Source organism: Myxine glutinosa, chromosome 12 (genome assembly GCF_964187855.1).
Source record: "Myxine glutinosa chromosome 12, kmMyxGlut1.1, whole genome shotgun sequence".
Lineage (NCBI taxonomy): Eukaryota > Metazoa > Chordata > Myxini > Myxiniformes > Myxinidae > Myxine > Myxine glutinosa.
The window spans coordinates 62,171,365-62,236,364 of record NC_136272.1 but is presented as its reverse complement, the minus strand read 5'-3'; the positions used below and the strand labels follow the sequence as shown (position 1 = coordinate 62,236,364).

The 65,000-nt window shown below is 50.0% G+C and overlaps 3 protein-coding genes across 6 annotated transcripts; 2 read left to right on the top strand and 1 right to left on the bottom strand.

The window, feature by feature from the left end:
- Window positions 1–16,740: 16,740 nt before the first annotated feature.
- On the top strand, window positions 16,741–19,551 carry LOC144888536 (uncharacterized). The gene is made up of 2 exons (XM_078766876.1): window positions 16,741–17,637; window positions 19,418–19,551. Exons 1-2 carry the CDS (start codon window positions 16,983–16,985, stop codon window positions 19,462–19,464), a joined length of 702 nt encoding a protein of 233 aa, XP_078623002.1. The 5' UTR covers window positions 16,741–16,982; the 3' UTR covers window positions 19,465–19,551.
- Window positions 19,552–19,588: 37 nt separating this feature from the next.
- On the bottom strand, window positions 19,589–21,989 carry LOC144888537 (gem-associated protein 7-like). Its single transcript, XM_078766877.1, has 2 exons — window positions 21,961–21,989; window positions 19,589–21,783 (listed from the first exon to the last, which is right to left on the bottom strand). The coding sequence occupies exon 2, from the start codon at window positions 21,744–21,746 to the stop codon at window positions 21,111–21,113; it is 636 nt and encodes a 211-aa protein (XP_078623003.1). The 5' UTR covers window positions 21,747–21,783; window positions 21,961–21,989; the 3' UTR covers window positions 19,589–21,110.
- Window positions 21,990–22,586: 597 nt separating this feature from the next.
- Window positions 22,587–50,519, top strand: LOC144888535 (methionine synthase-like). Of its 4 annotated transcripts, none has more exons than XM_078766872.1 (5): window positions 22,587–22,671; window positions 41,533–41,853; window positions 47,783–47,985; window positions 48,103–48,192; window positions 49,402–50,519. In XM_078766872.1, the coding sequence occupies exons 2-5, from the start codon at window positions 41,835–41,837 to the stop codon at window positions 49,579–49,581; spliced, it is 492 nt and encodes a 163-aa protein (XP_078622998.1). In that variant the 5' UTR covers window positions 22,587–22,671; window positions 41,533–41,834; the 3' UTR covers window positions 49,582–50,519. The 4 variants fall into 4 exon arrangements, with proteins under 4 accessions (XP_078622998.1, XP_078622999.1, XP_078623001.1 ...); XM_078766873.1 differs by having other exon boundaries at window positions 22,614–22,831; XM_078766874.1 differs by lacking the exon at window positions 22,587–22,671 and adding an exon at window positions 41,369–41,440.
- Window positions 50,520–65,000: the final 14,481 nt, after the last annotated feature.

Here is a 65,000-nt window from a genome sequence, read left to right as displayed (position 1 = left end):
AACCACAATCCCAGCCACAAAACCACAATCCCAGCCACAAAACCACAAAACCACAATCCCAGCCACAAAACCACAATCCCAGCCACAAAACCACAATCCCAGCCACAAAACCAAAAGCCCAGCCACAAAACCACAATCCCAGCCACAAAACCATAATCCCAGCCACAAAACCACAATCCCAGCCACAAAACCACAATCCCAGCCACAAAACCACAATCCCAGCCACAAAACCACAATCCCAGCCACAAAACCACAATCCCAGCCACAAAACCACAATCCCAGCCACAAAAACACAATCCCAGCCACAAAACCACAATCCCAGCCACAAAACCACAATCCCAGCCACAAAACCACAATCCCAGCCACAAAACCACAATCCCAGCCACAAAACCACAATCCCAGCCACAAAACCACAATCCCAGCCACAAAACAACAATCCCAGCCACAAAACCACAATCCCAGCCACAAAACCACAAAACCACAATCCCAGCCACAAAACCACAATCCCAGCCACAAAACCACAATCCCAGCCACAAAACACAATCCCAGCCACAAAACACAATCCCAGCCACAAAACCAAAATCCCATCCACAAAACAACAATCCCAGCCACAAAACCACAAAACCACAATCCCAGCCACAAAACCACAAAACCACAATCCCAGCCACAAAACCACAATCCCAGCCACAAAACACAATCCCAGCCACAAAACCACAATCCCAGCCACAAAACCACAATCCCAGCCACAAAACCACAAAACCACAATCCCAGCCACAAAACCACAATCCCAGCCACAAAACAACAATCCCAGCCACAAAACCACAAAACCACAATCCCAGCCACAAAACCACAAAACCACAATCCCAGCCACAAAACCACAAAACCACAATCCCAGCCACAAAACCACAATCCCAGCCACAAAACACAATCCCAGCCACAAAACCACAATCCCAGCCACAAAACCACAATCCCAGCCACAAAACCACAAAACCACAATCCCAGCCACAAAACCACAATCCCAGCCACAAAACCACAATCCCAGCCACAAAACCACAATCCCAGCCACAAAACCACAATCCCAGCCACAAAACCACAATCCCAGCCACAAAACCATAATCCCAGCCACAAAACCACAATCCCAGCCACAAAACACAATCCCAGCCACAAAACCACAATCCCAGCCACAAACCTACAATCCCAGCCACAAAACCACAATCCCAGCCACAAAACCACAATCCCAGCCACAAAACCACAATCCCAGCCACAAAACCACAATCCCAGCCACAAAACCACAATCCCAGCCACAAAACCACAATCCCAGCCACAAAACCACAATCCCAGCCACAAAACAACAATCCCATCCACAAAACCACAATCCCAGCCACAAAACCACAATCCCAGCCACAAAACCACAATCCCAGCCACAAAACCATAATCCCAGCCACAAAACACAATCCCAGCCACAAAACCACAATCCCAGCCACAAACCTACAATCCCAGCCACAAAACCACAATCCCAGCCACAAAACCACAATCCCAGCCACAAAACCACAATCCCAGCCACAAAACCACAATCCCAGCCACAAACCTACAATCCCAGCCACAAAACCACACTTACACCGTGCTCAGAATTATTTAATTAGGGGAGATTATTACAATAACGGACTCGTCTGGTCCTGGATTTGGTTTTGGATACAGAGTCGAGGCTCATGCAAAAGCTGGAATACGATGGACCAGAACGTCACAGAACAAGAACAGAGTGGGAAAGGGGGAGGGTATGACCACACCATCAGCAAGGTAGAGGGACACTTCGAGGAAGAATGGGCACGGGGAAGAATGAGATCAAAGGGAGGAGGAGGACATGAGTGGGGGCCCGGGGGCGGGGGGGGTGGGGGGGGTTGGACAAGCTGAATTGAAGCTGGATTCCTTTTCCAGCACAATCTGATCCAACTAAAACTTCCATCTTGTGCAGCATCAACAGAGAGAACTACGTCATGAAGCTTACTATTCTTCAGAGGAAGGTTAAGCCGGTTGTCCCATCTGCTTGCACATGCTTGTGGATGCTAATTATCCCATGTGGTATTTTCCAGTCGACCTTTTGCCCAGTATCTCGTCCAAATTCCAAGCTCTTCCTCACATCTGGCACTCAACAACTTGAATGAGAAAGACCCTCAGTCTGTAACCTCACTGAACAATCCGCCTGGTTGCTTCATTATTCCTTGTTTGATTCTTTGTTTATATCAAATGTCATATTGGGGCACCCATGTCTCGCAACCCACCTTGTCACCTTATTTTCAGGTGGACCTGGTGTCCCAGGGAGACAGCCTGTATGATGTGATTGACCCAGCGGACCATATGGAGATCCACAAGCGACTGCATGCTCCAGCTCGTAATGGCGACAGTAAGTAAAATTCCATTACATTTCGGCAAATTCACACGTACTAGAGAAGAACCTTATGGACAGATTGATGTCCCCAACTGGGGTATTTTATTACCCCTCGCACGAAGCGCAAAGTGCGGTTTAGCATTTGCTTCAATGTGTCTGTATACAGACGTCTCTATGATCAAGGAACCACGTCATTTCAATTGAAAGTTACATTTGGGATAACGGAGAACATGAAGTGGGACACGAACCTGCAGTCTAGCAGCAATTTGGATCTGGATTTGACAAATTGTACGGAATATCGTCACAAACTCACATGCTCACAGAGGAATATGGAGTCTGGCAACACTTTGGTTCTGGATTTGGAAAATTGTATGGAATATCGTCACAAACTCACATGCTCACAGAGGAATATGGAGTCTAGCAGCACTTTGGCTCTGGATTTGGCAAATTGTATGGAATATCATCACAAACTCACATGCACACATAGGAATATGGAGTCTAGCAGCATTTTGGTTCTGGATTTGGCAAATTGTACGGAATATCATCACAAACTCACATGCTCACAGAGGAATATGGAGTCTAGCAGCACTTTGGATCTGGATTTGGCAAATTGTATGGAATATCGTCACAAACTCACAGAGGAATATGGAGTCTAGCAGCACTTTGGATCTGGATTTGGCAAATTGTATGGAATATCGTCACAAACTCGCAGAGGAATATGGAGTCTAGCAGCACTTTGGATCTGGATTTGGCAAATTGTATGGAATATCGTCACAAACTCACAGAGGAATATGGAGTCTAGCAGCACTTTGGATCTGGATTTGGCAAATTGTATGGAATATCGTCACAAACTCGCAGAGGAATATGGAGTCTGGCAGCACTTTGGTTCTGGATTTGGCAAATTGAATGGAATATCGTCACAAATTCACATGCTCACAGAGGAATATGGAGTCTGGCAGCACTTTGGTTCTGGATTTGGCAAATTGAATGGAATATCGTCACAAACTCACATGCTCACAGAGGAATATGGAGTCTAGCAGCACTTTGGTTCTGGATTTGGCAAATTGAATGGAATATCGTCACAAACTCACATGCTCACAGAGGAATATGGAGTCTGGCAGCACTTTGGATCTGGATTTGGCAAATTGTATGGAATGTCGTCACAAACTCATAAACTCACAGAGGAATATGGAGTCTCGCAGCACTTGTGGTTCTGGATTTGGAAAATTGTATGGAATATCGTCACAAACTCTACCGCCTCTGACATCAACTCATCCTGGGAATTCTTCCAAAGTAAATTGCTCTCTCTCATGCACAGATTTATCCCATCTCGTCTTCAGTTATCATACCCTTCCTCCCGTCCATGGTACACGGAATCTTGTGGTGAGGCTATTGCCCAGAAACAACTTGCTTTCGTCTCCTGGAAAGCAAATCCAACGGAAGGAAATCTCATTTCCTTTCACAAAGCCCGAAACAAGTGTGTGTCCACCCTCAGGAGAGCCAGGAAACAATATCTCTCCGTTCTCAGGACAGAACTCTCTTATCTGTCTCCCTCTTCCAAATCCTGGTGGCGTCTGGTCAAATCTGTTTCTGGTGTTTGTTCCCCCTCCATCCCCTCCCTCACCTCAAACGGCCACACGGCTGACTCCGCACGTGAAAAAGCTGAATGCCTCAACTCTGTGTTTGCCTCTAAATCTTGTGTCCCAAACCCATCCCTCTCTGTACCCACCGTACCCAGCTGCTCCTGGACTCTGTGTCCTTTTCTGTCAACCCTCGACTCTGATTCTGCAACTGGACCTGACGGCATCAGCCCACAGGTCCTAAAATCCTGTTCTCCGCTCTTTCACTCCCTCTCTCTGTTCTCTTCACCCTCTCTTTTGCTCAAGGTCATCTGCCATCTGCTTGGAAATCTGACAACATCACCGCTTTGCACAAAAAAGGTGCAAAAACAGATCCCAGCAACTACAGACCAATCAGCCTTCTCCCAATTATCAGCAAAGTCATGGAATCCATCATTGCTTCAGATATGAAATCTTTCCTCTTCTCCAATGGCTTTATCTCTGATCATCAATTTGGTTTCAGACCTGGTCACTCTACTCTGGACATGCTGCTTCTGCTTTCTCAACAATGGATGGAGGTCCTCAATGCCAAACAGGAAATTAGAGCTGTCTCCCTTGACATATCACGTGCCTTCGATACGGTCTGGCACCCCGCTCTGCTCACCAAACTCTCCTCTTTTGGTATCCATGGAAATCTCCACGCATGGCTGGCGGACTTCCCCTCTAGTCGTAGTCAACGTGTGGCCCTGAATGGGTTTCTCTCATCTCTTCCTGTTCAGGCTGGAGTTCCCCAAGGCAGTGTTCTGGGCCCTGTGCTTTTTCTGGTCTTCATCAATGATCTCTCTGACTCTCTTGAAAATACTCTCTATCTCTTTGCTGATGACTCTACTCTCTGTCACTCCATTCTTCATCCCTCAGATCGGCAGTCTGCAGCCTCCTCACTCTCTGCAGACCTGGACAAAATCACAGACTGGGCAAACAAGTGGAACATGTCTTTCAATCCTGACAAATCTCACACTCTTACGATGTCTCTCCGAAAAGACCGACTGGACAACCCTCCCAGCCACTTTCTGAATAATCCTCTCCAAGAAGTTCTGTCACTCAAGCTTTTGGGTCTCACTATCTGCCATGATCTTTCCTGGGAAAACCACATTTCAAATCTGGCCTCCAAAGCCAGTCACCGACTGGGCATCCTCCGTCGTGCGAAGTCCTTCCTTGGCACACCTGAGCTCCTCACCACATACAAGGCTTTCATCCGCAGCTCAATGGAATACTGCTCTCCCCTCTGGGCTGGTGCTCCTGCCTCACACCTAGCTCGTCTTCACGCTGTTGAAACCAAAGCATTCAGAATCATTGGAATCTCCCGCGATGAAGCTAACTCCAAGGGCCTCTCACTCACTCACCGCAGGCAGGTTGGTGGTCTTTCCGTCTTCTACCGACTCCTCTCTGGCCTTGCCCCCCCCCCCCCCAGCTCTCTCTGGGCTCTGTCCCGCAAATATTCCTACAGGTCGCACAAGATCTGCCTGCAACCCTCTTATGGTTAAACTGCCAAAATCAAGACTCTCTGCTCACCTTCACTCCTTCATTCCTCTTTTCTCCCGCCTCTGGAACAAACTCCCTCACTCTCTTCAATCCCACTCCACCCTCCAGGTCTTTAAAACAGCTGTTCACCACCATCTCTTATCTTCCCCCATCCAAAACCTTAATCTTTTCTACCCCTGCTAATTTCACCCCAAATCCACTTTTTTGAAATACCAACTTCTGCCCTGGAAGTCCTTGGTGCCCTTGTGTTTTATACTTCTCCCACCCCCCCCCCCCCCCATTCCCACGCCTCCTCCCCCCAAGCCCTCTCCCTCCCACACATCTCCCTGCTCTCAAATGTTGTGTGCTCTCAAGTGTTTGTGTGCTTCCCCTTCTCTCCCCATCTTGTCTTCCACTCCCTCTTTTTATATATTTTGTTTGTCTGGTTGATTTGTTTGTGAAGTAAATGTCAGCTCTTTCACGAGCCTCGATTCAGTATACAACAAAAAACAAACAACAAAAAAAAAAAAACACGCTCACAGAGGAATATGGAGTCTTGAAACACTTTGGTTCTGGATTTGGAACATTGTATGAAATATCGTCACAAACTCACAGAGGAATATGGAGTCTCGCAGCACTTTGGTTCTGGATTTGGCAAATTGTATGGAATATCGTCACAAACTCACGTGCTCACAGAGGAATATGGAGTCTCGCAACACTTTGGTTCTGGATTTGGCAAATTATATGGAATATCGTCGCAAACTCAAGTGGAAGGAATGTATGGAGACAAAAGGTCTGAAGGTGAATATCGGAAAACGAAGGTGATGGCATGTGGTAAAGCATGTGGCGAGGTGGAAAGAACTGGGAAGTGGCTATGTGCTGTGTGCAGGAAGGGTGTCGGAGTGAACTCCATTCAATGTACAATGTGCGCTGAGTGGGTTCATCAAAAATGTAGTGGGTTGAGAGGGTCATTAACCAGTGTGGCAGCTACATTCAAGTGTAAGGTGTGCACAGAGGGAGCTGCAGATGGAGGAAATGTTGAGTTGGATCTTGGAGACGGCGTGAAGCTGGAAGGTGTGAAAACATTGTTACCTTGGAGACATGCTGAATGGAGAAGGTGGATCAGACTCGGCAACGGTTGCTGGAATGAGATGTGCATGGAAGAAGTTTCGGGAACTGAGTGGCGTGCTGATGAGGAGGAGAGTGTCGTTGAAGCTGAAGGGAAAAGTGTATGCTGCATGTGTGAGAAGTGTTATGATTTATGGGAGCGAGACATGGGTAATGAACGTAGAGCAGCAACGAAGGCTGGAAAGGGTGGAAATGCGAATGGTTCGGTGGATGTGCGGAGTATCGTTGAGAGAGAGGAAGACAAATGATGATTTGCGAAAGATGCTGGGAATAGAGCCTGTGATTGATGCTGTGAAGAGGAACAGGTTGAGATGGTTTGGTCATGTGTTGAGGAAGGATGAAAGTGACTGGTTGAGAAGAGTGATGGAAATGAATGTAGAAGGAAGTAGAGGACGGGGAAGACCGAGAAAGACTTGGCTAAAGATGGTCGAATAAGAAATGCGGGCAAGGGGGTTAACAAGGAGAGATGCAGAAAATAGGGCAAAATGGAGAACATTGTCACGGGGACCGCAAGGCTAACCCCGCGCTTGCAGGGAAAATGGCCTTAAAATACCTGTTGTTGTTGTTGTATCGTCACAAACTCACATGCTCACAGAGGAATATGGAGTCCAGCAGCACTTTGGATCTGGATTTGACAAATTGTATGGAATATCGTCACAAACTCACATGCTCACAGAGGAATATGGAGTCTAGCAGCACTTTGGATCTGGATTTGACAAATTGTATGGAATATCGTCACAAACTCACATGCACCCAGAGGAATATGGAGTCTAGCAGCACTTTGGATCTGGATTTGACAAATTGTATGGAATGTCGTCACAAACTCACATGCTCACAGAGGAATATGGAGTCTAGCAGCACTTTGGATCTGGATTTGACAAATTGTATGGAATATCGTCACAAACTCACATGCACCCAGAGGAATATGGAGTCTAGCAGCACTTTGGATCTGGATTTGACAAATTGTATGGAATGTCGTCACAAACTCACATGCTCACAGAGGAATATGGAGTCTAGCAGCACTTTGGTTCTGGATTTGACAAATTGTATGGAATGTCGTCACAAACTCACTTGCTTACAGAGGAATATGGAGTCTAGCAGCACTTTGGTTCTGGATTTGGCAAATTGTATGGAATGTCATCACAAACTCACATGCTCACAGAGGAATATGGAGTCTAGCAGCACTTTGGATCTGGATTTGGCAAATTGTATGGAATGTCGTCACAAACTCACATGCTCACAGAGGAATATGGAGTCCAGCAGCACTTTGGATCTGGATTTGACAAATTGTATGGAATGTCGTCACAAACTCACATGCTCACAGAGGAATATGGAGTCTAGCAGCACTTTGGTTCTGGATTTGGCAAATTGTATGGAATGTCGTTACAAACTCACATGCTCACAGAGGAATATGGAGTCTTTTGGATCTGGATTTGGCAAATTGTATGGAATGTCGTCACAAACTCACATGCTCACAGAGGAATATGGAGTCCAGCAGCACTTTGGATCTGGATTTGGCAAATTGTATGGCATGTCGTCACAAACTCACAGAGGAATATGGAGTCTAGCAACACTTTGGATCTGGAAAATTGCACGGAATGTCTTCTTACTTACTTCTTACTCTCTTACTATGTCTCTCCGAAAAGATCGACTGGACAACCCTCCCATCTACTTTCTCAACAATCCTCTCCAAGAAGTTCTGTCGCTAAAGCTTTTGGGTCTCACTATCTGCCATGATCTTTCTTGGGAAATCCACATTTCCAAGCTGGCCTCCAAAGCCAGTCGCCGACTGGGCATCCTCCGTCGTGCGAAGTCCTTCCTCGGCACACCTGAGCTCCTCACCACATACAAGGCTTTCATCCGCAGCTCAATGGAATACTGTTCTCCCCTATGGGCTGGTGCTCCTGCCTCACACCTGGCTCGGCTTCACGCTGTTGAATCCAAAGCTTTCAAAATCATTGGAATCTCCCGCGATGAAGCTATCTCTGAGGGCCTTTCACTCACTCACCGCAGGCAGGTAGGTTGTCTTTCTGTCTTCTACCGACTCCTCTCCGGCCTTGCTCCCCCAGCTCTCTCTGTGCTCTGTCCCCCAAATATTCCTACAGGTCGCACAAGATCTGCCAGCAACCCTCTGATGGTTAAACTGCCGAAATCTCGGCTCTCTGCTCACCTTCACTCTTTCATTCCTCTTTTCTCCCGCCTCTGGAACAAACTCCCACACTCCCTTCAATCCCTCTCCTCCCTCCAGGTCTTTAAAACAGCTGTTCACCACCATCTCTTATCTTCCCCCATCCAAAACCTTGATCTTTTCTACCCCCACTAATTCACCCCAGATCCACCTTGTTTGAAATTCCAACTTCTTTCCTGGAAATCCTGGCAGTGTCCATATGTTTTATACCTCTCCCACCCCCCCCCCCCTTCACATGCCTCCCCCCCAAAGCCCTCTCCCTCCCACAGATCTCTCGATGTCTCCATGTCTCTCGGTCCCTGCTCTCAAATGTTGTTTTTGTGTCTTTCCCCCTCTCTCCCCATCTTGTCTACCGCTCCCGATGTTATTTGTTTTATGTGTCTGTTTGTCTTTCTGTGTGATTAATGTTCGCTCTTTCACGAGCCTCGATCTTGTATACAAAAAAAAAAAAAGAAAAAAGAAAAAAGAATGTCGTCACAAACTCACATGCTCACAGAGGAATATGGAGTCTAGCAACACTTTGGTTCTGGATTTGGCAAATTGCACGGAATGTCGGGACAAACTCACATGCTCACAGAGGAATATGGAGTCTAGCAGCACTTTGGATCTGGATTTGGCAAATTGTACGGAATGTCGTCACAAACTCACATGCTCACAGAGGAATATGGAGTCTAGCAGCACTTTGGATCTGGATTTGGAAAATTGTATGGAATGTCGTCACAAACTCATATGCTGACAGAGGAATATGGAGTCTAGCAGCACTTTGGATCTGGATTTGGCAAATTGGATGGAATGTCGTCACAAACTCACATGCTCACAGAGGAATATGGAGTCTAGCAGCACTTTGGATCTGGATTTGGCAAATTGTATGGAATGTCGTCACAAACTCACATGCTCACAGAGGAATATGGAGTCTAGCAGCACTTTGGTTCTGGATTTGACAAATTGTATGGAATGTCGTCACAAACTCACATGCTCACAGAGGAATATGGAGTCTAGCAGCACTTTGGATCTGGATTTGGTAAATTGTATGGAATGTCGTCACAAACTCACATGCTCACAGAAGAATATGGAGTCTCGCAGCACTTTGGATCTGGATTTGGCAAATTGTATGGAATGTCGTCACAAACTCACATGTTTACAGAGGAATATGGAGTCGAGCAACACTTTGGATCTGGATTTGACAAATTGTATGGAATATCGTCACAAACGCACATGCACACAGAGGAATATGGAGTCTGGCAACACTTTGGTTCTGGATTTGACAAATTGTATGGAATATCGTCACAAACTCACATGCACACAGAGGAATATGGAGTCTAGCAGCACTTTGGTTCTGGATTTGGCAAATTGTATGAATATCATCACAAACTCACATGCACACAGAGGAATATGGAGTCTAGCAGCACTTTGGATCTGGATTTGGCAAATTGTATGGAATATCATCACAAACTCACATGCTCACAGAGGAATATGGAGTCCAGCAGCACTTTGATTCTGGATTTGGCAAATTATATGGAATATCATCACAAACTCACATGCTCACAGAGGAATATGGAGTCGCGCAACACTTTGGTTCTGGATTTGGCAAATTGTACGGAATATCGTCACAAACTCACATGCTCACAGAGGAATATGGAGTCTAGCAGCACTTTGGATCTGGATTTGGCAAATTGCACGGAATGTCGTCACAAACTCACATGCTCACAGAGGAATATGGAGTCTAGCAGCACTTTGGATCTGGATTTGGCAAATTGCACGGAATGTCGTCACAAACTCACATGCACCCAGAGGAATATGGAGTCTAGCAGCACTTTGGATCTGGATTTGACAAATTGTATGGAATGTCGTCACAAACTCACATGCTCACAGAGGAATATGGAGTCTAGCAGCACTTTGGAGCTGGATTTGACAAATTGTATGGAATGTCGTCACAAATTCACATGCTCACAGAGGAATATGGAGTCTTTTGGATCTGGATTTGGCAAATTGTATGGAATGTCGTCACAAACTCACATGCTCACAGAGGAATATGGAGTCTAGCAGCACTTTGGTTCTGGATTTGGCAAATTGTGTCGAATATCGTCACAAACTCACATGCACACAGAGGAATATGGAGTCTAGCAGCACTTTGGATCTGGATTTGACAAATTGTATGGAATGTCGTCACAAACTCACATGCTCACAGAGGAATATGGAGTCTAGCAGCACTTTGGTTCTGGATTTGGCAAATTGTATGGAATGTCATCACAAACTCACATGCTCACAGAGGAATATGGAGTCTAGCAGCACTTTGGATCTGGATTTGACAAATTGTATGGAATGTCGTCACAAACTCACATGCTCACAGAGGAATATGGAGTCTAGCAGCACTTTGGATCTGGATTTGGCAAATTGTATGGAATGTCATCACAAACTCACATGCTCACAGAGGAATATGGAGTCCAGCAGCACTTTGGATCTGGATTTGACAAATTGTATGGAATGTCGTCACAAACTCACATGCTCACAGAGGAATATGGAGTCTAGCAGCACTTTGGTTCTGGATTTGGCAAATTGTATGGAATGTCGTCACAAACTCACATGCTCACAGAGGAATATGGAGTCTAGCAGCACTTTGGATCTGGATTTGGCAAATTGTATGGAATGTCGTCACAAACTCACATGCTCACAGAGGAATATGGAGTCTAGCAGCACTTTGGTTCTGGATTTGGCAAATTGCACGGAATGTCGTCACAAACTCACATGCTCACAGAGGAATATGGAGTCTTTTGGATCTGGATTTGGCAAATTGTATGGAATGTCGTCACAAACTCACATGCTCACAGAGGAATATGGAGTCTAGCAACACTTTGGATCTGGATTTGGAAAATTGCACGGAATGTCGTCACAAACTCACATGCTCACAGAGGAATATGGAGTCTAGCAACACTTTGGATCTGGATTTGGCAAATTGTATGGAATGTCGTCACAAACTCACATGCTCACAGAGGAATATGGAGTCTGGCAGCACTTTGGATCTGGATTTGGCAAATTGTATGGAATGTCGTCACAAACTCACATGCTCACAGAGGAATATGGAGTCTAGCAACACTTTGGATCTGGATTTGACAAATTGTATGGAATGTCGTCACAAACTCACATGCTCACAGAGGAATATGGAGTCTGGCAGCACTTTGGAGCTGGATTTGACAAATTGTACGGAATATCGTCATAAACTCACATGCTCACAGAGGAATATGGAGTCTCGCAGCACTTTGGATCTGGATTTGGCAAATTGTACGGAATGTCGTCACAAACTCACATGCTCACAGAGGAATATGGAGTCTGGCAGCACTTTGGATCTGGATTTGGCAAATTGTACGGAATGTCGTCACAAACTCACATGCTCACAGAGGAATATGGAGTCTAGCAACACTTTGGATCTGGATTTGGCAAATTGTATGGAATGTCGTCACAAACTCACATGCTCACAGAGGAATATGGAGTCTGGCAGCACTTTGGAGCTGGATTTGACAAATTGTACGGAATATCGTCATAAACTCACATGCTCACAGAGGAATATGGAGTCTAGCAGCACTTTGGATCTGGATTTGGAAAATTGTATGGAATGTCGTCACAAACTCACAGAGGAATATGGAGTCTGGCAGCACTTTGGCTCTGGATTTGGCAAATTGTACGGAATATCGTCACAAACTCACATGCTCACAGAGGAATATAGAGTCCAGCAGCACTTTCGTTCTGGATTTGGCAAATTGTGTGGAATATCGTCACAAGCTCACAGAGGAATATGGAGTATGGCAGCACTTTGGATCTGGATTTGACAAATTGTATGGAATATCGTCACAAACTCGCATGCTCACAGAGGAATATGGAGTATGGCAGCACTTTGGATCTGGATTTGACAAATTGTACGGAATATCATCACAAACTCACATGCTCACAGAGGAATATGGAGTCTGGCAACACTTTGGTTCTGGATTTGGCAAATTGTATGGAATATCATCACAAACTCACAGAGGAATATGGAGTCTGGCAACACTTTGGATCTGGATTTGGAAAATTGTACGGAATATCATCACAAACTCACATGCTCACAGAGGAATATGGAGTCTGGCAACACTTTGGTTCTGGATTTGGCAAATTGTATGGAATATCATCACAAACTCACAGAGGAATATGGAGTCTAGCAACACTTTGGTTCTGGATTTGGCAAATTGTATGGAATGTCGTCACAAACTCATAAACTCACAGAGGAATATGGAGTCTGGCAACACTTTGGTTCTGGATTTGGCAAATTGTACGGAATATCATCACAAACTCGCATGCTCACAGAGGAATATGGAGTCTGGCAACACATTGGTTCTGGATTTGGCAAATTGTATGGAATGTCGTCACAAACTCACATGCAAATTGTACGGATGTCGTCACAAACTCACTTTGGATCTGGATTTGGCTGACCCTCGCAAACTCACCTTGAGTCGTCTTGCCCGAGTTTGAATCCCACCCAGATATAAAGTGCCATCCCATGTTTCACAGGTGGAGTGATCCGTCAATGTGTGTGCCGTTCCTCGGATGGACGTTAAACTGGCGCCCCGTCTGCTAACATTAGTTGGTGGAGGTTAAATATCCCATGGTGTCTTTCATGAAGCGTCGGCGAGTTATTTCCAGCACCCTCAACAAATTCCTGCGCTAACAACTGCTGGGAAAACAATGGCAAAACCATCCAGTATAACCATTGCCAAGCAACTGTTTCAGCAGCACCGACGCTCTGTGACGGAGTATGGTACACATGGTGCATCAGTATAGTAAATGTATTATGTGGCCACAGCGGCACCGACGCTCTGTGACGGAGTATGGTACACATGGTGCATCAGTGTAGTACATGTATTATGTGGCCACAGCAGCACCGACGCTCTGTGACGGAGTATGGTACACATGGTGCATCAGTATAGTAAATGTATTATGTGGCCACAGCAGCACCGACGCTCTGTGACGGAGTATGGTACACATGGTGCATCAGTATAGTAAATGTATTATGTGGCCACAGCAGCACCGACGCTCTGTGACGGAGTATGGTACACATGGTGCATCAGTGTAGTACATGTATTATGTGGCCACAGCAGCACCGACGCTCTGTGACGGAGTATGGTACACATGGTGCATCAGTGTAGTACATGTATTATGTGGCCACAGCAGCACCGACGCTCTGTGACGGAGTATGGTACACATGGTGCATCAGTATAGTAAATGTATTATGTGGCCACAGCAGCACCGACGCTCTGTGACGGAGTATGGTACACATGGTGCATCAGTGTAGTACATGTATTATGTGGCCACAGCAGCACCGACGCTCTGTGACGGAGTATGGTACACATGGTGCATCAGTGTAGTACATGTATTATGTGGCCACAGCAGCACCGACGCTCTGTGACGGAGTATGGTACACATGGTGCATCAGTGTAGTACATGTATTATGTGGCCACAGCAACACCGACGCTCTGTGACGGAGTATGGTACACATGGTGCATCAGTGTAGTACATGTATTATGTGGCCACAGCAGCACCGACGCTCTGTGACGGAGTATGGTACACATGGTACATCAGTATAGTAAATGTATTATGTTGTCCGCCACTTTTGTTCAGCAGTGGATGTAGCTCCATGTTGTCGGTCAGAACTTTTATTAAAATATCACAAGAGAAGGAGACACAGAATTAGAGACATGGATGTCCTTGTCTCTGGGTTAAGCAAACTCTTTCGGTCGAAGGTCAAGTGGTAAAACCGATAAGTTGATACTTTCCAAACAATGTAATGTCATCCCTCTGTCCCACAGAGGTAACCTTTGTGTGTCGTATGGTCACATCTCGGACACTGCGGCGTGCGGGGAGTAGAAGGAACCGCGTGGTGGAGGTAACGGGTCACCGAGTGTGTTGGAGTTCCAAGGTGGAGAGTCCCCTCAGTGGGGAGATCCTGGTGGCCATGTGCCGTCCACTTGCCTGGCCTGGTTCCCACTCTGGACCGGCACAATGGGCGTTCTGCACATGGCACGAACTGGATATGAAATACCGTTCATGCTGTACCAGGTGATTGGAGGGAATGCACATACCTCATATGTTGAACACAATATACATGGTTAAATAGGATGAAAGGGGCTTCCATTTATTAGGTATTCAAAAATTGCACAATTTTGACCCTCCCCTCCCATTATATACTCTATACATTCTTTCAACCTCCCCTCTGAACCCCCCCTCCATCCCACCCACCTCCTACCCCAACTCCCCAACCCCTCCTGCCCACCTCCTACCCCTCCCCCCATCCCACCCACCTCCTGCCCCTCCCCCCATCTCCTGCCCCCTCCCCCATCCCACCCACCTCCTACCCCCTCCCCCCATCCCACCCACCTCCTACCCCCTCCCCCCATCCCACCCACCTCCTACCCCCTCCCCCCATCCCACCCACCTCCTACCCCCTGCCCCCATCCCACCCACCTCCTACCCCCTCCCCCATCCCACCCACCTCCTACCCCCTGCCCCCATCCCACCCACCTCCTACCCCCTCCCCCATCCCACCCATCTCCTACCCCCTCCCCCCATCCCACCCACCTCCTACCCCCTGCCCCCATCCCACCCACCTCCTACCCCCTCCCCCATCCCACCCACCTCCTACCCCCTCCCCCTCCCCCATCCCACCCACCTCCTACCCCCTCCCCCCATCCCACCCACCTCCTACCCCCTCCCCCCATCCCACCCACCTCCTACCCCCTCCCCCCATACCACCCACCTCCTACCCCCTCCCCCCATCCCACCACCTCCTACCCCCTCCCCCCATCCCACCCACCTCCTGCCCCCTCCCCCCATCCCACCCACCTCCTACCCCAACTTCCTCCCCCATCGCATCAATCTCCTGATCAAGTTCGCTGATCTGTTGACGATGAAGCCTTCCCATGATTTTTCAAACAAACGACTTTGGGCCTAATATCAGGTTTTATTAGCAACGTGATACCTGAAATCTACCTCGGCTTCCTCATCCTCCAGCACGTCTTTCTTTCTGGAGTTCCAACCAGAAGAACTGAGCGGTTCTTCCTGGTACCGACAGGTGCACCCAGATCATCTCTCTGAGGCTCGGATGCTTCACTCCACGTGCTGTAAGTCGTTGTGTAACACTCTAGCCGTACAGGTAACCACTTGCTTTGGGCCCATCTATTTATTACGTATGCATTGGCCTTGTGTATGTGGGGGCAGGGTCAAAATTTGTTACAGGCTGATATAATAATGTTGACCCCCTTGTGTTATGACATCATCGGTGTTCAAAATTCAAAGTAGAGATAAACTAATGTTGGGCCCATCGCGGTGTTTTACCTGTTGAAAAGCGATGACGTGTATGATTTGTTTGTGGAATTGCAAACCTGTCCTCCTTTTCAAATCGTGTCTCGATTACGCACAATCCTTTTGGCTTTCTTCTTCATCCTGCACAATTCCTCCCTCCATCCTTGGCAGTGAGTGGAGAGGAGGTGGTTTGTGAGGGAGTGCTAAAGATGGTCACCAAGTCAGGACAATGGTTGTGGGTTCAGGTGACAGCAATGCGGAAGCGAGATCCACATACGATCCGGTGTACAAACTCGATTATCAGGTGAGTTTACCTTGAAACCGTCGTTGGTGCTAGACCTGGAAGTAAAACGTTTTTTTTGAAAGGTTGCAATTGGAGCTTTGATTTGAATGTTATATTCTCAATTCCTTTGACCAATCGCTGTGTATCACGTGTCATGACAGTGAACAGGTGGCGAAATTCCTTCTCCATCAAACCCCGGTACCTTCAAATCCGAAAGCATCATCCATATCTCCTCATGTAATTGACACTTCGGCAAACATCAATCCCAGGAACAGGGGACATTGCACGCACCGATCTTTGACTCCTGCTTCACAGTCATCCGAGGTCTCCACCATTTCATCCTCTGTAACTCACCTGAGGACGAGGCCCAGACAATCCGAATTAAGTTCCGTTAATAAACACAGAATCCCTGTTCCTCACAAAGCCACGCCAATTCAGGGATTTTGCGCGTGCCCACAACTTCCTGGCACCTCTGGAAATGGCGAAGCTGAGGCGGCACCTCAGCCTACACACCTGTGTGGAAATGATGAGACCCCGTCAAATTACAACGGTCTGAGCCAAGAGGATCCAGTGCCAGCAAAGAGGGCAAGAATGGATGAGGACCTGTCGGAGTTGAGTGAAGACCTGGCAGAGCTGGTGGACCAAATCTTGAGATCAGAGCATTCGTGGGCCTGGGGATCAGATTCCCATCATGTAGCTATTCCATCCAATGACAACTTTGTCACGTGTCCTTCTCCGGCTGTGGTAGTACCTTGTACGCACCTCCACACCGCGGCACCACCTGTTACTGGAAGCGGTATCTCAGAGAAACCACCACAGAAGACTTCAAACAACTTCTCAAACCCAAGTAGCAGGAACTCCTCTTTCCTGTGCCTACAAAATCCGGGTCCTTCCTTACAAGGCGCTGTTATTGAGGCCGATCTCCGGCTAAACTTTGACGCACTTGAGATGCGGAATGACTGCGTCTTCAATGCTGAATCCCCATCGTTGTACACCGGAAGTTGGTGTGGTGGTGACGTAACAGAATCGGGCCAGCACGGTTTTGGTGTCGGTGAAAGCGATTTGCAAATCACCAAGTCATCAAAAATGAACCGACTTGATGATGGATTTGGCGTCTCAATCCTCAATTGGGACTTGCTGGATGAACTGGAATCGCTCCTCAGCCTGGGAATTTCCACAACCGAGCAACCTCTTCATGATTCCAGCACATTCCCCCTCACTGGTTTCCTCTATGACAGAATGCCAGGTGGGTTGATGCAAAATGGTGGAGGATCGGATCGATCCTCAGTAATGAATGCCCGATGCAGATGTGCTGGTGAATCAGTTTCCTGGGACACAGTCCAGGTCGGGTCGCCACTCCGAGTCGGGAAGTTAGGTAGGTAACTTGGAATTTGCACAGGGTGCCGGATTTAGCTTGCCTACCCTTTGCGGACACTTTGCGTGATCTTTAAGTCCATCAACCAATGTCGGTAGAGACGACGCCAAGTTTATCGTCGATCCGAGGAACAGCACACACATTCATGAATCCCCTTAATTTTTTTGGTATAAAAGATCGAGGCTCGTGTAAGGGCAAACATTAATCACAAAAAAACAAACGGACACATAAAACATAAGATAAAGGGAGCGGGAGACAAGATGGAGAGAGAGAGGGAAGCACACAAGTACAACAGCAGAGAACAGGGACATCGGAAGATCTGTGGGAGGGAGAGGACTTGGGGGAGGAGGTGTGGAAATGGGAGTGGTGGGGGGGAGGGTGGGAGAGGTAAAAAACACATGGACACTGCTAGGACTTCCAGGAAAGAAGTCGGAATTACAAAGAAGTGTATCTGGGGTGAATTAGCGGGGGTAGAAAAGATCAAGGTTTTGGATGGGGGAAGATAAGAGATGGTGGTGAACAGCTGTTTTAAAGACCTGGAGGGTGGAGTGGGATTGAAGAGAGTGAGGGAGTTTATTCCAGAGGCGGAAGAAAAGGGGAATGAAAGAGTGAAGGTGAGCAGAGAGTCTTGATTTCGTCAGTTTAACCAGAAGAGGGTTGCAGGCAGATCTTGTGCGACCTGTAGGAATATTTGGGAGACAGAGCACAGACAGAGCTGGGGGAGCAAGGCCGGAGAGGAGTCGGTAGAAGACAAAGACCACCAACCTGCCTGCGGTGAGAGTGAGAGGCCCTTGGAGTTAGCTTCATCGCGGGAGATTCCAATGATTCTGAAACCTTGCCAGTGAAACACCAGGATGATCGTTTATAGCTGGGTCAGGATTCAAACCCAGACGAGACAGCCTGGAGTGGGAGTAGTGCGGAACTCGAGACCATCCTGCCATGTCGATCGATATATTCTAGTTACACAAACTTATGTATTTCCTTCAAGTCCAATTACTCGTATATTTATTTGTGTGTAAATGACCACATTTCCTCCCACTGGGTTTGCACTGTCCACACATTGTGTCGACGCCCTTGTGCTACGATTGGCTCGCTGCAGCTATCCAATACCTGCCCCTCCAGATTAACGGAAGTTTTCAGTTCATATTTCAGAGGCCAAAGTACACCATAGTACGGCACGTTGGTGGACATTACTAAACGTTGCAAAGTTGTCGGTCTGATTGACACTCATGGGAGAGCATGGCTTCAGGCTAGTTCTGATTCGTTAGGCCTTCCTGAGAGATACTCTCCCAGGATTGGCAAAAAAAGAAGAATTTTTTTATTAAACTTTATCTTCCAAGTGTTTGACTTCCTCCTTCCGACCATCGCCACTGCAGTAACCGTGCACCGTTATTCATTTGATTTAAACAACGATAAAGATTGTGGGGGTACAACACCAGCAGTAAACACACACGATGAGGTTCGGTCGGCTGTTCATCCATCGTACATGGGAAGTTGCAAATCTGCAGAATAGATGAGCAGACATGAGATGAAACATCTGGATTTAAACATACGTGTCATCATAAAAGCTCGGGTCGACGAGCATTCCTTGTTTTACCATATTTTACCTTCCGGTTGATAACGCAAGGCCTTTCTCGTTTCTTCATTTCAGGCAATACTTCATGCCGGCCCTTGCCTGGAGCAACCGTGACCTTCTGACCGCAGCATTTTCGGCAACACACGAGTACATTCATCAAGGGAATGAGTTCAATACCTCACATACACCACTTCCGCCACCGGTCAACCTGCCATCTTCCTGGATTGAAAACACTGGAACACGAGGTCACAGCTGAGGGAAATCTATTTATTATGTACATAGGGGAACGGATTGGGATAAATTGTGAAAAGCAAGAACGGAAGATAAAACGAATATGTGGGTGTGGGAGTCTTGGTGTGGTGCTAGATGCCTGTTCGGCCTCAGAGGCTACTAGGCCTGTATAATGTTGACATATGAAGAAGAAACCACAAGGGGTCGGAAATAATGAAATCACGAGAAATCAATTGATGACCCTTCAGAAATACCTTTTTGTGCGTGCGCACAGAACACCGTCAGCGTAAAATCAGAGAAACGTTTCTACGATTCAAATCTCCTATTGAATGTATGTATAAATAAATATTTATCGGCTGTAACGGCATGCGAATGATTATGGCAGTTATGATTTATGGGAGCGAGACATGGGTAATGAATGTAGAGCAGCAACGAAGGCTGGAAAGGGTGGAAATGCGAATGGTTCGACGGATGTGCGGAGTATCGTTGAGAGAGAGGAAGACAAATGATGAATTGCGAAAGATGATGGGAATATTGCCTGTGATTGATGCTGTGAAGAGGAACAGGTTGAGATGGTTTGGTCATGTATTGAGGAAGGATGAAAGTGACTGGTTGAGAAGAGTGATGGAAATGAATGTAGAAGGAAGTAGAAGACGGGGAAGACCGAGAAAGACTTGGCTAAAGATGGTGGAAGAAGAAATGCGGGCAAGGGGGTTAACAAGGAGAGATGCAGAAAATAGGGCAAAATGGAGAAGATCGTCATGGGGACCGCAAGGCTAACCCCCGCTCTAGCAGGGAAAATGGCCTTAAAATGCATGTTGTTGTTGTTGTTGTCATTGTAACGGCAAATATTAAAATTGTGGATTTTTAAAACTTTGTTTTTTCAAAATTTGCATTTGTCTTGAGAATGTTTTATATACTTGTCATGCATGTTATACGTCTTTTGGGACTTCCTGGCAGTACGGACACTCGTCCGATCAGGTCGAACGTCCCAGACACGAGTGTCACAAACTCAACCTGGGGCCGGCCTGTCCCGTTCGGTAAGCAAAGGTTTCTCACGCCACAAGATCATCGAAGAAATGGAATCTTTCACACATTTCCATTGGGATTGGAAGCAAAAATGCTGTGAAAAGCAGGAAGTCCAATAAGGTAATAAAGTGGCAATGCTTCCTCTTCTTCCTCATTATATCCAAACAGAAAATATTTCTCGACCTCCCCTCTGCCACAGAAAAGGCGGTCCTTGGAAAGAAAAAAAAAACCAAAGTATAATGTGATAGCAGAAGTAATGGGAACACAGACTTGTGATAATGAACTGAACTGCGAGGGATGGCTCGTGGCATCAAGAGGTGCAGCTTTGTTCAGAGCAAAACACACCTGAGAAATCGACCCAATAGAGCTCAATATTTAAACAGGTATTTACAGGATTTGGGACTCGAACTGGGAAATCCACCAGAAATATATACAAAACGGACGAGGTAGAAACAGCACCGAGGTGTCCGATAAGAGGAGCGACCATGGTCACACCCACGGGTCCACGTCAACCCACGGCGGCCTCGGAATCTGCAAGCTGCACCTGGAACACGATGACGTCACTCGCGCGCAGCAGAGCTGCCGGCTGTTTGCCCAGGGGCGTCTCCAGGTCGTGAACGGCCACGCTGCTAAAAGGTACATCGGCGCAGGTGAACCGGGCGCGCATGCGCAATCGCTCGTACAGGGTGAACTCGGCGGGCCGCCCTCCGAGGGCGAGCAGGCAACGTACGAAACGCTCACGCAACGTCGCACGCACCGCACGATCCTCGCCAGCTCGTGCAGAGTCTGCGTGACCCGCACCCAGCCCGGGTAGAGTGAACAGAGCCTTAAAGCGAGCCGAGCTCGGGTCAAATCCCTTTCCTCCTCCCGGTCCCCGTGGGAGCCGTAATATCGGCACCGGTCGGGGAAAGCTGCAGGAAAGCCTCGGGCGCCGATTGGAAGCAGACTCGCTCTCTGTAGCACACCCACCGTCCCGCACCATCAGCACCACCCTGCCCGGCTCTTCGGCGCCTCCAAGGGCGGCGTTCGCTCCATCTGGTGGATCCTCCGTCCGTACGGCGACCGTGAGAATCTCCACGGCTTCCCCACCCTCGCCAGCTCCATCACTTCCATGCGCCTCGTTTTCCTCCAGCACCCCAGCCATCCTTTTGTAGGTTGCGTTTACCACCTCACACAAGGTCCTGCACACAAAAGGCCTTTATAAGTACGATGAATCACCACAACACATTCAACGGTAAAATAACAAATGAGGCGGTTAAAAGCAGTGAAAAGGGCAAAGAAATAAAGAGTACGTAATTATAGGCTACTTGGCGCGTAAATGTGTGACTGACAGTGACAGGACAAGTTAGTAAACTCACACGTGCAAATGAAATGGTATTACCTTGATTCTGCCAAGATTAAGGTTTTTCTTCAGATTTAGAACAACAGTAACACACATATAACACTGAATAATCAATAACTTTATCATCAAAGTACCTTATTTTCCAATCAAAGCGAAAAACTAAACGACAGACCAGCTGAACTAAACTGACATGTGTCAATACACCATCTATTGTCAAGCCGTTATCTGCACCGCCATAATCCTCAAGAGATGATTTTAAAAAACGAGTATCGAGAAAGAAGAGATAAAACAATTAGGTAAAGGGTGCACGAAGAAAAAATAACAATAATGGGAAGATGGTAACTCAAAATACGTCCAACAATTCCGAACCATTTTTCCCCTCAGAAAGGGAATGTTTTTAGGATCAGATTGGAAAGTCCGTTTTTGTTCCACCTCGTATCAGAATATTATTTTAGTGATTGGGAATTCAGAATGAACGGTGTGTAATGCGGTGCTATGCGCACGACTTGTCTTGCCAATAAAGGAAGCAACAACGTATGTAACCACAAGCATCTTTATTCCAAGGATCAAACGACAGCACCCGTGCTCGGGGCTATGAGCCCCGTGTGGCCGTGTAATGTGTATATCCCGAGGCCACGCCTACCCCTCGGGCGTGGCCGACACCCTCTTGGTGCGCGGAATGATGTCATCGCGCCAGCGAGCCATCGTGTCCGCCACAGGCCCACAGGTGTATCTATTTTATTCAAACATATATACAGTGCTACGTTTTCTGTTAACATACACCTCTCGCTTTACCGCCTTCGAGTAAACAAATCAATGGGTCTGGAAGATATTGAAGCGCGGTGTTACGCGCGCTACTTGCTACCAAGGAGGAAGCGGACAACGCGGTAGGTTCAAACGTTCTTTATTCTCTGAGCTCACTGTAACACTGGCTCCGGGCTGCGCACCCGGTGTATATCCTGCGGCCACGCCTACCCCTTGGGCCTGGCCGCCACCCACTTGGTGCGTGGAATGAAGTCACCACGCCAGTGGGTTTTCGTGCTCGCCATACGCGCCCCCCCCAGAATTCCCGCGCACCTGGAGGGCCAGTTTGCGGGGCAAACGGATGACCCGGCCGAAGCGCCCCCTGGCGACCGGCGGCGTCCGGGGTGCAGGGATGCCAGCTGGGATGCTTCCGGCTGTACCCGGGATGGGTGCTGGACCGGGGGGCGGCGTACCGGCGGGGCTGGGCGGTGCCCGGGGTCCACCCGCAGGGGGGCGGCCCCGACGCAGGAGCCGAGCCATCGGCGGTGGGTGGTCCACGTCGAGGTGGGCCGGCTTGAGTCGATCCACCGAGACGCGGTCGGGAGTACCGCCGATGTCCAAGGTGAAGTGCTTCACCCCGGTCTCCAGCACGCGGAAAGGCCCGTCATACGGGGGCCGCAGTGGTGTCCGGTGGGCGTCGTGCCGGACAAAGACATACTCCGCGGTGCGAAGTTCCGGGGCGACGTGCGTGGGTGGGTGCCCGTGGTGCGCCGTCGGCAACGGGGCGAACCTTCGGGCGGTCTCCTGCAGGGCGGAGCGCTCCTGCGCCGGGGACCATGGTGCCGTGGGGTCGGGGAGGAACTCGCCCGGCACCCGCAGCGGTTGCCCAAAGACCAACTCCGCTGCGGATGCGCGCAGGTCATCCTTGGGCGCCGTCCGGAGGCCCAGCAGGACCCAGGGGAGCTTGTCGACCCAGCCGCCGTCGCGGAGGGTGGCCCGGAGCGCGGCCTTCAACGAACGGTGGAACCGCTCGCACAGGCCGTTGACCTGGGGGTGGTAGGCTGTGGTTCGGTGCAGCTGGACCCCGAGCCCCCGCGGCCCAGAGCTCCGAGGTGAACTGGGGGCCGCGGTCGGACAAGATGGCCGAGGGGGTGCCAAACCGGGCGACCCAGGTGGCGATGAACGCCTGCGCGACGTCCGCGGCCGTTAGGGTGCATCAAACGCCCCATGATTTTCAAAAAGTTGTTGTATTTTAATGTCTATTCCCTCAAATGTTACACTTGTTGGTAGAAGTATGTATGCAAAAAATAGATGAAATCAGAGGTGGTCCTGGGTGGCCACCGGCCACTTTTATATATTTAGGGCCATTTAGGGCCACAGCTAAACTACTTTACAAGATAATGTAAAATTAACTACAAGATAATGTAAAATTAACCATTATACCTATATACAAAAGTAAAGTCCTACTTTTACTAAATGCCTAATATCAAACAGTTAAAACAACCTTACATGTCAATGTAAAATTAACCAAAATCGTTCTTCATATTACAAAGTTGTAGTACAGTGTTGTAGTATTGTACTTTCATTGATTAAAAGTTTGAAAATGTATTAAGCACAACGCCAATGTCACTACTCCAACTTTGCTCGTTTCCGCAAATTTGGCCTCGCTTTGCGGTCACATTCAACCACTTGAAGAAGATTTTGGAAGTGGTCTTCTCTTCTTGCAGTTGAGACAAAATCAGTTGCGAGCTTTACTGCTCTCTCCGCAGGGTCATTCACAACATTAAGCCCATCCACAATGGACTTGGCTGCCTTGAAGTGCTCATTGTTCTGCCAAGTGTCAACATCCTCTGTTAGGAAGGTCATATCTAGGTGAAGAAGGTTTACTGTAAACCACGAGTCCTCGTTCACAAGATCAGCCAGGGTTGTCGCTTCTGTAATTTTTGGAAATGACGGTTTGCCATATCCAGAACCGTAGCGGTGTTTTGGAGTGCTTGGCATTTCATCTGGTTGTATGGCCAGTAACACATCTGCAAGGGCACGACGATCCTTTTGAGGAATTGCATTGCTGAACAGTGCCAAAACAACCAGTTCTGGGGTTAAATACCACAAATGTCTATCAAAGGCTTTCACAGCGCTGACTGAAATGGTTGAGTTGACAGCTTTATAGTTGAGCAGAGTCTTGTAAAAGCACAAATCAAACCATGGGGCATTTGAAGCAGACTGACATATGAGCCACCAATCACAATAAATATAAACAACAAAAACAACAAACTCCTTCAGTTTTTTCTGTTGATGTTGTGTTGTTACAGTTCCTCGAGGTAGTAGAGAAATTTGCTCTTCAAGTAGGCATATTTTGATGGAATAAAGAATCTTTGACATCCACCTTGCTTTATGCATGGCCCCTGGTCTGTGGAGTGTTCCTTGTTTTGTGACATCATCATCGAGGACTACCTGGCAGAGTTGTGCCATTTCCTTGTAGTCTTCCCTACAGTATGAAGCGCTTGTGCGGATTGTGCTTAAAACCTTGTTTTTGCAGGATAAAAGCAGCTGTTGTGCATAGTCATTGTACATGGAAATGTCAATTTTGGTTAAACTTTCATTCTTTGCATGCGATATGCGTTCCCAATTCGTCTGGAATTTTTGGAACAAAGATACTTCTGGAGACTTTGATGCCTCAATTTTGAGAACGTCAAACACATGATCCAGGATTACCTCTCCAACATGATGGCGACATGCACACCACAGAAGAGCACGGTCCAGTTTTGATTGAATGGTAACACAGGCAGCTGTAACGTGTCCAGTGTTTGATGCTGTTGTGTCAAAACATAAGTTGACAACTGATTGTTTGCACTTCCATGAATGTAGATACGTGTAAGTGTGCTCGGCAATGATGTCACCTGATGACCTATCACTTCCAGGAGGATATCTAGCCACCCCCAGTAGCTTTACATCAGTGGCATTCCCAACCAACACTGGCAATCTTTCTTCCTTGACATTCTTGTTTGTGAGCGTTGGTATCTGCTTGCCATCCCAGTGAAGTGTTGCAGCTGTTGGGGCGATCCAATTTTCTTGAATATCTTTGGCGATAGCACTTGTTATTGATCGTCGAGCCTTATCAGCAGTTGAGTACGACTTGGCCACACAACGTGGATCACCTCCTGCCTCTTGAATTACAGCTTTGGTGAGCGCAACCTGTTGAACAGGAGTTATGTTTAGTCGAGTAGCAACAGACACAACTGAATGTCTTTTCAGAATATCATGAGGAATAAAGGCAGATGTACCTGCATATGTTGATCTGTGGTGACTACGCTTCCTTTGAAACTCTGGAATCGCCTCTTCTTCAGTTTCTTCCAAGCTATCTGCAGAGTCACTATCATCAGAGCATACAGAACTAATTGTCATCTCTTGTACACTGGATGATTCATGACGTTCTCGTCTTGAAGCTTCCGCTAAGAGGCGTTTTTCTTTTCTATGATCTTTATCAACTTTCTTCTTGTCAACACCACCAAATGAGGCTACTCTGTCAGATTTCATTGACTCTAAAAATACTCTATCTTCCTCATTCTTAATGTTTGTCATTGCATCTTTTGTCCATACACCAAAGGTCTTATCAAGACGTTCATTCATGGTTTGCAACTTAGCCAAAGTGCTTGGAGATTCTCGGCGAGAAACAGGTATTTGACGCAATTTGTTATTGTCATTAAGAAGGTCAAGTATTAGTTTGCAGCATTGATGGTCTGAAAGCATAGGAATATTTGCTTTAGTGTAGAATTTTTTCAGCTGGATAAGGACGATGCTGGCAGATTTCCATTTCAGTGGCTGAGTTTGTTTGCCTTCACATATTTCTTTCTGGATGTACCACATCACGCATCGAAGAACCTGCCGGCAAGTTGGGAGGCGGACTCCTGTCAATGTACCATCTGCTTCTGTAAAAGCATTGCCAAGACCAAAAATGGCACTTGCTAATCTGGTCTTCTTATCTGCCATCTGAAAGAAAATAAAGGATATTATTAGACTACTAGTATGGGACCCACGATTAGACCTCCGATTTCATTCATGTAAAAATACAAACTAATTATCAAACCATCGTTTTTTGCATAAAATTGTTATATTTGTATTCCTCTCATCAAGACCTTCAATTTGATACCAAACATGACTAGGTTTGGGTGTAAAATAACAAAATCAAACATTTTTACATAGTGCGGCCCCGAAAATGGCCCTAAATATATAAAAGTGGCCGGTGGCCACCCAGGACCACCTCTGATTTCATTTATTTTTTGCATACATACTTCTACCAACAAGTGTAACATTTGAGAGAATAGACATTAAAATCCAAGAACCTAAGGGCGTTTGATGCACCCTAGCGGCCGTCGTCGCCGCCAAAGGCATGGCCTCCGGCCAACGGGTGGTGTGGCCCACCATGGTCAGGACATGGGTGAAACCCCGCGAGGGGGGCAGAGGTCCCACCGGGTCCACGTGCACGTGGTCGAACCTACGTGCCGGCACCGTAAACGGGGCCAACGGGGCCTGGGTATGCCGGTGCACCTTCGCGCGCTGGCACGCGAGGCACGTCCTGGTCCAGCCGCGGACGGCCTTCCGGAGGCCATGCCAGACAAACTTGTCGGCGATCAACCTCTGGGAGGCCTTCGTGCCCGGGTGGGACAGGCCGTGGATGGCGTCGAAAATCTGGCGCTGCCAGCCCGCAGGCACGATGGGGCGAGGCCACCCGAGGGAGACGTCGCACAAGAGGGCCGTGGCCGCGCCGTCGAACAGCACCTCGGTGACGTGGAGGCCCGTGACGGCGGTCCGCAAGGCCTGGACACCGGGGTCGGCGGCCTGGTCCACCGCCATCCGGGCATAGTCGATGCCAAGGTGGACCACGTGGGCGACGGACTGGGAAAGGCAATCCGCCACCGGGTTGTCCTTCCCTGCGACGTGCCGGATGTCCGTCGTGTATTCGGACACGGCCGCGAGGTGACGCTGCTGCCGGGCCGACCACGGCTCGGTGACCTTGCTCATCGCGTAGACCAGCGGCTTGTGGTCGACGAAGGCCGTGAACGCACGGCCCTCGAGCAGATGGCGGAAGTGCCTGACCGCCAGGTGGAGCCCGAGCAACTCGCGGTCAAAGGTACTTTAACGGCGTTCGGGCGGGCGAAGCTGCCGGCTGAAGAACGCCAGCGGTTGCCAAGCACCACGCACCCATTGCTCGTGTACCGCACCCACCACGTAGTCCGAGGTGTCGGTGGTGAGGGCGATCAGTGCATCGGGCGCCGGGTGCGCGAGCATGGTGGCGTTAGCCAAGGCGAGCTTTGCGTCCACGAACGCCGCATCCATCTGCTCGGTCCAGGTAACGTCACCTTTGCCCGGCTTCCCTCTGAGGGCCTCGTGGAGGGGGCGCTGGAGCTGAGCGATGCGGGGCAGGAAACGATGGTAAAAGTTTACCATGCCCAGGAACACCTGGAGCCCCTTGATCGTGCGGGGGCGCGGAAACCCCCTCACCGCCTCCACCTTGGCCGGTAGGGGGACGGCCCCGTGCCTCGTGACGCGGTGCCCCAAAAAGTCGATGTCGGTGACGCCAAACCGGCACTTAGCGGGGTTCACGATGAGGCCATGCTGGCCCAGACGTCCGAAAAGCGTGTGGAGATGGTGAAGATGCTCTTCGCGGGACGTGCTGGCGACGAGGATGTCGTCCAAGTAGACGTATAAAAAGTCTAAGCCGCGCAAGACACTGTCCATAAGGCGCTGAATCGCCTGAGCCGCATTCTTCAAACCGAAGGGCATCCGAAGGAATTCGAAAAGTCCGAATGGCGTGATGACCGCCGTCTTCGGGATGTCCTCCGGCCTGACGGGGACCTGATGGTAGCCGCGTACGAGGTCCACCTTTGAAAAGAAGGACATACCCGCCAACCGGGCGGAGAGGTCCTGTATGTGAGGGACGGGGTAGCGGTCGGGGGTGGCGGCGTCGTTGAGGCGCCGGTAGTCTGCACGGTCGCCATCCCCCGCCGGGCTTGGGCACGATGTGGATCGGCGACGCGCAGGCACTCGGAGCGCCGCACGATGCCGAGCCGCTCCAGCGTAGCGAACTCCGCCTTAGCTACGGCGAGCTTCGTCAGCTCGAGGCGGCGTGCCCGGGCGTTGACCGGTGGCTCGGAGGTGGAGATGTGGTGTTCCACCCCATGCTTAACAGCCCCCGCCGAGAAGGTGGGCCTCGTGAGGGCCGGGAAACCGGCGAAGAGGCGGGTAAATTTGTTCGCTGCCGGAAGCGTGCAGATGAACCTGGCCGGAACGGAACCGCTCAACAAGCCGCTCGGCGAGCCGCTCGATGAGCCACTCTGTGAGCTGCTCAACGAGCGGGGCAGCACGCATGCGAGCGAGCTGAACGTTTCCACCTGAACAAGCCTTCTGCGCTTTACATCTACCAATAATCCATGAGCGCATAGGAAGTCCGCGCCGAGCAGTGCCATGGGCATGTCGGCTGTGACGAACGACCATCGGAAAACCTGTCACCCAAACTGCAGTGGGAGGCAGCGCTTTCCGTACGTGCATATAGATGTACCATTGGCCGCAAGCAGCGCGGGGCCGCGGCCCACGGTTTGCTTGTCAGACGTACCGGCAGGAATGACAGTCACCTGCGCTCCCGTGTCGCACAGGTAACGGCGCCCGGACAAGGTGTCCGTTATATACAGCAAGCTGTTGGAACCGCCGACGCTCAAAGCTGCCACCGAGCGCCGGCTCTCCCATTTCCCGACCTGCCGAATGAGCACGGCGGGCGACACTGTCGAGCCTCGTGGCCGAACTTGGCGTGGAAGAAACACCGGGTGGGCGGCTTCGGCGGTGGAGGTCGCGGTTTTCTTCGCGGCGGCGGTGGTGGTGGGTGGCGTGTGGTGACGGACACGAGGTGTGGCGCATCGGCAGCAGCCCCGAGATCCACGAGGAGTGGCGCATCATCAGCCTCGGGAGCCGCGATGGCCGCGGCAAAACTCGCCTGCATGTCCAACGCCGCGAAAAACCTGTCGGCCTCGGCAGCGAGAGCTCGGGGTTCCGTTGTGGTAGAACGGGCCAACGCGAGGCGGACTCGTGCCGGCAGCTGGCGACGAAATAACGCCCGGAACAGAGCGGTCAGGGTTTCGTCGCCCATCAGCGACAACATATGGTCCATGCGGACCGATGGTCGCGTGTCACCGAGCTCAGGAAGGTCTAAGAGGCGGTCGGCTCATGCGTCCACCGTGAGGCCGAACGTGGCGAGGAGGATGCGCTTGATCGCCTCGTACCTGCCTCGGCCGGTGGATGTCGTAGGACCGACACGACGTGGGCGGCCGCGCCGGGCCCGAGGGAGGCGACCACGTGGCAGTACATGGTCTCGTCGACCGTGATGCCTCGAAGTTGGAACTGGGCTTCTGCCTGCAGGAACCAAACTTCGGCTTGTGCCTCCCAGAACTCGGGTAATTTGATGGAGACCGCGTTGGTTGCCATGCTGTGGCGGGTTCGGTTGGTCAGCGACGGCTGACCAGAATGTCGAAGGTCACCAATGAAGCGCGGTGTTACGCGCGCTACTTGCTACCAAGGAGGAAGCGGACAACGCGGTAGGTTCAAACGTTCTTTATTCTCTGAGCTCACTGTAACACTGGCGCGCTCGGGGCTGTGTGCCCGGTGTATATCCCGCGGCCACGCCTACCCCTTGGGCATGGCCGCCGCCCACTTTGTGCGTGGAATGAAGTCACCACGCCAGTGTGTTTTCGTGCTCGCCACAATATAATTATTCAGGAAAAAACAGTAAAGAAAAAAAAAACAAATAAAAAAACTATGAGGCATCAATAAATGGTTAGAGCGGCCGCTTTGAGTTTGGGGAGTCGACGGTTCGAACCTGGTCGATTAATACCAAAGACTTTATAAAGGGTCAACCGCTGCTTCATTTATTGATTCTCAGTATTAAAAGGGTAAAGAACGGACGTTTGTCGGAACCATAGGTTGGTAATCTTATACTAGCCTAGGCCTTGGTGGGCCCAATGGCCTTGTTCGTTGACGTTCCTTGTTGTTTTAATTATTATATATTTATACAGGGTTCACTTGGACGAGTCCAAATCAATTACACGGAACTCGGTGCCATTTCAGCGTTTTACAATGTCCGTGACTGTAAACATCATGGAATGGAAGCGCTCAAGCATCTTGATAATGATAAGGCCAAGTAAAAAAAAAAAAAATGTTTCTCGTCCCCGCCCGCTTCCTTTTTAGTCGCCGCCTACTTTTATTTACTATTTAATACTTTTTTTTTTTTTAATATATACTTGTTTAAAAAAAAATCGTTTTGCGAAGAAACTCGGTCTAAAACTTGCCGTTTCCGGGCGTTTGCTGATCGTATCTTGTGCATTGATGATCTGAACTATTATGGATCACGCCCTCTAACGGAACTTCCTGGTTAATACATGCTAGGCTTAACGCAGACACTTTGTGCTAAAGACGGTCAATTCTCGCAGCGGTTGTGCACTGGGCAAGTGCAATTAATACGTGTAAAAATCTTGCATTTCATCTATCTATAATTCCAGTAATCTCTGTGTGTATGTTTGTATGTTTGTATGTTTGTATGTTTGTATGTTTGTCTGTGACCGCTGTTTCTCGACAACCACGGGTCCGATATACTTGAAACTTGCCAGGTATATTGCTGGGGACCCGAGGATGTGCCTTTTCAAGGTTTGAAATTAATCGGACAAGTAGTTACCGAGCTATTGCGATTTAGCCGTTCGCCGTTCGCTTTGGCGTTGCGAATGGACCAAACCATTTCATGTAAATAGAGGGGGGGGGGGGGGGTTCTGTGGTCGTTGCGAATGGACCAAACCATTTCATGTAAATAGAGGGGGGGGGGATTGTCACCGTACTCGCAAGCCGTTCGCCGTTCGCTTTGGCGTTGCGAATGGACCAAAACATTTCATGGACCAAACCATTTCATGTAAATAGAGGGGGGGGGGGGATTGTCACCGTACTCGCACCCACGTACCCACGTACCCACGTACGGGCATTGCACCCACGTACGGGCATGCCCTAGTACTTTTAATGGTACAAATTTGAGTAGGAAATATAACGATATTCGTGTGTGTAAGCATTCGTTCGTCGACAAAAGGTTTGAAGTCTTGGTTCGCGAGATCAGTTGTAGATGAGAAGCGAACGTTGAACGATCTCTTCGCTAAAAGTAAATTTGCCAGTGGAGAATTTGACGATGGAGATGACATTGGTGATGGATACCAAACAACGAAAGTAAGTTGGTGTTGTAGCGGCTGCCGCTGAGTTTTCACAATCGCCTTGCACCTATCAAGGACGCGGAGCGATCACCATGCCGGGCTCGTCCAGGACGCCCGGGCAGGCCCGCGCTCAACTTGCCAGGCCTCGGTCGGGATGCCCGGGCATGCCCGGGCATGCCCGGGCAGGCTCGCCCTCAACTTGCCAGGCCGCAGCCAGGACGCTGGGCCACGCCCCCTGGCGCCGGGCCTGGGCAAACCCCCTGGCGGAATAGATATATATTGCTGAGAGATAAACGGTTTTTCAGAGTGCCTGAGTGTTTGATTTCAATAAAGCAACTCAGATGAATTCCAGCTTTTTGTCGCGTTCATTCTTCTGATCGACGTGGGAGCCCCAGCTCCTTCATTGGTGACCTATCGACATGGACACGGCAGTCGCCCTTAAACTGCCTACCTTCTGGGAGGCTCACGCGGCGGTTTGGTTCGCACAGGCGGAGTCCCTGTTCGCCCTGCGAAGCATAACGGCCGACGACACCCGCTTCCACCATGTGGTAGCTGCGCTCGGGTCGGTTACTGCGGCCCGCGCCCTGAGCCTCCTCGAAAGCCCGCCAGCCGCTGACAAATACGGCGCGATTAAGAAGCTGCTCCTCGATGCTTTCGCCCTCCCATCGGCGGAACGCGCACGGCGCCTGCTCGATCTGCCTGAGCTCGGCGACACGCGCCCTTCCGAGCGCATGGACTACATGCTTTCACTGCTCGGCGAGCACTCTCCGGCATTCCTGTTCCGGGAGCTGTTCTTCCGTCAGCTGCCTAACCCGGTACGCCTCGCCCTGGCAAGCACGACGATCACAGATCCCCGGGCCCTTGCCAGAGAAGCCGACAAGATCTCCGCCGCAGGACAGCGCATCGTAGCGGCGACATGGGACCCACCGCCGTCCGACGCAACACCCAGGGCACCCGAGCACCCGGCACGGTCGACGGCCGAACTGCCGACGCCATTGGCGGCCGCTCTACCGAGCCGACCACCTCCGGCACGACGACCGAGGCCTCCACCTGACCAAGCGTGGTGTTACTATCATGCCAGGTTCGGACAGAAGGCCCGGACATGCCGACCCCCGTGCACCTTCGGCAGGCCGGGAAACGGCCGGGCCGGCGTTCATTACCAGCCATGAGCGCCGGCCACACGGGCAACTTACTGTTCATCACGGATACAGCGTCCGGACGGCGCTTCCTGTGCGACACCGGCGCCCAACTGAGCGTCATACCCGCCTCTGACCAGGACAGGCAATCCGCGGTTTGCGGCCCCTCCTTAGTTGCGGCCAACGGATCGACTATCCGCACCTTCGGCCCGCGCAACGTCACCCTCTGCTTCGGCGGCCAACGCTTTGCTTGGACGTTTGTAACCGCTAACGTGCCCGTGGCTCTGCTAGGCGCCGACTTCCTCTGCGCACACGGACTGCTGGTGGACGTCCAACGGCGTCGTTTAATCAACGCTGAAACCTTCAGCTCCCTGGTATGCACATTGAGCAGCTCCGCGCCGACCGAGCTGGCATGCACCGTCCCGGCGGCGAACGAGTTTGCTCGCCTGCTCACGGAGTTCCCGGCCCTCACGCGGCCGACGTTTTCGGCCGTCGCAGTACGGCATGGGATCGAGCACCACATACCAACCACGGGCCCGCCGGTCTACGCCAGGGCCCGTCGCCTCGACCCAGCCAAGCTCGCCGTAGCGAAGGCCGAATTCGACGCGTTGGAGCACCTCGGCATCGTGCGGCGCTCCGATAGCGCGTGGGCCTCGCCACTGCACATCGTGCCAAAGCCGGGGGGTGGATGGCGCCCGTGTGGCGACTACCGCCGTCTGAATGACGCTACCACCCCCGACAGGTACCCGATCCCGCATATCCAAGACTTCTCCGCCCGTCTGGCGGGACGGGTCATTTTTTCAAAAATTGACCTCATACGGGGATATCACCAGGTACCTGTCAGGGCGGCCGACGTCCCTAAAACGGCAGTCATCACGCCGTTCGGCTTATTCGAATTCTTGTGGATGCCGTTTGGTCTCAAGAACGCGGCTCAGGCGTTCCAGCGCTTGATGGACGGCGTGCTGCGTGACCTGCCGTTCCTTTTCGTTTACCTGGACGACATCCTCGTCGCCAGCACGTCCCGGGCCGAGCACCTCCTCCACCTCCGAACACTGTTCGAGCGCCTCAGCGAGCACGGCCTCATCGTCAACCCGGCCAAATGCCACTTCGGCACGACGGCCGTTGATTTTTTGGGCCATCACATCACCAAGAACGGGGCCGTGCCGCTGCCAACCAAGGTCGAGGCCATCACCACGTTCCCGCGTCCCCGCACCATAAAGGCCCTGCAGGAATTCCTGGGAATGGTGAATTTTTATCACCGCTTCGTGCCCCGCGCTGCTCAGCTCATGCGGCCCCTCTACGAAGCCCTCCGGGGCAAGCCGGCCAAGCACGACATCGCCTGGTCCGCAGCAATGGACGCGGCCTTCCAAGGCTCAAAGCGGGCCCTCGCCGACGCAACACTGCTCGCTCACCCGGTGCTCAACGCTCCCATCGCCCTCACCACGGATGCCTCCGACTACGCGGTGGGCGCCGTACATGAGCAATGGGTGAACGGGGTTTGGCAGCCACTCGCTTTTTTCAGCCGGCAGCTCCGGCCGAACGAGCTCAAATACAGCACGTTTGACCGGGAGCTCCTCGGTCTACACCTGGCCGTCCGCCATTTCCGCCACCTCCTGGAGGGCCGTCCTTTCACGGCGTTCGTCGACCACAAGCCGTTGGTTTACGCCATGGCCAAGGTCACGGAGCCATGGTCGGCCCGCCAACAGCGCCACCTCTCCGCCGTGTCGGAGTTTACCACGGACATCCGGCACGTCGCCGGCAAAAACAACGCCGTGGCCGACTGTCTTTCCCGGGCCAGCGCGAACGCGGTCCACCTGGGCGTGGATTTTGCGCTTATGGCGGCGGACCAAACCACCGACACCACGGTGCAAGCCCTCCGGGCGGCGGACACGGGCCTCCGCCTGGCCGACATCCCCTGCGCGGACACTGTCCTGCTCTGCGACGTCTCCCAAGGCCAGCCTCGCCCCATCGTGCCCGTCGCCTGGCAACGCCGCATCTTCGCCTCCCTCCACGGCCTTTCCCACCCGGGCCGGAAAGCTTCCCAGAAGCTGGTGTCGGCGCGTTTCGTCTGGCACGGCCTTCGTCGGGACGTCCGCGATTGGACCAGCGCCTGCACGGCCTGCCAACGGGCCAAGGTCCACCGACACACCCAGGCCCCGCTGGCACCTTTCACCGTGCCCGAACGACGTTTCGACCACGTCAACGTGGATCTGGTGGGCCCCCTCCCCCCATCACGGGGGTTCACACACCTGCTCACCATGGTGGACAGGACCACCAGGTGGCCGGAGGCCGTGCCCCTCATCTCCACCACCACCGCCGACGTGGCGCAGGCTTTCATCGCCACCTGGGTCGCCCGCTTCGGCGCACCGGCGGACATCTCGTCAGACCGCGGTCCACAGTTCACCTCCGAGCTGTGGGGCGCGGTCGCCCGCAACCTGGGGGTAAAGCTCCACCGTACTACGGCCTACCACCCCCAAGCAAACGGGTTGTGCGAGCGATTCCACCGCTCCATGAAGGCCGCGCTCATGGCCGGTCTTCAAGACGTCGGGTGGGCCGACCGGCTGCCGTGGGTCCTTTTGGGCCTTCGCACGGCCCCCAAGGAAGACCTCCAGGCATCCACCGCCGAGCTTGTCTATGGCCAGGTGCTACGCGTCCCGGGCGAATTTGTGCCCGACGCTACCAGTCCCTGGTCCGCAGCTCACCAGCGCTCGGACCTCCAGGAGGCCGCCCGACGGTTTGCCCCCGTGCCAACATCCCGCCACGGTGACCCCCAGTCCTACGTCCCCCCAGCACTCCGCACAGCGGAGTATGTTTTTGCGCGTCACAACGCACATCGGTGGCCACTCCAGCCGCCGTACGACGGGCCCTTCCGGGTGCTGCGACGGGACGACAAGTCGTTCGTCATCGACATCGGCGGCAGGTCGGACCGGATTGCTGTGGACCGCCTCAAGCCGGCACACGTGGACGTCGACCACCCACCACGGGTGGCCCTTCCGCCACGGCGAGGCCGCCCCCCGTCCACGGTGCCCCCCACTCGACCGCCCACCACCTCACCGGACCCCCTCCCACGACCCGCCAGGGGTCGCTTCGGCCGGGTCGTCAGGACCCCCCTCAAATTGACCCTGCCGGTGCAAGTCGATTCTGGGGGGACGTGTGTAGCGGCTGCCGCTGAGTTTTCACAATCGCCTTGCACCTATCAAGGACGCGGAGCGATCACCATGCCGGGCTCGTCCAGGACGCCCGGGCAGGCTCGCCCTCAACTTGCCAGGCCGCAGCCAGGACGCTGGGCCACGCCCCCTGGCGCCGGGCCTGGGCAAACCCCCTGGCGGAATAGATATATATTGCTGAGAGATAAACGGTTTTTCAGAGTGCCTGAGTGTTTGATTTCAATAAAGCAACTCAGATGAATTCCAGCTTTTTGTCGCGTTCATTCTTCTGATCGACGTGGGAGCCCCAGCTCCTTCATTGGTGACCTATCGACATGGACACGGCAGTCGCCCTTAAACTGCCTACCTTCTGGGAGGCTCACGCGGCGGTTTGGTTCGCACAGGCGGAGTCCCTGTTCGCCCTGCGAAGCATAACGGCCGACGACACCCGCTTCCACCATGTGGTAGCTGCGCTCGGGTCGGTTACTGCGGCCCGCGCCCTGAGCCTCCTCGAAAGCCCGCCAGCCGCTGACAAATATGGCGCGATTAAGAAGCTGCTCCTCGATGCTTTCGCCCTCCCATCGGCGGAACGCGCACGGCGCCTGCTCGATCTGCCTGAGCTCGGCGACACGCGCCCTTCCGAGCGCATGGACTACATGCTTTCACTGCTCGGCGAGCACTCTCCGGCATTCCTGTTCCGGGAGCTGTTCTTCCGTCAGCTGCCTAACCCGGTACGCCTCGCCCTGGCAAGCACGACGATCACAGATCCCCGGGCCCTTGCCAGAGAAGCCGACAAGATCTCCGCCGCAGGACAGCGCATCGTAGCGGCGACATGGGACCCACCGCCGTCCGACGCAACACCCAGGGCACCCGAGCACCCGGCACGGTCGACGGCCGAACTGCCGACGCCATTGGCGGCCGCTCTACCGAGCCGACCACCTCCGGCACGACGACCGAGGCCTCCACCTGACCAAGCGTGGTGTTACTATCATGCCAGGTTCGGACAGAAGGCCCGGACATGCCGACCCCCGTGCACCTTCGGCAGGCCGGGAAACGGCCGGGCCGGCGTTCATTACCAGCCATGAGCGCCGGCCACACGGGCAACTTACTGTTCATCACGGATACAGCGTCCGGACGGCGCTTCCTGTGCGACACCGGCGCCCAACTGAGCGTCATACCCGCCTCTGACCAGGACAGGCAATCCGCGGTTTGCGGCCCCTCCTTAGTTGCGGCCAACGGATCGACTATCCGCACCTTCGGCCCGCGCAACGTCACCCTCTGCTTCGGCGGCCAACGCTTTGCTTGGACGTTTGTAACCGCTAACGTGCCCGTGGCTCTGCTAGGCGCCGACTTCCTCTGCGCACACGGACTGCTGGTGGACGTCCAACGGCGTCGTTTAATCAACGCTGAAACCTTCAGCTCCCTGGTATGCACATTGAGCAGCTCCGCGCCGACCGAGCTGGCATGCACCGTCCCGGCGGCGAACGAGTTTGCTCGCCTGCTCACGGAGTTCCCGGCCCTCACGCGGCCGACGTTTTCGGCCGTCGCAGTACGGCATGGGATCGAGCACCACATACCAACCACGGGCCCGCCGGTCTACGCCAGGGCCCGTCGCCTCGACCCAGCCAAGCTCGCCGTAGCGAAGGCCGAATTCGACGCGTTGGAGCACCTCGGCATCGTGCGGCGCTCCGATAGCGCGTGGGCCTCGCCACTGCACATCGTGCCAAAGCCGGGGGGTGGATGGCGCCCGTGTGGCGACTACCGCCGTCTGAATGACGCTACCACCCCCGACAGGTACCCGATCCCGCATATCCAAGACTTCTCCGCCCGTCTGGCGGGACGGGTCATTTTTTCAAAAATTGACCTCATACGGGGATATCACCAGGTACCTGTCAGGGCGGCCGACGTCCCTAAAACGGCAGTCATCACGCCGTTCGGCTTATTCGAATTCTTGCGGATGCCGTTTGGTCTCAAGAACGCGGCTCAGGCGTTCCAGCGCTTGATGGACGGCGTGCTGCGTGACCTGCCGTTCCTTTTCGTTTACCTGGACGACATCCTCGTCGCCAGCACGTCCCGGGCCGAGCACCTCCTCCACCTCCGAACACTGTTCGAGCGCCTCAGCGAGCACGGCCTCATCGTCAACCCGGCCAAATGCCACTTCGGCACGACGGCCGTTGATTTTTTGGGCCATCACATCACCAAGAACGGGGCCGTGCCGCTGCCAACCAAGGTCGAGGCCATCACCACGTTCCCGCGTCCCCGCACCATAAAGGCCCTGCAGGAATTCCTGGGAATGGTGAATTTTTATCACCGCTTCGTGCCCCGCGCTGCTCAGCTCATGCGGCCCCTCTACGAAGCCCTCCGGGGCAAGCCGGCCAAGCACGACATCGCCTGGTCCGCAGCAATGGACGCGGCCTTCCAAGGCTCAAAGCGGGCCCTCGCCGACGCAACACTGCTCGCTCACCCGGTGCTCAACGCTCCCATCGCCCTCACCACGGATGCCTCCGACTACGCGGTGGGCGCCGTACATGAGCAATGGGTGAACGGGGTTTGGCAGCCACTCGCTTTTTTCAGCCGGCAGCTCCGGCCGAACGAGCTCAAATACAGCACGTTTGACCGGGAGCTCCTCGGTCTACACCTGGCCGTCCGCCATTTCCGCCACCTCCTGGAGGGCCGTCCTTTCACGGCGTTCGTCGACCACAAGCCGTTGGTTTACGCCATGGCCAAGGTCACGGAGCCATGGTCGGCCCGCCAACAGCGCCACCTCTCCGCCGTGTCGGAGTTTACCACGGACATCCGGCACGTCGCCGGCAAAAACAACGCCGTGGCCGACTGTCTTTCCCGGGCCAGCGCGAACGCGGTCCACCTGGGCGTGGATTTTGCGCTTATGGCGGCGGACCAAACCACCGACACCACGGTGCAAGCCCTCCGGGCGGCGGACACGGGCCTCCGCCTGGCCGACATCCCCTGCGCGGACACTGTCCTGCTCTGCGACGTCTCCCAAGGCCAGCCTCGCCCCATCGTGCCCGTCGCCTGGCAACGCCGCATCTTCGCCTCCCTCCACGGCCTTTCCCACCCGGGCCGGAAAGCTTCCCAGAAGCTGGTGTCGGCGCGTTTCGTCTGGCACGGCCTTCGTCGGGACGTCCGCGATTGGACCAGCGCCTGCACGGCCTGCCAACGGGCCAAGGTCCACCGACACACCCAGGCCCCGCTGGCACCTTTCACCGTGCCCGAACGATGTTTCGACCACGTCAACGTGGATCTGGTGGGCCCCCTCCCCCCATCACGGGGGTTCACACACCTGCTCACCATGGTGGACAGGACCACCAGGTGGCCGGAGGCCGTGCCCCTCATCTCCACCACCACCGCCGACGTGGCGCAGGCTTTCATCGCCACCTGGGTCGCCCGCTTCGGCGCACCGGCGGACATCTCGTCAGACCGCGGTCCACAGTTCACCTCCGAGCTGTGGGGCGCGGTCGCCCGCAACCTGGGGGTAAAGCTCCACCGTACTACGGCCTACCACCCCCAAGCAAACGGGTTGTGCGAGCGATTCCACCGCTCCATGAAGGCCGCGCTCATGGCCGGTCTTCAAGACGTCGGGTGGGCCGACCGGCTGCCGTGGGTCCTTTTGGGCCTTCGCACGGCCCCCAAGGAAGACCTCCAGGCATCCACCGCCGAGCTTGTCTATGGCCAGGTGCTACGCGTCCCGGGCGAATTTGTGCCCGACGCTACCAGTCCCTGGTCCGCAGCTCACCAGCGCTCGGACCTCCAGGAGGCCGCCCGACGGTTTGCCCCCGTGCCAACATCCCGCCACGGTGACCCCCAGTCCTACGTCCCCCCAGCACTCCGCACAGCGGAGTATGTTTTTGCGCGTCACAACGCACATCGGTGGCCACTCCAGCCGCCGTACGACGGGCCCTTCCGGGTGCTGCGACGGGACGACAAGTCGTTCGTCATCGACATCGGCGGCAGGTCGGACCGGATTGCTGTGGACCGCCTCAAGCCGGCACACGTGGACGTCGACCACCCACCACGGGTGGCCCTTCCGCCGCGGCGAGGCCGCCCCCCGTCCACGGTGCCCCCCACTCGACCGCCCACCACCTCACCGGACCCCCTCCCACGACCCGCCAGGGGTCGCTTCGGCCGGGTCGTCAGGACCCCCCTCAAATTGACCCTGCCGGTGCAAGTCGATTCTGGGGGGACGTGTGTAGCGGCTGCCGCTGAGTTTTCACAATCGCCTTGCACCTATCAAGGACGCGGAGCGATCACCATGCCGGGCTCGTCCAGGACGCCCGGGCAGGCTCGCCCTCAACTTGCCAGGCCGCAGCCAGGACGCTGGGCCACGCCCCCTGGCGCCGGGCCTGGGCAAACCCCCTGGCGGAATAGATATATATTGCTGAGAGATAAACGGTTTTTCAGAGTGCCTGAGTGTTTGATTTCAATAAAGCAACTCAGATGAATTCCAGCTTTTTGTCGCGTCCATTCTTCTGATCGACGTGGGAGCCCCAGCTCCTTCAGTGTCGTGATATAGCGTAAATATTTAAGCCATATCAAGACATACATTTTCTAGTGTACTTGTTTATAAATACTTGGTGCATTAAAAAATCCATATGTAGCTGTAACGCTATACTTGGATGGCCTAGTACTAGTTGTAGTTTCGTGTATTCTGAAGTGTGAATACAGTCAGGCCATAGTCCTACCCTATGATGTAGGTTTAATGGTGGGAGGTGGGAGTACAACGTGGGTCTCTGAGTGAGAAGCTCGGTATCTAGGCCCTGTTGTAGTTAATAAAGTAGGCCTAGATTTCTGCAGTATTGATTTTTCATTTATTTCGTAAAAGAAAATACAATCACAAAAAAAATTCTTAACAAAAAAATTCTTAGAAAAAAATAGCAAAAAAAATGAAAATAGTAAATAGTAAGGCCTCCCTCCTCCTTTTTCAAAAAAGTCCGGACGAGAAACTTTTTTTTTTAAAACTTGGCCTAACCTAATCCTCTTGAAGCTGTAAATCGATGGCAGCCCCCAAGTTCTTTCAGCCAATGAAAATAGATCTTTGGGGGGAAATGTCAACATGTACAGCCAATCAGTGAGCGAGTCAGGAATGAGGTTTGGACTCCACGGGAGTTCGCCGTCTGTCTTTCAGTTTGGCGCAGCCTGAGTGGACGGATTCGGCTTTATCACAATTTTTAAATATTTCTTTGCTATTGCCTATGCTTCTTCGGACTTTACCTCAAGTATTTATTTTCTCCACTTTATCTTAACTTCATCATTATTTTGTGCTTTTCTGTTCCACTTCGCATTTAAACTTTTCCTTTGTAACGTCCAGCCCTCGTCCCAGATTCGCTCCGCCCTCATCCCGCATTCGCCCCGCCTTCATCGCGGATTCGCTCCGCCCTCATCCCGCATTCGCCCCGCCTTCATCGCGGATTCGCTCCGCCCTCATCTCGGATTCGCTCCGCCCTCGTCGCGGATTCGCTTTGCCTTCTTCTTCAGCCCCGCCTCCATCCCGGCCTCGCCCCGCCTCCATCCCGCCTTGGCCCCGCCTTCATCCCAGCTTCGGCCCGCCTCCATTCCGGGTTCCCTGCTTTGGCCGCTCCACCGCATCTGTTCAGCGTGAAAGCTTCCACCATGAGTGTCTACCTACAGGGTAAAAGCTTTGCACACTGTGTTCGTTGATGTTAAGCGTATTACAAGATGTACACGTACAAATACCTACTGTATTAATATAGTAATTTGTCCATTATATCAGCTTCACATCTAAACAGTTATATTGAAGGAACTGCGCTCCAACGCGAGTCGAAAGAATTGACGCGACCAAAGACGGAATTCGTCCGAGTTGCTTTATTGAAACCAAACAGCTCAGGTATTCTGACAAGCCCGTTTATCGGGCAACAATATATATACACATTTATGTCGGGAAGTTTGCCCGGCAAAAGCTATACCGGGCATGCCCGGGTATCAAGGGCGAGCCTTGGAAAGGCGAGTCTGGACCTGCCCGGGCGTGTTTGGCTGCGGCCTGGCAAGTCGAGGCTGGGCGTGCCCGGACGCTCTGGGCGAGCCCTGGAAAGGCGAGAGCGGGCATGCCCGGACGCTCTGGGCGAGCCCTGGAAAGGCGATAGCGGGCATGCCCGGGCGCTCTGGGCGAGCCCTGGAAAGGCGATAGCGGGCATGCCCGGATGCTCTGGGCGAGCCCTGGAAAGGCGAGAGCGGGCATGCCCGGGTATCAAGGGCGAGCCTTGGAAAGGCGAGTCTGGACCTGCCCGGGCGTGTTTGGCTGCGGCCTGGCAAGTCGAGGCTGGGCGTGCCCGGGCGCTCTGGGCGAGCCCTGGAAAGGCGATAGCGGGCATGCCCGGGCGCTCTGGGCGAGCCCTGGAAAGGCGAGAGCGGGCATGCCCGGGAAAGACGAGACCGGGCGTGCCCGGGAGGTTCGGGCGTGCCCGGGAACAGTGAGTCCGGGCATGCCCGGGAGAGGCGCGTCTGGCCGTGTTCTGGCCGGTGCAAGGCGATTATGTACATCCAGCGGTAACCGCTACAATATAATGTATTGCAGCTGAATAAATTTCACTTTAATAGTTAATCTGCACACGTGTGTTTCTCGTGGAGTGGTAGATGGAGGGATACAATGGATGGATGAAAATCGTGAGATTGAGGGATAGTGATTGGTTGGTTCAATGATTAATATTGTTTTTTTTTTTTTTTTTTTTTTTTTTTTGTATACAAGATCGAGGCTCGTGAAAGAGCGAACATTAATCACACAGAAAGACAAACCGACACATAAAACATATAACATCGGGAGCGGTAGACAAGATGGGGAGAGAGGGGGAAGGACACAAACACAACATTTGAGAGCAGGGACCGAGAGACATGGAGACATCGAGAGATCTGAGAGAGGGCGAGGGCTTTGGGGGGGGGGCATGGGAAGGGGGCGGTGGGAGAGGTATAAAACATATGGACACTGCCAGGACTTCCAGGAAAGAAGTTGGAATTTCAAACAAGGTGGATGTGGGGTGAATTAGCGGGGGTAGAAAAGATCAAGGTTTTGGATGGGGGAAGATAAGAGATGGTGGTGAACAGCTGTTTTAAAGACCTGGAGGGAGGAGTGGGATTGAAGGGAGTGAGGGAGTTTGTTCCAGAGGTGGGAGAAAAGAGGAATGAAAGAGTGAAGGTGAGCAGAGAGCCGAGATTTCGGCAGTTTAACCATCAGAGGGTTGCTGGCAGATCTTGTGCGACCTGTAGGAATATTTGGGGGACAGAGCACAGAGAGAGCTGGGGGTGCAAGGCCGGAGAGGAGTCGGTAGAAGACAGAAAGACCACCTACCTGCCTGCGGTGAGTGAGTGAAAGGCCCTCAGAGATAGCTTCATCGCGGGAGATTCCAATAATTCTGAAAGCTTTGGTTTCAACAGCGTGAAGCCGAGCTAGGTGTGAGGCAGGAGCACCGGCCCATAGGGGAGAACAGTATTCCATTGAGCTGCGGATGAAAGCCTTGTATGTGGTGAGGAGCTCAGGTGTGCCGAGGAAGGACTTCGCACGACGGAGGATGCCCAGTCGGCGACTGGCTTTGGAGGCCAGCTTGGAAATGTGGTTTTCCCAAGAAAGATCATGGCAGATAGTGAGACTCAAAATCTTGAGCGACAGAACTTCTTGGAGAGGATTGTTGAGAAAGTAGATGGGAGGGTTGTCCAGTCGATCTTTTCGGAGAGACATAGTAAGAGTGTGAGATTTGTCAGGATTGAAAGACATGTTCCACTTGTTTGACCAGTCTGTGATTTTGTCCAGGTCTTCAGAGAGCGAGGAGGCAGCAGACTGCCGATCTGAGGGAAGAGGAATGGAGCGGCAGAGAGTGGAGTCATCAGCAAAGAGATAGAGAGGATTTTCGAGAGAGTCAGAGAGATCATTGATGAAGACCAGAAAAAGCACGGGGCCCAGAACACTGCCTTGGGGAACTCCAGCCTGAACAGGAAGAGGAGATGAGAGAAACCCATTCAGGGCCACACGTTGACGACGACTAGAGAGGAAGTCCGCCAGCCATGCGTGGAGATTTCCATGGATACCAAAGGAGGAGAGTTTGGTGAGCAGAGCGGGGTGCCAGACCGTGTCGAAGGCACGTGATATGTCGAGGGAGACAGCTCTAATTTCCTGTTTGGCATTGAGGACCTCCATCCATTGTTGAGACAGCAGAAGCAGCATGTCCAGAGTAGAGTGACCTGGTCTGAAACCAAATTGATGATCAGAGATCAAGCCATTGGAGAAGAGGAAAGATTTCATATCCGAAGCAATGATGGATTCCATGACTTTGCTGATAATTGGGAGAAGGCTGATTGGTCTGTAGTTGCTAGGATCTGTTTTTGCACCTTTTTTGTGCAAAGCGGTGATGTTGGCTGATTTCCAAGCAGATGGCAGTTGACCTTGAGCAAAAGAGAGGGTGAAGAGAACAGAGAGAGGGTGAGATAGAGCAGCAGAGCAGGATTTTAGGACCCGTGGGCTGATGCCGTCGGGTCCAGTTGCAGAATCAGAGTCGAGGGTTGACAGAAACTTTTCCACCTTGTCAGGAGGAAAGGACACGGAGTCCAGGAGCAGCAGGGTACGACTGGGTATGGTGGGTACAGAGAGGGATGGGTTTGGGACACAAGATTTAGAGGCAAACACAGAGTTGAGGCATTCAGCTTTTTCACGTGCGGAATCAGCTGTGTAGCCGTTTGAGGTAAGGGAGGGGATGGAGGGGGAACAAACACCAGAAACGGATTTGACCAGACGCCACCAGGATTTGGAAGAGGGAGACAGATAAGAGAGTTCGGTCTTGAGAACGGAGAGATATTGTTTCCTGGCTCTCCTGAGGGTGGACACACACTTGTTTCGGGCTTTGTGAAAGGAAATGAGATTTCCTTCCGTTGGATTTGCTTTCCAGGAGACGAAGGCAAGTTGTTTCTGGGCAACAGCCTCACCACAAGATTCCGTGTACCATGGACGGGAGGAAGGGTATGACAACTGAAGACGAGATGGGATAAATCTGTGCATGAGAGAGAGCAATTTACTTTGGAAGAATTCCCAGGATGAGTTGATGTCAGAGGTGGTAGAGATGGGAGACCAGTCCAGATGATTGATGGCTGCTTGAAGACCGTGCCAGTTGGCCTGAGTGAAATGCCAGACTCGTCGACGCTGAGCAGGCTCCCTGAGGATGGTCAGAGAGATGTCCACTTTAACAAGGACATGATCAGATGATCCGATCGGAGCAGAAGAAGAGCAGCAGACATTTTCAGGGAAGTTAGTCATAACCAAGTCCAGAAGAGAAGATGTTCCGTTGACTGAGATCCGGGTCGGGAAATTGACAGATTGTGTCAGTCCCAGTGAGTCGCAGAAGTCCTTTGCTGAGGAGCCATGGCTGGTGAGAGAGGTACCCACACCCAGCCAACTGGCATGATGACAGTTGAAATCACCACATATGAGGAAGAGAGAGTTGGGATGAGTAGATAGAAGTTGGTCCATATCATCAGACAGCGAGATGTAGATGGAGTCATCACTGTTTGGTGGACGGTACAACACACATTTGAACAAGAGGTGGGAGCGAAGGGGAAGCCGTAGCCAGAGGTATTCCTGGGTGTGAGGTGGAGAGAGTGCAGTGCAGGGCGAGTGAGGAAGAGAGTTTTTGATAAAGATAGCAACCCCGCCTCCAGGACGAGGCTCAGGTCTATCATACCGGAGGAGGGAGTAGCCCGGGAGAGATACTATGGAATCAGAGACATCATAAAGGAGGAAAGTTTCTGTTAAGCAGATCACGTCTGGTTTGACAGAAGCAACCTGTATGGAGAGATCAGTTAAGTTTGAACGAAGGCCCCGGATGTTTGAGGTCCATACCGTTAATGAAGAGGAAGGGGGAGCATCAGATACAGAACAGGGGGGAGGAGGGGTAGGGTAAGATGTGGAAGAGGTGGAAGAGGTAGGGAGAGCTGTTGAAGGTGTGTCAGAGATTTCAGAATAGCTCAGAGAAAGGGAAGGATGGGGCGGACAAAAGGTTTGATGGTGATTGGGTGAGCCACAATGAGGTGTTATTTGAGGAGGGGGAAGAGCGAGGCAGAAGGTTGGGGGAGATGGAGGTGAGAGTTTGAAGGGGGAAGAAGCGGGGAGGACGCTTTGAGGAGGGGGAGTGAGAGGGGGGAAATTGAGAAGCAATGAGGGTGGGGAGATTTGAAGGGGAGGGGTGAGGGGGGAGTTTGGGAGGGAAGGGACAAGGGGAGGGATTTGAAAGGGATGGGATATGGGGGAGATTTGGAGGGGAGGGGTGAGGCAGGAGTCTAGGAGGGGAGGGGCGAGGGGGCGTCTTGGCGGGGAGGGGTGAGGGGGTAGTTTAGGAGGGAGGGGGCAAGGGGGGAGATTTGAAAGGGATGGGTGATGGGGAAGATTTGGAGGGGAGGGTTGATGGGGAAGATTTGGAGGGGAGGGGTTATGGGGAAGATTTGGAGGGGAGGGGTGAGATTGGATTTTTGAAAGTGTACGATTTATGGGAAACGAACATTTATTGCAAAATGAGTTTCTTGTGACCTTCGAGTTAAAAATACGTTTAAGGACGCTGGATGGAGGATGGAGTGCAGGAGAGTTTAGGGAATGTAGAAAAAAGGCACTATAGGTGATGGATATTTTTTTGGGGATGAATTGATTTGATGAGCAAGTCGAAAGCAGCCTTTTAAAGAAGAAGAAGAAAAAGGTGTTATAAAATATGACGGAATACATAACTTGAGGGGAAAGTGTAAACATTGAAGGTTAATGAGTGAAAACTATCTGGGGAAATGGGGGAGAAACACGTGGTCGAAGAACGAACGAACGAATAAGTATGAATAAACGAATGAGAACAGAGAAGGAAAATTTTTTTTTTTATTTTTATTTTTTTTTTTTGAGTTGAGATTTACACAAGGAAGTAGGCTATGGGTGAAAAGACTGGGAATACAGAGAACGAAAGTTATTGTATCACAAACGACGGACCGCTGAGAGAAAAACAAAGCGTCAAGGTTGTACAGTGCACACTGTACATGGCCTCAAGACACGACACGAATTAACACGATTTTCAATACAGGTATGAAAGATTTGCACCGAAAAATCTTCGTCGGGACACAATATACGTACAACACCATAAATAAATACAGTTTTAACGAAAATACAAATGGGAACAATCACTTAACTTCGATTTCAAATCGTTCGCGACGCGGCAAAGGCCTTGCTCGCGACACGGCAAACAGACGATCAATTTATGAAAGATAAACACCGAGAAACAACCAAAGTTGCACACAATAACTTCACACACCGAAAGATAAATACAGTTTCGACAAAATACAATTGTGAACAGACTTAACTTCGAAAAACGTGGAGACCGTGTGGACTGTGGAGCTTCGAAAATCCCTCCCACCGCCTTTGACCTGTGTGTTCGTAGCAGTTCGTCGTGTTCGTAGCAAGACAATTTTGACGTCAACATGTGAACAGTTACTGCTGTTCTTAGACAGAGCTTAGACAGAAGACATTGTACAGTTCACGATATACAAGGATGTCCTGAAACTCGTGAGGTCCACGTGTTGTCCTCCCGCTGCAGGTGATTCGGAGGCCGCTCTGCTGGAGCTGCTACGACAACGGGTGCTCGTGCTTGATGGTGGAATGGGGACATGTCTGCAGCAGTTCAAGCTCCAGGAGAGTGATTTCCATGGGAGCGAGTTCTCGGAGCACAAATGCAACCTTCAGGGAAACAATGACCTTCTGACTCTCACCCGTCCCGATGTGGTCCGCAAGATCCACCGGGTGGGCGAAAAGTGCTGGAAACCTGTCAGAAATGGCTCGAGATGTTACTAGGTCGAGAAAAATACTGAACTTTCTGAGTCTGTTCATGTAATAACATGTTGTGGTCGTGTGTGGCAGGATTACCTGTTGGCCGGAGCGGACATTATTGAGACAAACACGTTCAGCAGTACGAGTGTCGCACAGAGCGATTACCAGCTCTCTCACCTGGTCAGTCCGAGCAACTCATTGAAATTCTCACAAATAATAAGATAATTTTTGAAACAGGAAATGGCCATTTGGTCCATCGCACTCATGTTGCATCTCAAACCCAAATCCAATAGGACGTGGGAATGGGCAATTCACCAGACCATAGTAGTACACAAATAAGTAGACAATTATTATGATCATTTTATTATGATTTTATTATGATCATCAATTATTATTATGATCATGATCTTTCCTGGGAAAACCACATTTCAAATCTGGCCTCCAGAGCCAGTCGCCGACTGGGCAGCCTCTGTCGTGCGAAGTCCTTCCTTGGCACACCTGAGCTCCTCACCACATACAAGGCTTTCATCCGCAGCTCAATGGAGTACTGCTCTGCCCTCTGGGCTGGTGCTCCTGCCTCACACCTAGCTCGGCTTCACGCTGTTGAAACCAAAGCTTTCAGAATCATTGGAATCTCCTGCGATGAAGCTTACTCCAAGGGCCTCTCACTCACTCACCGCAGGCAGGTTGGTGGTCTTTCCATCTTCTATCGACTCCTCTCTGGCCTTGCTCCCCCAGCTATCTCTGGGCTCTGTCCCCCAAATATTCCTACAGGTCAAACAAGATCTGCCTGCAACCCTCTTATGGTTAAACTGCCAAAATCAAGACTCTCTGCTCACCTTCACTCCTTCATTCCTCTTTTCTCCCGCCTCTGGAACAAACTCCCTCACTCCCTTCAATCCCACTCCACCCTCCAGGTCTTTAAAACAGCTGTTCACCACCATCTCTTATCTTCCCCCATCCATAACCTTGATCTTTTCTACCCCCGTTATTTCACCCCAGATCCACTTTTTTGAAATACCAACTTCTTTTCTGGAAGTCCTTGGTGTCCTTGTGTTTTATACTTCTCCCACCGCCCCCCCCCCTTTCCCACGCCTCCTCCCCCCAAGCCCTCTCCCTCCCACACATCTCCCGATGTCCCTGCTCTCAAATGTTGTGTTTGTGTGCTTCTCCCTCTCTCCCCATCTTGTCCACCGCTCCATCTTTTGATATATTTTGTTTGTCTGTTTGATTTGTTTGTGTGATAAATGTTCGCTCTTTCACGAGCCTCGATTCTGTATACAAAAAAAAAGAAGAAAAAAAAGCTATTGTGTGGATGACACCGTCATGCGGCACTTTCTGATCACCCCATCCACAATGACCTTTTCACTCCTCGATGCGCGTGCGCAGGCATACCGACTGAACCTTGAGGCAGCCGACTTGGCGAGGCGTACGGCTGATGCGGTCTGGGCCGAAACGGGCCACAGGCGCTTTGTGGCCGGGGCTATGGGACCAACCAACCGCACTCTCTCCATTTCACCGTCCGTTGAGCATCCAGACTTTCGCAACATCAGTAGGTTATACTCGTGATGGAGTTTGGGTGGGATCACATGGGAGGGGTCACATGACGGTGTACAGCTTTTTGAGTTGACATACAATGTTTCATTGTGGCATGTGACGTATGACATTAAAAATGTCAAATGCATGGGTGAAACGCCTTCCATAGAGCACGGAACTCACTAACTAACAATACTAACTTCCGTATAGCCAGGCAGCAGAAAGTCTGCCTTCGTCGATAAATTTGGAAATAGAGTCCATTGTTGGGTTTCTCTTCCCCATTCCCTTCTGTGAACTTCACGGAAAATACCGAAGTGCCATCTTTACATTGCATGAAGTAAAAACGCGATTCTGCTGCACACAAATACAAAACCTGATAATGTCTGTTGGTCACGGTGAAGTTTGTGACCACTTCAATCCCAGACCAATAAATCTCACCAACGAACCTTGACGCAGGAGGGGACCATTTGGCCCGCAATGCCTGTGCTGCACCACGACCACATTAAATAAATCTGTCGGGCTCTCAATTCAGTGATTCAGGAAAACCCCTCCAGTTTCACGAGTTTGAAGGGGTAGTGAGTGAATGCTCTGGTTTTGTACCCACCCTCACCCCCCTCGCCCATCTCCCACCCTGGCCCATGCATATCTGGGCCCAGTGAGAGGTAAGTTAATGCTCAAGCAGGCAAGTATGCTGCAAAACTGTGAAGGCTAATGAAAATTTGGACCAAACTTACCTCAATTCAACAAGAATGTCAATAGATTCCTCCTTTCTGTCAAATATTTATACTTTCCTTTGTGTGCCCCCCACCTCGTGTCCTTAAAGGCTTTGTGCCGGGCGATATCTCATTAAAAATAACAATAATAATACAAAAAGGGCCTACTAGTGTATCAAAAGTCCTTGAAAGGTATGTGGTATTCAGTGTTCATTAATTTTTTTAAGATAATAAGATGCTGTATTAACTGAAAATAATCCTCCCAGCAATGGATGTTCAGGTGAAATAAACCAAATTCCTCCAATTATCACGTTTTTATTTGCTTAGTTTTTAAGTGTTGTAGCCGCTTCAATATTGGGCTATGTCCGTCCTTCCATCGAAAATGAAGAACCGTTCTAACCCACCATTTTTAATTCTAAAGGGTAATTGTAATGGTTTCTAAAGGGTAATTGTAAAGGGTCCGAAAGGGTAAATCTAATGGGTTCTAGAGGGTAATTCTAGAGTTTAATTCTCGAGGATAATTCCAGCAGATAATTCTAAAGGGTGATTCTAAAGGGTGATTCTAAAGGGTGATTCTAAAGGGTGATTCTCGAGGGTATTTCTGGAGTTTAATTCTAGAGCGTAATTCTAGAGGGTGATTCTAAAGGATTATTCGAATGGGTTGTAAAGGGTAATTCCAAAGGGTAAATCTAAGGGGTTCGAAACTTTAATTCTTAAGGGTTCCAAAGGATAATTCTAAGGGGTTCTAAAGAGTAATTCTGAACGGTTTCATTCATTTCTAGGCAGTGCCTATTTCATATTTAAAATGCCAAACTGAACCGCTTACTTTGGACATGGGTGCAATTTTTTTGGTTTCAATTTGGACACAAATACCCCCAAAATGACCCAAAAAAATTGACATGAATTTTTCAAAAATTTCGGGGGATTCATGTTCCCAAACCTCACCTAGTATGGAGTTGTTTTGCTCGCTACATTCCTTTTTTACACTGCGCTGAAAAGCGAGGTTAATGGATCGGTCATGTACATGTATATATATGTACATATGTGTATGTTCGCATGTTAAAAATTCATTTTCTTGGCGTTCGTTGGTCTGAGTGACACGGATTTTTTTACAGTGTAGCCCATAGTGCAAAGCCGTCTAGAACAGTGTTTTTCTGTTCCTAATGTATGTATGTATGTGTATATGTATGTATGTATGTATGTATGTCCCTCACAAATGTACGCCAATCAGAGCTGTGGACCTGGCCACGTGACAGGGGTGATGTCATTTTGACACCGCCATTTTGATTTCTATGCCATTCAGGCAGAATATATTGTCAACCCTGTCATGCATTACAATCTGCAAGCTCCTCTACCTTTAAATTTTCCATTCAGTGTGAAACACAAACAAACCGATTGTGAAAATGACCATCAAATATCGAAAGCATAGGCATTACGGATCTTCCAACGACACATTATGTATAGGCCTTAGGCTTCATACCTTCATCCCTCACCTTCAGGCCGCTTTGGACAAATTTGCCCAGGTTTCTTAATACAGTCGTATCATTTTCGTAATAATAATAATAATAATAATAATAGTAATAATAGAACCACCTTTAGAGGCCATTTTTCCCTGCAGAGCAGGGGTTGGCCTTTTTTGGGCAGCACGGTCCCCTTTTTGAAGCAATGTTTTATAGCCGGATGCCCTTCCTGCCACCAACCCCGTTAGTCACTTCTTGGGACACACAGGGAATTACCAGTGAACTGGTACTCAATTTGCCGACCTCTGAAGGATGACAGGCTGAGTCAACCCCCCTGGCGTTAATTCAGCGATCGACCGGGATTACAAACCCAGGATCCTAGGATCCCAAGCCGGCACCCTAACCGCTAAGCCAACACCAGGCTTATAATATCGTAAATAATATAAGTATATAGTAATAATATAATATAGTAATAATAATATCGTAAATATTGTTGGGGTTTTGAGCGTGTAAAGCGTGTAACGTGTAACGATCGCTGGAGCGTGTAAAGTGTTGTAAATATACCCGTTGTAAATAATTCCCTTTGTAAATACCTCCATTTCTTGTAAAGGTCAAAGGTCGTCCCCTAGTTAGTCCACATCGCAACACGTAGCGAAACATAGGCTCTCTTCATAGTTATTTCATTATTATGTGTTTCAGGTAAGGCTGTGTTTCCAATAGTTTGACTCTACGTTGCATTAATCAAATAAGATAGGCCCCTTTCAATTCCCCAATCGCCTCACCCGCGTCTCCGCAAAGTAACAGCCAGGCAGCGTTCGCTGCCCTTTGGTTTGGCTCGTTTGATTGCCCCAAGACGCCATTGCCCATGTGCTCCATCTCGGAGAAGAAGGGGGGAGGAGCCGCCAGATCACGGCTTGATACGGCTGACACCAATATAAGCGTGAAGCGACCGCTATCAGCCCCACCTAACCGCGTTACCAATAGATGCTACCGCTATCAGTAGTATTACACCTGTGACTGAAAACATAATTACTGTGGTGTTGTGTCTGGTGCTTGGATAGCCAACTTACAGTGCGTGGCGTGGATCCAGGAGGGCTTACCCTCGCAAAAGACAGTGGTTGGTGTAGTCAGCAATACCTGGAATGGTCCCGTCCACCTTGGTTCCAGGGCGTTCTTGCGGGTGAAGTGCTTCACGAGCACGTGGTGTTACGGATTCGTCACTTCCGTTGTGGTGGTTTTCATCCACTGTAAACATTTTTGATTCCATGTACTATTATTGTTTTCAAAAGGTTCATGGTTTATGAACTGTTTTCAAAAGGTGAAAAAGTTAGAGTTAAAAGAAACAGGAAACCAGATCGGGAACCGGACGACGAAGAGGAAGAAGAGAGGAAAAGAAGGCGGAGCGAGTGGAGTCGGACAAGAAGCATAGTTGCTTTGCGGTCTGGAGCGAACGTTGGCGAGCAAGAGTCATGAGTGAACTTTGGGTTTCCCAGGAAAGGGATTCCTGTGACAGAGTTGTTATCGCTGTAACAGAAAAACCTGCGTGTCAGGTTTTGCGGTGGATTCTGAAGAGAATCATCGTCATCATCGTCGTGCCATTACGCCACGAGACGGCCATTTTGACTTGCGTGCTTGGCGCATTGCGCAAGGTCTTTGCTTCGCTTATGCCATTTTCACCGCATTCAGACGTATCTGGTGTGTGTGTGTGCAACGTGGCTTTTGAAGGTGAATTTGCGGTTCGCCGACTGTGAGCCGTGGAATGTCCATACCCGAGGGTGTGACTTCCCAGTCGCCTGGAGGGCGCCTTTTGATTTCCCAGTCGCCTGGAGGGCGCCTTTACACAGCTTTGGCAGCAGGACTGTAACTGCCAACCCAACGGGATTCTAGTCTCGATTGGACATTGATCTGACGATCGCTGGAGCGAAGCAACTTTGGCTTGAAACCGGGAATAAGAGACATTGGGAATGTTCTTGGTTCACTCACTTGGTGGTTTTCATTTTCAATTGGTTTTCAACACCAGTGCAAGTGCGAAAAGTGGTTTTGCAACGCTAAGACAAATGTGAAAAGTGGTTTTGCAACACAAAGACAAGTGACACAAATGATTTTGCAACACTAACACAAGTGCAAAAAGTGGTTTTGAGCAATAACAGGAGCGCGAAAAGTAGTTCGCAACACCAGCACAAGTGTGGAAATTGGTTTTGCAACACTAACACAAGTGCAAAAAGTGGTTTTCAATGCCAGCACAAGTGCGAAAATTGGTTCTGCAACACAAGCTCAAGTGCAGAAAGTGGTTTTCAATGCCAGTACAAGTGCGGAAAGTAGTTCTGCAACACTAGCTCAAGTGTGGAAAGTGGTTTTCAACACTAACACAAGTGCGATAAGTGGTTTTTAACGCCAGTACGAGTGCGGAAAGTGGTTTTATCAACAATAACACGAATGCAAAAAGTGGTTTTGCAACACTAACACAAGTGTGATAAGCGGTTTTCAACCCCAGCACGAGCGCGGAAAATGGTTTTGCAATTCTAAACCATGTGCAAAAAGTGGTTTTCAACACGAGCAAGAGTGCTGAAAGTGGTTTTCAACGGCAGCAGAAGTGTGGAAATTGGTTTTTCAACACCAAGACAAATGCGAATTGTGGTTTTCAACACTAGCGCAAGTGAGAAAAGTGGTTTTGCAACACTAACACAAGTGCGAAAAGTGGTTTTCAACACTAACACAATTGCAAAAAGTGGTTTTCAACACTAATACAAGTGAGACAAGTGGTTTTGCAACACTAACACAAAGGCAAAAAGTGGTTTTGAACACAAACAGGAGCGCGAAAAATGGTTTTCAACACAAACGCAATTGCGAAAAGTGGTTTTCAACATTAGCACGAGTGCGGAAAGTGGTTTTCAATGCCAGCACAAGTGTGTAAAGTAGGTTTGCAACACTAACACAAGTGCAAAAGTGGTTTTGAACACCAACAGGCACGCGAAAAGTGGTTTTCAATGCCAGCACAAGTGCAAAAAGTGGTTCTGCAACATTAGCTCAAGTGTGGAAAGTGGTTCTTCAACACAAGCTGAAGTGCGGAAAGTGGTTTTCAACAAAAGCACGAGTGCTGAAAGTGGTTTTCAACACCAGCACAAGTGTGGAAATTGATTTTGCAACACTAATACATGTGTGGAAAGTGGTTTTCAACACTAGCACGAGTGCAAAAAGTGGTTTTGCAACACTAACACAAATGTGAAAGTGGTTTTACAACACTAACACAAGTGTGAAAGTGGTTTTGCAACACTAACACAAATGTGAAAGTGGTTTTACAACACTAACACAAGTGTGAAAGTGGTTTTGCAACACTAACACAAGTGCGGTAAGTGGTTTTCAACGCCAGTTCGAGTGTGGAAATTGGTTTTTGCAACAATAACACGAGTGCGAAACGTAGTTTTGCAACACGAACCTGAGTGCGAAAAGTGGTTTTGCAACACAAACGCAATTGCGAAAAGTGGTTTTCAACATTAGCACGAGTGCGGAAAGTGGTTTTCAATGCCAGCACAAGTGTGTAATGTAGTTTTGCAACACTAACACAAGTGCAAAAGTGGTTTTGAACACCAACAGGCACGCGAAAAGTGGTTTTCAATGCCAGCACAAGTGCAAAAAGCGGTTCTGCAACATTAGCTCAAGTGTGGAAAGTGGTTCTTCAACACAAGCTGAAGTGCGGAAAGTGGTTTTCAACAAAAGCACGAGTGCTGAAAGTGGTTTTCAACACCAGCACAAGTGTGGAAATTGATTTTGCAACACTAATACATGTGTGGAAAGTGGATTTCAACATGAGCACAAGTGCGATAAGTGGTTTTGCAACACTAACCCAATTGCGAAAAGTGGTTTTCAACACTAGCACGAGTGCAAAAAGTGGTTTTGCAACACTATCACAAATGTGAAAGTGGTTTTACAACACTAACACAAGTGTGAAAGTGGTTTTGCAACACTAACACAAATGTGAAAGTGGTTTTACAACACTAACACAAGTGTGAAAGTGGTTTTGCAACACTAACACAAGTGCGGTAAGTGGTTTTCAACGCCAGTTCGAGTGTGGAAAGTGGTTTTTGCAACAATAACACGAGTGCGAAACGTGGTTTTGCAACACGAAACAGAGTGCAAAAAGTGGTTTTGCAACACCAACACAAGTGTGATAAGTGGTTTTCAACAACAGGACGAGCGCAGAAAATGGTTTTCAACACTAACCAAAGTGCGAAAAGTTGTTTTCAATATTAGCACAAGTGCTGAAAGTGGTTTTCAATGCCAGCACAAGTGTGGATATTCGTTTTGCAACACTAAGACAAATGCGAATTGTGGTTTTCAACATTAGTGCAAGTGCGAAAAGTGATATTGCTACACGAACGCAAGTGCGAAAGTGGTTCTGCAACACGAGCTCAAGTGCAGAAAGTGGTATTCAACGCCAGCACAAGTGTGGAAAGTGGTTTTGCAAAAATAACACGTGCAAAAAATGGTATTCAATGCCAGCACAAGTGTGGAAAGTAGTTCTGCAACAATAGCTCAAGTGCGGAAAGTGGTTTTGCAACACCAACACAAGTGCAAAAACTGGAATTCAATGCCAGCACAAGTGTGGAAAGTAGTTCTGCAACAATAGCTCAAGTGCGGAAAGTGGTTTTCAACGCCAGTGCGAGGGCGGAAAGTGGTTTTTGCAACAATAACACAAGTGCGAAAAGTGGTTTTGCAACACTAACAAAAGTGCGAAACTGGTTTTGCAACACTAACACAAGTGCGAAAGTGGTTTTGCAACACTAACGCAAGTGCGAAAGTGGTTTTGCAACACTAACACAAGTGCGAAAGTGGTTTTGCAACACTACCACAAGTGTGACCATTGGTTTTCAACGCCAGTACGAGTGCGGAAAGTGGTTTTTGCAACAATAACACAGTGTGAAAAGTGTTTTTTGCAACACTAACACAAGTGCGAAAGTGGTTTTGCAACACCAACACAAGTTCGACCAGTGGTTTTCAACGCCATTAAGAGTGCGGAAAGTGGTTTTTGCAACAATAACACAAGTGTGAAAAGTGGTTTTGCAACACCAACACAAGTGCAAAAGTGGTTTTGAACACTAACAGGAGCGCGAAAAGTGGTTTTCATCACTAGCACAAGTGTGTAAAGTGGTATTCAACGCCAGCACAAGTGTGGAAAGTGGTTTTTCAACACTAACACAAGTGCAAAAAGTAGTATTCAATGCCAGCACACGTGCGGAAAGTAGTTCTGCAACACTAGATCAAGTGCGGAAAGTGCTTTTCAACACTAGCACAAGTGCGAAAAGTGGTTTTGCAACCCTAACACAAGTGCGATAAGTGGTTTCAATGCCAGTACGAGTGTGGAAAGTAGTTCTGCAACACTAGCGCAAGTGCGGAAAGTGCTTTTCAACACTAGCACAAGTGCGTTTTGCAGCACTAACATAAATGCGATAAGTGGTTTTCAATGCCAATACGAGTGCGGAAAATTGTTTTTGCAACAATAACACAAGTGTGAAAAGTGGTTTTCAACACTAGCACAAGTGCGAAAAGTGGTTTTGCAACACTAACACAAGTGTGATAAGTGGTTTTCAGCACCAGCACGAGCACGGGAAATGGTTTTGCAATTCTAAACCATGTGCGAAAAGTGGTTTTCAACACTAGCTAGAGTGCTGAAAGTGGTTTTCAATGGCAGCAGAAGTGTGGAAATTGGTTTTTGCAACACTAAGACAAATGCGAATTGTGGTTTTCAACACTAGCGCAAGTGTGGAAAGTGGTTTTGCAACACAGGCCCAAGTGTAGAACGTGGTTTTTTAAACACTTGCGCAAGTGCGGAAAGTCTTTCTGCAACACTAGCTCAAGTGCGAAAAGAGGTTTTCAACGCCAGTACGTGTGCGGAAAGTGGTTTTGCAACACTTACAAAAGTGAGACAAGTGGTTTTGCAACATTAACACAAATGCAAAAAGTGGGTTTGAACACAAACAGGAGTGCGAAAAGTGGTTTTCAACATGAGCAGAAGTGCGAAAAATGGATTTCAACGCCAGCACAAGTGTGGAAAGTGGTTTTGCAACACCAACTCAAGTGCAAAAAGTGGTTTTGCAACACTAACACAAGTGCGAAAAGTGGTTTTGCAACAATAACACAAGTGCGATAAGTGGTTTTCAACACCCTCGTGGAAAGTGGTTTTGCAATACTGAACCAAATGCGAAAAGTGGTTTTCAACACAAGCACCAGTGCTGAAAGTGGTTTTCAACCGCAGAAGTGTGGAAATTGGTTTTTGCAGCACTAACACAAATGCGAATAATGGTTTTCAACACGAGCACGAGTGTGGAAAGTGGTGTGCAACATTGACACAAGTGTGGAAAGTGGTTTTCAATGCCAGCACGAGTGCGAAAAGTGGTTTTGCAACACTTATCTAAATGCGAATTGTGGTTTTCAACACCTGTGCAAGTGCGAAAATACAGACGCCGAGGCCATGATTCCCTGAAACATCCCTTTAAGAATATGTTGGTGAGATTATTGATGCCATTGATGTGGTGAAAACTCATAATAAAGAGATAAATGAAAGAAATTTGCAATTTGTCCTTTGTGAATCTCGCAATTGTACAACCTGCCGACGATTTGCAGCATTAAAAAGGAATCTTGAAGCTAAGCAGAGATGAGTCCAGTTCATGCTTGTAGTGAAGAGACCTCCATTGAGTGCAAGCTAGTTGTCGGCTGAGCTAGGGCAGTATTGGCTATTTTGTTGGAGTATTCAACTCTGAACTGTCTGTATCTGGATTTTTTTCTTCAATTGTGGAGTCGAATCCGACTGCATTTGCCTTGCACAGGACAAGCCCCAATGTGTCTCAAGGATATACAACGACATCATGAGGCAGGGTCCCAAGAAGAGAGCTGAAAAGTGAGTACGTGTGCTTTGCCTTGCAGATTTGCTGTTACACGATCAAGCTTGAAGATAATCATGAATAATCAACAACGACACAGTTATGCTTTTCAACGAGAGCCTCCTGACAATAAACGAGATGGATTTATATGAGGTTACATGCACTGCGAGGTGTCGGTAATGAACTGTTCGGAGACGAAGAAGAAGAACACTCGTTATTGCATCTTCAAATGCATATGGCTGCCACAGCAGTTTCTTGGCTATTGGGCACAATCCTGGACGAGTCGCTATTCCGACACAAGATACTCGAATGGCTGGTACTCATTTTGGCTGGTACATCCCAGTAAACTGGTACTCATTTTGCCAACTTAGGAAGGATGACAGGCTGAGTCAACTCACCTATGCCAGCCACCTGAACCGTTAAGCCAACACCAGGCACATTTTAATCATGAACAACTCTTTATATTAAATATCTGGTTTTGTTTTTGTAAGGTGATGTGAAGGAATCCGTTTGAAAAATTGAACTCAATCATCAAAACCAAAAATGGACAAATGGAGCAAGGAACACAGAGCTGCCATTTAATTGTGAAGCTTTTGGTTTTGCCAATCACTACTGTATTAAAATATTGCTCAAAGACACTTTCGGGCAAACTTTGGTTTGCTAAATGCCCCACATGGAATTCAATATTGCGCTTATGTTGAAGCACACAGGACAGCTGGCAGTGTAGCAGATGCAAGAAGGTCAGGGTGAAGGAATTCATTAAGAACTGAAGAAACAATTGAAAGACTGAGAGAAACAGCCCGACAGAGCCCAAACTAGAACGGCACTCAGTAGAGAGCATACCTCCACCTGGTTGGCCATATCACTCAATAGGGAAGAATCACTTTAAAAATTATACGAGCCGGATCCCGATCTGGATCTTCACCAAAATTGAATCGATTCTTACTTGTCACACACTCAACCTGTCCAACAAGTTTTGTCCAAATGCGTCCACAACGTTTTGAAATATCCTGCTATGAAGCATGTTTGGCCATATCTCCCAATGGAGAAGAATCACTTAAGAAATTAAATAATTGTCATATCCAAATCCATATTCAGATCTTCACCAAAATCGAATCGAATCGTCCTTGTCAGACACCCAACCTCTCCACCATATTTCGTCCAGATTTATCCAAAACCTTTTGAGATATCCTGCTATGTATTGTTTAGGCCTGATCTCCCAATGGTGAAGAATCACGAAAAAAATTCCAGTAGCCGGATCAGAAGCCGGATCTTCACCAAAATCAAATGATTTTGTCCTTGTCACATACGCTACATCTCTGCCAAATTTCGTCCGAATCCTTCCACAACTTTTTGAGATATTTTTTTCACAAACGGACAAACAAACAAACAGACAGACAGGGGTGAACATATAACGTCCATTCACCTTTGGTGGCGTAGGTAATAAGTCAGCAAGAAGTTTTCAAGAACGAAAAACTTAGGCATTAACAGGGAAACTTTGCGTACAATTGTGAAGAAGCATCTTAGTCTTTATCCCTACAAAAATCGAAGTGTCACAGCAAATTAAACCACCAGACAATAATAATAATAATAATAATAATTCATTTATTTTGTATAGCGCTTTTCATGAAGCCCAAAGGCGCTTTGACAGAGTGCAAAACATAATGCATAACAAAACATGAAAACAACAATTGCAAAAAGACAAGAATCAATAGGGAAATATTTAAAGGTAATAGGTAATGGAGCAAGGCTCCTTTATGATGCAAGCAAGGCTCAGCCTCCTTTATGATGTCTCTGATTCCATAGTATCTCTCCCGGGCTACTCCCTCCTCCGGTATGATAGACCTGAGCCTCGTCCTGGAGGCGGGGTTGCTATCTTTATCAAAAACTCTCTTCCTCACTCGCCCTGCACTGCACTCTCTCCACCTCACCCCCAGGAATACCTCTGGCTACGGCTTCCCCTTCGCTCCCACCTCTTGTTCATATGTGTGTTGTACCGTCCACCAAACAGTGATGACTCCATCTACATCTCGCTGTCTGATGATATGGACCAACTTCTATCTACTCATCCCAACTCTCTCTTCCTCATATGTGGTGATTTCAACTGTCATCATGCCAGTTGGCTGGGTGTGGGTACCTCTCTCACCAGCCATGGCTCCTCAGCAAAGGACTTCTGCGACTCACTGGGACTGACACAATCTGTCAATTTCCCGACCCGGATCTCAGTCAACGGAACATCTTCTCTTCTGGACTTGGTTATGACTAACTTCCCTGAAAATGTCTGCTGCTCTTCTTCTGCTCCGATCGGATCATCTGATCATGTCCTTGTTAAAGTGGACATCTCTCTGACCATCCTCAGGGAGCCTGCTCAGCGTCGACGAGTCTGGCATTTCACTCAGGCCAACTGGCACGGTCTTCAAGCAGCCATCAATCATCTGGACTGGTCTCCCATCTCTACCACCTCTGACATCAACTCATCCTGGGAATTCTTCCAAAGTAAATTGCTCTCTCTCATGCACAGATTTATCCCATCTCGTCTTCAGTTGTCATACCCCTCCTCCCGTCCATGGTACACGGAATCTTGTGGTGAGGCTGTTGCCCAGAAACAACTTGCCTTCGTCTCCTGGAAAGCAAATCCAACGGAAGGAAATCTCATTTCCTTTCACAAAGCCCGAAACAAGTGTGTGTCCACCCTCAGGAGAGCCAGGAAACAATATCTCTCCGTTCTCAAGACCGAACTCTCTTATCTGTCTCCCTCTTCCAAATCCTGGTGGCGTCTGGTCAAATCCGTTTCTGGTGTTTGTTCCCCCTCCATCCCCTCCCTTACCTCAAACGGCTACACAGCTGACTCCGCACGTGAAAAAGCTGAATGCCTCAACTCTGTGTTTGCCTCTAAATCTTGTGTCCCAAACCCATCCCTCTCTGTACCCACCATACCCAGTCGTACCCTGCTGCTCCTGGACTCCGTGTCCTTTCCTCCTGACAAGGTGGAAAAGTTTCTGTCAACCCTCGACTCTGATTCTGCAACTGGACCCGACGGCATCAGCCCACGGGTCCTAAAATCCTGCTCTGCTGCTCTATCTCACCCTCTCTCTGTTCTCTTCACCCTCTCTTTTGCTCAAGGTCAACTGCCATCTGCTTGGAAATCAGCCAACATCACCGCTTTGCACAAAAAAGGTGCAAAAACAGATCCTAGCAACTACAGACCAATCAGCCTTCTCCCAATTATCAGCAAAGTCATGGAATCCATCATTGCTTCTGATATGAAATCTTTCATCTTCTCCAATGGCTTGATCTCTGATCATCAATTTGGTTTCAGACCAGGTCACTCTACTCTGGACATGCTGCTTCTGCTGTCTCAACAATGGATGGAGGTCCTCAATGCCAAACAGGAAATTAGAGCTGTCTCCCTCGACATATCACGTGCCTTCGACACGGTCTGGCACCCCGCTCTGCTCACCAAACTCTCCTCCTATGGTATCCATGGAAATCTCCACGCATGGCTGGCGGACTTCCTCTCTAGTCGTCGTCAACGTGTGGCCCTGAATGGGTTTCTCTCATCTCCTCTTCCTGTTCAGGCTGGAGTTCCCCAAGGCAGTGTTCTGGGCCCCGTGCTTTTTCTGGTCTTCATCAATGATCTCTCTGACTCTCTCGAAAATCCTCTCTATCTCTTTGCTGATGACTCCACTCTCTGCCGCTCCATTCCTCTTCCCTCAGATCGGCAGTCTGCTGCCTCCTCACTCTCTGAAGACCTGGACAAAATCACAGACTGGTCAAACAAGTGGAACATGTCTTTCAATCCTGACAAATCTCACACTCTTACTATGTCTCTCCGAAAAGATCGACTGGACAACCCTCCCATCTACTTTCTCAACAATCCTCTCCAAGAAGTTCTGTCGCTCAAGATTTTGGGTCTCACTATCTGCCATGATCTTTCTTGGGAAAACCACATTTCCAAGCTGGCCTCCAAAGCCAGTCGCCGACTGGGCATCCTCCGTCGTGCGAAGTCCTTCCTCGGCACACCTGAGCTCCTCACCACATACAAGGCTTTCATCCGCAGCTCAATGGAATACTGTTCTCCCCTATGGGCCGGTGCTCCTGCCTCACACCTCGCTCGGCTTCACGCTGTTGAAACCAAAGCTTTCAGAATTATTGGAATCTCCCGCGATGAAGCTATCTCTGAGGGCCTTTCACTCACTCACCGCAGGCAGGTAGGTGGTCTTTCTGTCTTCTACCGACTCCTCTCCGGCCTTGCACCCCCAGCTCTCTCTGTGCTCTGTCCCCCAAATATTCCTACAGGTCGCACAAGATCTGCCAGCAACCCTCTGATGGTTAAACTGCCAAAATCTCGGCTCTCCGCTCACCTTCACTCTTTCATTCCTCTTTTCTCCCGCCTCTGGAACAAACTCCCTCACTCCCTTCAATCCCACTCCTCCCTCCAGGTCTTTAAAACAGCTGTTCACCACCATCTCTTATCTTCCCCCATCCAAAACCTTGATCTTTTCTACCCCCGCTAATTCACCCCAGATCCACCTTGTTTGAAATTCCAACTTCTTTCCTGGAAGTCCTGGCAGTGTCCATATGTTTTATACCTCTCCCACCCCCCCCCCCCCCAAAGCCCTCGCCCTCTCTCAGATCTCTCGATGTCTCCATGTCTCTCGGTCCCTGCTCTCAAATGTTGTGTTTGTGTCCTTCCCCCTCTCTCCACATCTTGTCTACCGCTCCCTATGTTATATGTTTTATGTGTCGGTTTGTCTTTCTGTGTAATTAATGTTCGCTCTTTCACGAGCCTCGATCTTGTATACAAAAAAAAAAAAAAAAAAAAAAAAAAAAAAAGCAAAAAGAGGGAGAAGGAGAAGTGATAGTCAGGGGTTAAATGCTGTGGGTTGAATGTTGAATGCAGTGCTGAACGGGTCTTGAGTGATGTTTTGAATGTGGTGAGTGAGGAGGAGTCTCTGATGGTGTGAGGTAGTGAGTTCCAGAGGGTGGGAGCAGCGGTGGAGAAGGCCCTGTCCCCCCAGGATCTGAATTTGGTCCGGATGGGGGGGGGGGTCCGGAGGTTGGTACCAGCAGAGCGGAGATTGCGGGTGGGAGTGTGTCTGGAGAGGAGGTCAGCCAGGTAGGATGGGGCCAGGTTGATCAAAGTTGGCTGGCAATCTGTAACACTCTCATATAGGTTTTGCTCGGTAACCCAAATGTCGGCAAAAACCTCATAATGTCTGATGAAGCACATTTTCATTTATCGTGGTTAGCCAACAAACAAAAATGTCGAATATGGAGCGACACAAACACAAAAACACCTTTACACAGTTCGAAAGTGACAGAATGGTGTGACATATCAAAAGCTCGGATCAACAGGCACTTTTTCATTCCTGAATTATGTTGCCACAACCCAAACTTCAGTGACATTTTCTTTCAACAGGATGATGCAACTTGCCACACAAGCAATGCAAAAAGGCTACTGTCGCAAGATAAATTTCCAATTCATGTTATTTCAAGATTTGGGGACATTCCATGGCCATCCCGATCACCTGATATTACATCTCCAGATTTTCATGGGCTACTTAAAGTCCACTGTCACCTGACCAAAATCAAAAGATTATCTAAAACATCACCTGAACTCAAAGACACCATCAGTGATGAAATAAGTCACATTTCTTCTGAAACACTTGAACTCGTAGTGGAACTTTTTCTGCTGCCGTGAATACACACAGTGCCTTTCAAAGGAAGTTATCTGAAATCAGTCATTTTCAAGAGATGAAGAAGTGTGAATGTCACCAATATTTCCATGCTATGTTCTTTTAAATATGTGGCGTCCATGCGTTTTACTGTTTGAATAAAACAATTTATCAACAAAACAAATGTGTTCATGAATTAATTGTCACCCTAGATTACAGGTACTGTCATCCAGGAAAACCTCGGCTTACCTTTCAAAAGCATTGCGTCAGTAGGATATCAAAAACTAACCTTAAAACTAACCGACAGGTTCATCAGTGAAAGTCTGGAGTGTCACCCAAACGTAGTAGTGCCAAAAATAATGAGGGAGATTGTTCAGTAAAGTGGAATAAAATGCCAGAAAGTAAAATACAGAAAAGAGGTTCCAATTGTTCTTGGGAAATAGTGAAAACAAGACCGATGGTCTAACATCGGCATAGTAGGTCTTGTTGACACTTTCATCGAAGAGGATAGTGTCCTGTCACCCACGATTAACACCGCTGGGTGACAAGTAGCCGTATTGGTCCTTTATGGACCAGGGACACTGCACTCCAACATAACTCCCCGTAGGGCCCGGGTCTAACCACAACACCCATGGTCGGACCACGTCCAAACTCTGCCAGCCAGCTGCCTGGCACAATCCAATTTATAAGGGGAACACTTTTACACGAGGCCAACCCCATTGA

Excerpts from the sequence above, each read along its gene's own strand:
- LOC144888536 (XM_078766876.1), top strand. The coding sequence starts at position 16,983 with ATGGATGAGGACCTGTCGGAGTTGAGTGAAGACCTGGCAGAGCTGGTG. Across the intron at positions 17,638-19,417 it reads CCTCTATGACAGAATGCCAG|GCAATACTTCATGCCGGCCC; the intron begins GTGGGTTGATGC and ends TCTTCATTTCAG.
- LOC144888537 (XM_078766877.1), bottom strand. The coding sequence starts at position 21,746 with ATGGCTGGGGTGCTGGAGGAAAACGAGGCGCATGGAAGTGATGGAGCT.
- LOC144888535 (XM_078766872.1), top strand. Across the intron at positions 47,986-48,102 it reads TGGTCCGCAAGATCCACCGG|GATTACCTGTTGGCCGGAGC; the intron begins GTGGGCGAAAAG and ends CGTGTGTGGCAG. Across the intron at positions 48,193-49,401 it reads ATTACCAGCTCTCTCACCTG|GCATACCGACTGAACCTTGA; the intron begins GTCAGTCCGAGC and ends GCGCGTGCGCAG.